Here is a 72,089-nt window from a genome sequence, read left to right on the forward strand (position 1 = left end):
ATTTGTGCATTAATATCTTAGAGACATATCAAAAGTTTTGATTGGTCGGAGTATTAGTGTTCAGACCCCCAACAATGGCTAGAACGAATGAATAGAAGCACTCGGCTAAATGGTTTTTCTCCTCGCTGCAGTTGACCGGCTCCATAGAACTTGTCTTTACATGATAGCAGCAATTCAATTTCACACATTTCAAATGGTAAAAAACCTACGCCTGTGTTTTGGTTTGTTCTGTTGATAGTTTAAGCAAAATGGGATACGTCACCTCTGTGTAGTCTGTTCTGTAACTCATATGTACATAGCTTTAAAATCAATTTGTATGTTTTATCAGATATTAGTTGGATCAAGTATGGGAGGATGGATTATGCTGCTTGCTGCCCTCTCCCGGCCTGAGAAGATTGCAGCTCTTGTTGGTGTTGCCCCTGCAGCAGACTATTTTGTTACAGTATTTAACCAACTTTCAACAGAGGTACAAAGTTCCACATTGTTTGGATATTTGCCATTTGTTTATAGATTTGCCATTTGTTGCCAGAGAAAATGCAGGAAAATATGTTTAAAGTGTTACAGTCTTAAAAACAACTTGTGAGACCCATTGCGATTGTGAGTTATTAGTCGGGTGGCATTGCGTTTCACTCCTCAGCTGGCCAAAATCCGTACATTTCTCTGCACAGAAGTCTATGCAGAGAAATAGACGGATCTCTCGGCCAGCCAGTGAGGTGGAGCACAATGCCTTCCATTCCCTCGGCTAATAACTCAAGATCGCACCAGTTGTCTTATCAGAGATAATCCTTTCATAATACAGACAAGTGGCTGATAAATGCCTGCCCGTGTAATCTGAGGACCGCTTAAGTGTGCCAGATTGGGAGTAGCCCTCAATTGTAGCGAATAGAGGGTATCCAATATATGAACAGGGGTTGTCTTCATGAAACAATGTCTTCAATTAAATTGGATAACCATCTGTACATTGCATGAATTTTATTTGTCCGGTTTTGTTTAATTTGAAGCACATTTGCATCTTAAGAACTTTAGGCAAAGTATAACACCAGCTGCCAACAAAGATCAGGTTCTGGAGACGTTTGTAATGGGCGAATGACAAATTCAATAAATTATTTCTTATTTATTTTCAGGAAAAGAAAGCAGCTGAGGAGAAAGGTGAATGGAAACTTGTCTCGAAATACAGTGAAGAGGGTGTTTATACAATACCTTACTCTTTTATCAAAGAAGCTGAAAACCACTGCTTGTTAAATAGCCCTATACCCATAAGTGCACCTGTACGTCTCATTCATGGCATGAAAGATGAGGATGTCCCATGGCATGTGTCTATGCAGATTGCTGAACGAGTGGTCAGTAATGATGTAGATGTCATTCTCCGCAAACATGGCCTCCATCGGATGAGTGAAAAAGATGACATCAAACTCCTCGTGTACACAATTGATGATTTAATTGACAAACTGACCACTTTAGGGTAACTGACAGTAATCCACACAGTAACATTAAGCTTTACTTATCTGTGATGCTCCTGTCGAGCAATGCAAACTAGTCAATTGCACAAATAATGACTGCAAATAATTACGTTTATGTGAACAAGAAACCTCCTTTTTTACTATTTCACGTCAGTATTTCTTATGTTATTTTATACTGCCCAAATATGCCCTTTTCTACTTCCCACAGTAAATGTGAATAGCCTTCTCAAGCTGTACAGAATTGAACAAAATCACTAGTGATAACTTTATGGCATGAAATGTTTACAAAGAAATAAACTATATGTATAAATCCTACTTTCTGCCTTTTACTGCATCATGCAGAAGTGAAGCGACCTACAGCATAAATCCTACATCTGTGTGTAAAGTGTGTGGTAGAAAGCATCCACCAATGTTGTTGCCTAAAAAGTTTATTGTAATCTACATTTTGTTACTGGCAATATTGCACCAACACAGTATATTACCAGTGTAAGAGCTAATATGCTCTCGGTGGAATGTATTCCAGTGGGGAAAAAATAAATAAATGAAACATTAAAAACTGTTCATGTAAAGGAAAAAAAATTATTCGAAGTTTGCGTTACCTTGCCTCCAATAAAAGCAAAATATCATTAAGAACGTCTCCCCCCTGCAAAAAAAAAACTTAAAACTAAACTACCAACAATTATTAATAGACCTCTTTCTATTAACCCCTTAAGGACGCAGGGTTTTTCAGTTTTTGCACTTTCGTTTTTTCCTCCATACCTTTTAAAAATCATAACCCTTTCAATTTTCCACCTAAAAATACATATTATGGCATATTTTTTGCGTCACCAATTCTAATTTGCAGTGACATTAGTCATTTTTCCCCAAAATTCACGGCGAAACGGGAAAAAAAATCATTGTGCGACAAAATCGAAGAAAAAATGCCATTTTGTAACTTTTGGGAGCTTCCGTTTCTATGCAGTGCATATTTTGGTAAAAATTACACCTTATCATTATTCTGTAGGTCGATACAGTTAAAATGAAACCCTACTTATATAGGTTTCATTTTGTTGTACTTCTGGAAAAAATCATAACTACATGCAGGAAAATTTATACGTTTAAAAATGTCATCTTCTGACCCCTATAACTTTTTATTTTTCCACGTACAGGGCGGTATGAGGACTCATTTTTTGTGCCGTGATCTGAAGTTTTTATCGGTACCATTTTTGTTTTGATCAGAATTTTTGATCACTTTTTATAAATTTTTTAATGGTATAAAAAGTGACCAAAATACGCTTTTTTGGACTTTTGGAATTTTTTTTACGTGTACGCCATTGACCGTGCGGTTTAATTGATGATATATTTTTATAGTTCAGACATTTACGCACGCGGCGATACCACATGTTTATTTTTATTTACACTGTTTTATTTTATTTTTTTATGGGAAAAGGGGGGTGATTCAAGCTTTTATTAGGGAAGGGGTTAAATGACCTTTAACACTTATTTTTTCTTTTTTTTCTTTTTTTTTTTTTTTGCAGTGTTATAGCTCCCATAGGGACCTATAACACTGCACACACTGATCTCTCATGCTGATCACTGGCGTATATTAAAACGCCTGTGATCAGTCTTATCGGCGCTTGACTGCTCCTGTCTGGATCTCAGGCATGGAGCAGTCATTCCTCGATCGGACACCGAGGAGTCAGGTAAGGGCCCTCCCGGTGTCCTGTAAGCTGTTCGGGACACCGCGATTTCACTGTGGCGGTCCCGAACAGCCCGACTGAGCAGCCGGGTTACTTTCACTTCAGACGCGGAGGTCAGCATTGATCGCCGCGTCTGAAGGGTTGATACAGGGCATCACCTCTGATGTCCTGTATTAGCCGCAGGTCCCCACCGGGAGCGACCCGATATGACGCGGGGACACCGCATGACCCCGCGGCATATCGCGGGAGCCGGCGGAGGACGTAAATATACGGCCTTCGTCGTTAAGGGGTTAAAAAGAATATAACAAAAATTTTTTTGTACATATGGTATTGCTTTAATAAAAATAAAGATAACATGCATTTCATGTGGTGAATGGTAAAATATTCCCATTAGAAAAAAGTAAAAAGGTGTCGCACACAATTTACAATTTCATTCTGCCCTATTGCCGTAGAGGTTTAAAATCCAGCACCTACCAAATAAACTGTTGCACATCGGTTTGTGTGCTCTTGATTCCTCTTAGATCTGTACATGGTGTTAAAGGGGTACTACGGTGAAAGACACATTTTTTTTTTCTAATCAACTGGTGGCAGAAAGTTAAACAGATTTGTTAATTACTTCTATATAAAAATCTTAATCCTTCCAGTACTTATCAGATAATGTATACTACAGAGGAACTTTTTGACACCAGTTTATTTAAAAACCTTTTTTCCACTGGAGTACCCCTTAAAAAAATGGGCATGTTCCTGAGTCTATGGCAGGTGAAGTAGCATGCCACTAAGTTACAAAGCAGGTGCATTGTGTATAAAATTCACCAACACTCTGCTGACTCAATGGCTGCAGAGCATTAAACCTCAGCAGGCATTAAAGTCCTCATATAAATTGTGTAGCGGGAGCTTCTTGGTGTGGGTTTCCATGGCCGAGCAGCTGCGTGCACGTCTTACATCAGTAAGCACAATGCAATGTGGTTTATGTAGTGGATAAAACACACTGCCATTGGGCTCTGGAGCAGTGGAAAAGTGTTGTGTGCATTTGGCAGTCTAATGGACTGGGTTTAGTGAATGCCAGGAGAATGTTACCAGCTAGACTGCACTGTGCCAACTGTAAGGGGGGAAGAGGGATAATTCTATTGGGTTGTTTTTTTATGGGTTGCCCCAGGTACCTTGGCTCCAGAATTCCAGGGAATTCCTAAATCTTTAGCATACTAAGACATTTACCACAGTTATGTGCTTTCAACTTTGTAGGAACAGTTTTGGCTTGGCCCTTTTCTGTTCCAGCATGACTGTGCCCTAGTGCACCAAACAATATCCATAAAAACATGGGGGGGGGGGGATAATATATCAAGGGTGGTGTATGTGAACAATTGTTCTAGATCTTTTATTTGTATGCTGGTAGGTGTGTACGTGCTCAAATTTATTAAATGGTTCATGGCATGTGATCAATATGGCGTTAGAAAAAAAATGTACTAATTACTCTTTAGTACACAACTATGCTTACTTTTCTGTGACTTGTTACCCATTTCGACAAAATGTGTGACTTTTTACAAATGTTGTCCATGGACAGTTTTGTAAGGGTGCTTTCACACATACGATTGTAGTGTTCAATGACCTGACCGGAGTCAAATGCTGACTCCGGTTGTCTCATTTTTCCCTGTGTACGGTTTTCTGACCGGACCTAGAACCGTGGTATACCACTGGGTTCACACCTCTGAATCAGTCGGCGCAAGACTGTGCAGACATTGCCATCCCCATAGACTACAATATGTGCGAAGTGGAAATCCGCCAGAACATGAAAGAAGTTTGATTTTTAGAGCAGAATTTCTGGGTGGAAAGTTCACCTCGAAAACTCAACAATGTGCATTGTGCAGCTGAATCCCATTGCCAGCAATGGAACTCTGCTACACTGGAATTTCCAAGCTGAAGAAAACGTGATTCCGCTCAAACTCCATAGTGTAAACATGGTGTAACAGGTTATAGGGCCAAAGACATCTTACCCCCTATCCAAAGGATGGGGGATCAAATGTCTGATCCTGGGGGGCCTGCCGCTGGGACCCCCCCGCAATCTCCGTGCAGCACCTGCGTTCTATGTGGGGCTGCGTCTCCAGTCTCTGAAAGCTATTTCTTTCCGGGACTGGAGATGTGACGTCAAGCCAAGCCCCCTCTATTCATGACTATGGGAGGGGGCGTGATGTTATATCACATCTCCAGTCCTGGAAAGAAAGCTTCCTGAGACTGGAGACACAGCCCCGCATAGAATAATGGTGTGGCACGGAGAACGCGGGGGGGTTCCAGTGGCGGGCCCCCCAGGATCAGACGACATATCCCCTATCCTTTGGATAGGCGATAAGATGTCTTTGGCCGGATAACCCCTTTAAGGAAAGCAGGAAGCTATAATCCTTACTTATTGTTAGAATGGGTTGGTACACTTGGGGTGCGTGTATCCTAAACCTGTACTGTGCAGTGGACTGTTGTGGAGCCTCTCCTGTGTTTAAAACAATTGAAATAGACAATAACCTTTAGTGTCCACCGTCCTCTAAGGAAACTCAAATGGCAGTATTGACCAGTGTTTTGACCATAGAAATGCCCCAAGATGGTGATCGGCTGGACCCCTAGTGCCAACAAAGAGGTGTCCTATAGAGTTGGTTGACTTCCAAGGTTGAGCTTGTCTTTTTACTTAAATAAAAGTATTAAGAAGTTGACCCTTTGCTTCCACTTGTTTACTTGCATCAATTGGGCAAATTGTGTTGCACCCAGCTCTTACTATAGTTGTGCCCATCTCCTTTTCTTTTGCTAACCCCCCAACATATATTTACTTATTATTTGCTATGGGCAACTGGTCAACTTTTCCTCTGCGCAAGTTTTGATATCTCTCGCCATATATTCTCTTAGATGAAACACAAATCAGACTGCTGTGCTTTTCAGTACGGTATACCTGGCTTTGACCACCAGATGGCGCGCTACCAAGCAGTGAGTGAGCTGTGTGTGACAGGCTCTGTCAAAGGTCCAGCCCCGCTTACTCAGCAGTGCAGATAATACGCTTAGCCCGGCTTGTTGTCACACACAGAGCTGTCACTGGGGCTCATCTGCGGCCGGCAGATCAGGAAGTGTTCACACAGCACAGCCGCATAGGGCAAGTCGCAGGTTGACTTGTGGAAGATGTTGCTGGGAATATACTGTGTCTGACGGGAACTTATTATGATCGATCCCTCTGCCAGGAGTAAGTGATGGCTGTAAAGTGCAACGAGGACTGGATGGGCGCTCTGCCAGTATCTCTATGGGCAATGCCACTGTCCAACTTGGCAATACCAGGTATTTCCATTTATTTTTATATAGCTGGAATGGAATTGAGAAGCTGTTGCATTGTTCTAGTTCTGTGCAAGGTGAGTTATAGGTCAATCTAGTCTGCTCTGCACCTACTGTCATACTGTATATAGATTTATTTCACCAGATCAGGGGCATCTGGGTACCCCTATTCCTGGGCACATATACAAGAATGTATGGCATTACCACAGGGCTATGAGTACCTGATGTATAATAATGTGAAAAAAAAACTTGTATCACTTCTAGCTAACTGGATTGTCTTATACTCCAAGCCACAAGGTAACCCCTCCTGTGATGCCATAAAAGTAATGTAAATATGGGGAACCAGTGGGTTAAAAATGGGCACTGTTATTGTGGCTTTACTGCAGGGGAAAGTGCTGCAATGTTAGGGAAGGAGAATAGACAGACTGCTCAGGAACTGCTGCAGGTGGGAGGCACATTTAGTCAGTGCTGCGCCTGCTGTAGGGGATTTTATAACCTTTTCCCAGTTGTCCTTAGAAGTAAAATGAATGGCTGAGGGTTTATATTTGGTACCACACATGGGGTTTGCAATAGCAACATTTCGTACATCTGTTTCTTGAAAAACAAGATCATACTGGTCCAGCATGTAATATAGTAGTCTATATAAATAAGTTATACATATCAAATTTATAAAGATGCATCTGTATATATATTTATTGTGGGTTTCATCTGTCTTTATTCTTTATTAACAAAACAACTGCAGCCTATATGCACAAAAATAAATCTTTCTTGTTCAGCACTAACTATAAAGATCTCTTCCATATCTTTACAGGTGGCTTACTACCAGCCACCCAACAAAATAGACAACAAACATGTTACACAAGTCTAATTTTTGAGGCTGAAAACTTCCAGATTTAAACTCCTCAGTGGTGCAGTTTTAGTTTGGGTGCTGAACTTGGGCATCTACAGCACTTCCATAGAAATGAATGGAGTGTGTGCTGTCTGTAGCACATGCTCCTCGCAGAGCGCCCGGGCCTGTCCCTGCGTTAGGACCCCTGGGAATAAGGGATAAGTTGCTTTTGACCAGCCCACCCCTTTTAAGTCTCACCAGGGATTTAACTATTTCTGGATTTCCTGAATTGGGGGCTCATTTTGTACCATAATTGTTGTTATTATCAGCAGCATTTTGGCATAGATTGAACTTTTTGTTCATTTTTATAAAATTTTTATTGGATAAGTGACCTAAAAATGCAATTCTGGCCTTTGGCATTAATTTTTTTTACATTTATGCTATTAGCCGTACAGTTTAGATAACATATTTTATTCGTACATTTCCACATTCAGTGATACCAAATATGTTTTGAAAAGGGGGGAATCCATTTTTTATTATAGAGCTTTTAAAAAAAAAAAAAAAAAATGTATTAACAACATTTTTACACTTCGATCAGCTATCATTTAATTGCCTATTTAATTCAATGCAAGTCCATTGTATTAAGTTGATTTCTCAGCGATCTGCCTATGGCAAGGTGTAAGAGCGGAGTTGATCTGACGTCACTGTCTGTTAATATAGCTATCAATGGAGATAGCTCTATACCATCTATTTTCCTTGGCCCCCAGCTGCTAAACACAGCCATGAGTGCTGGGTATGGCATAGGCTCCAGTCCCCCACAAAAAAAAGAAAGGTAGGTGCACACATGCAAAACCTCAACCGAGTATTTTGTATATGGTACATCACAAGGACTCTGCTCCTCCTTTTACTGTCCTGCTGCCTTTGGTCAATTGACTTTCTTTTATTATTTCCTGTTACCCCTGCATATTTTAGGTTCAGTGGTTCTCAACCTGGGGTAAAAGTACCCCCATGGGTACTTAGCAGTTCTCCAGGGGGGACTTGAAAAAACAAATCAGTAATGGCAGCCACAGCCACTGGTTACTGATCTGGACCACTTTGAAAGAAATGGTAGACTGACGTCACTGCACCGAGGAGCGGAGCAGGAGGACTGCAAAGGGGAAGCGCGGGTACTGGGCTGCTTTTGGCAGAAACTAGCATCAGCTTTGTTGCCCCACTGCCCCAGCAGATCGGGGACCTACTGCTATGAGCTATAAGTCCCCAGACCAGAAGAGCAGTGGAGCACCAAAGCGGGACAGTACGGCAGCCTACTACTATGTTTGGGGGCCTACAGCTACATTTGGGGGCACAGAGGGGGCCTAACAACTATATGGCGACGCAAAGCTGGTACTATTACTGTGTGTGACAATAAACATGGGGAGTTTGTAAATAGGTTGGTATTGTACTACAGAAAGAAGACTAAAATGTGTTTGGCTGGTTCTGTGGAGAAGTCTTGTATGGGAGAAATCTTAATGGCGGTCTAGGCCAGATAGTGAAGAAAAGAAAAGTAAACCACTCTGGTTAGAGAAGACATCACCTGTAAATCAGGGGACTGGAGAGATAGGGAGAGTAAAGCATATGAATTATATTATAATCATTACAATTTTTTGGGAATTGGCTTTCAAGGGGTATTCAGGCAAAAAAGGTTGAGAACCACTGTTTTAGGTGATTTCTTTTGCACTTGATGCTAAGCTACCATGGAAATTACATTTTGAAGCTTAATGATGTGCCACTGTACTGGGGATGGAGTGTTCCGACACAACAACTACTTCAGAAAAACAGAGAAAAGTGTCTAAATAATCGGGGTCTCTGCATCACTATAAAGCAGCATTGCTCAATCCGTAGCTTGCAAAACTACAACTCCCAGCAGAATCAGACAACTAAATGCTTTGTGAACATGCTTAGAGTTGCAGAGCTACTTTTTGTTTCAAACTGACAGGCAGCAGCTGAGAGCAGTAGTTCCACAACAAGTGTAGTGTCATTGGTGGTCTATAGACCTATGTATATGGATATATCACAGAATGTACATTAACCTTTTAATTTTATTAGGCTGGGTTCACACTGCATTTATGCAATATGTCACAGTAATCCATCAGTATGCTGCAAAAAAATAGATGCTGATGTTCACTGGGGCATACTGGAGTACTCCCCATTTCAATGGCCTCAACGTAGACAGGGCGGATTTTGCATAGAGGAGCAGTGGCTTGGAAGTTGCATCAAGCCGCAAAAAGCCTCACTACACAGGGAAGATCTTGGAAAAAGGAGCAGTACCAAGATGCCAACAGCCTCAACAGACAGAGTGCATGTATATAGGAGTATAGCCAAGTAGTCTCCCCTTAGCTGACCCACCCACTTTACTGGTAGCAGATTTAACTGTGTGCAGGCAAAGTCACATGACTGGTAGTGAGCGAGGAGATTGGTGCTTCAGATGGGGCCAGGAAACCACACTCTGTATGTATCCCCATATGGAGTTCACCTACCATTATATATATGATTAGGTGAAAAACACCTTTAATATTCAAATATATCATATCTGCATTACATACCTTACAATACATTATCTTTAAAGGGAACCTGTCTTGTTAAAAAAGCAGTTCAGTCTGCAGAGATCAAACGGATAGCTAGGACAGAGTGATGAATTGTGGGAATATCTTTTTATCTATCTCATCTATCTATCTATCTATCTACCTACCTAATATCTATCTACCTATATCTATCTAATTTTGTGGGACAAGTTCAAGCATTTATTCCTGTAAACCTCTGCTCATTCTAGACTAAGTAGTCATGTGGGTTGACAGCTATTTCAGTGACTGACAGCTAGCCATCTATATGTAAGTATGCATATATATAGAGCTGTCAGTTACTGATTGGGTCCACCGACTTGACTACTTTGCCCAGAATGAGCAGAGGTTTACATGAAAGTACTAGTTTTTCTGAAACTTTTCCCAAAAAATCATTCAGTGACAAACACTGTAAAGTTGAAATAATTGTTCATAATTCTATGCAAAGCAAGCAATTGGTGCCAAAGTTTCCAAAATGTCATATATAAAGGGTCTTCAAAAGGGTCTATTAACACAGCAGAATTTCCGCCGGTGGAATCCGCCTGAAGTTAAAGCCCAAAACACTTCTATGGGTTTCCCCACTCCCGTTGAAGTGTATCGGGCATTCACTTCAGACGGAATTCCGACGCCAGGAGGAATTTCAGTATAAAATATCATAGGATATAGAGATTTTTTAGGTGCATATTTGTGTGCAAAATGTTGCGCAAAGCATCTCCTTTTTGTGCACCGAGTTTGATAGAATTCTTCATAGCGATGTCTACATTCATGTTTACCGTAGAGCACTTTATCCTGTAGACTTGGATTTATTAACTGCGTCCCTTTGATTTTACGGACAAAAAATGCGCAAAAGCCCTTATATACCACCTCGGAGGACACGTATTTAAGTGTTAGAAAGCATCAGAGAATTGTAAACGTGTGTTCCTCTTTAGCAAGCAACATAGAATAGATGAGGTGATTTCTAAGGGTGCGCACAATTTCCAAGACATGTGCGCCTGCTTAGAAAATTGAGCGTAGGAACATGGGGGATAGACTATCATCATGGCGTCAATGAGACAAACCAGTGGGTCATATAGGGAACGAGCCAGTTCTCCGGATCCACCCAAAGGGCTTTATAATTTCCCTGAATTGTAATGTGGACCTCAGTCCTAGTGGCTGAGTTATTCCCTTTCAGATATCTGTAAGGCCAAAAGGACAATAATCATACCACCCTTATGGAGTCTTTTTCTGACCGTTTGAGTGGACACATGCACATTTGTGGCCTGCTGGAGGTCATTTTGCAGGGCTCTGGCAGTGCTCCTCCTTGCACAACGGCAGAGGTAGTGGTCCTGCTGCTGGGTTGTTGCCCTCCTACGGCCTCCTCCACATCTCCTCATATACTGGCCTGTCTCCTGGTAGCGCCTCCTTGCTCTGGACACTACGCTGACAGACACAGCAAACCTTCTTGCCACAGCTCGCATCGATGTGCCATCCTGGATGAGCTGCACTACCTGAGCCGCTTGTGTGGGTTGTAGACTCCATCTCATGCTACCACTAGAGTGAAAGCACCGCCAGCATTCGAAAGTGACCAATACATCAGCCAGGAAGCATAGAAAGTGAGAAGTTGGCTGTGGTCACCACCTGTAGAACCACTCCTTTATTGGGGGTGTCTTGCCCCCTGTTGACTGTTCCATTTGCACAACAGCATGTGAAATTGATTGTCAATCAGTGTTGCTTCCTGAGTGGACAGTGGGATTTCACAGAAGTGTGATTGACTTGGAGTTACATTGTGTTATTTAAGTGTTTTCTTTATATTTTTTGAGCAGTGTATTACATTACTGACAATGTGCATGCTAGAACGTCAGGCTTTTGTGACTGGATTTGATAAAGAGGATTGTCTAAGAAGATAATCCATCATTTATAGGATTAACTGTAGATTGTTAATGACCTGAATCCAAGGACGTTGTTGGAATGCACTGTTTGCTTTTCCTCTATGATTTCTTAATAGTATTTAACAATTTCATTTTTTATATTATATTTTAATTAAATCTTGAAAGTAGTTCATGCCATTAACCATGTCTTGGTTACTCCTGTCATCCGAAATCATTAACTCCTTCATTTCAAATAAAATGCTGTAATGTCTTCATAAGGTCACATGAGTGTTTGATCTTCAATAATACCCAAACAAGCAGCAGAACATTCAATGAAAAGAGAAATATCGCACACCATTGCTAGTTACACGATAACACTGCATATTTATTAGTGTGATGTTCTTATCTTACAGCTCCAGTACATATAATAAAGTCATGCTTTGGTGTTGCACATTTGCAAACTGACTAAAGATGGCACCAAACAACCTGATCACTGTCCAGTATAGGTGAACACGTACACAGTACAGTATAGGTGAAGAAGTACAAATGCATACATTGTTGGTTAACTACAGGCATGTTGAGGCCATTTAAAAAGTGTAATCTGAGTTATATTTAGTTGTTCTATGTATGTCCAGTGTTACATTAGAAACAATCACGGGACCACCATAAGAAATTACTTCCATACAGCAAATGGTTAGAGTCCTTTATGCCTTCGCCCAAGTATCTAAGCTTTGGAGTTCTAGTTCTGAAATTCCTGCATGTCAGGTTTTTTCTACTCTAAATTATTGCAAAATAGTGGACCCCATTCACAGTGAATGGGACCTGTCAAATATGTTGAAGCCAGTTGTGACACCCTCCATCCCAGTCCCATTATCAGTGGCTCTAATGGAGCTCCCAATCAGAGCTCTGTGACATTGATGTGGATGAGGTGCTGTCTGCTTTATTATCACTTTTGACACCATGCACGGGCTGTTTCTTTCGCTAGACAACCCCATTGATGTGAATCCATGTCTTTTTTCATGTAACATGAATTTTGTATTCACTGATTTCAAATCCGAAAAATATGGACACCACTTCTTGATGCAGATTTTGGCGGAACCACACAGAGCAGCCAGCTATCGATTAGTTAATCTGTGGCTAGATCTGTAGCGAAATCTGTGGCATAGCAAACAAATTCACTGCAGAAATCTAAATTATGCTTTGGATTTTTACCATAGATTCCACGGTGACAAATCTATTACATTTTATTTAGTCCAAATAATTATAACTCCATAACACTAGGTTTCCATGGAGGTTTTTTCTGGTATTTTTTGGAAAACTGCCATTGCAGGGAGGAGAAGTGTAAGTACTTCCTTTATATGTCCCATTCCTTTTGAATACACTTCTGGCTTTGGCTTAAAAACTGCAGTGGCCGTATTCCAAAAACTGACAGAAAAAAAAACCTGTGTGGAAACCTAGCTGAAAACGGGAATGAACAAGAAAGATATACTAAACCAATTCATCTTTATTTAAATTCAAAATATATATTTTGGGTAGGGTCACTTGTGGCGTATTTTGCTGAGTATGTGCTGCAGCTGATTTTGATACCCATTGACTTCAAAGGGTAGGAAAATATGCAGCGGCAAATACGCAGCATATTACGGCACGTGTGACCCTACCCTTAAAGCGTACCTGTCAGATCCAACAAAAAAACATGTTTTTTAATATATCACTCAGTACCTAATACTGACCATGTACATCAAATTTTTATGTATCTAGCATCTTTATTTATTTTTTTATTACACTATTAATTTAGCTCACTAGTCTGAATTCCTCTAAAAGGGAGGGGGCATGGCCTCACTGTGCAGGTCTCCGCCCCCTCCCTCAGTATGCTGTCTGCTCACACCTCCCCTAGCATTAGAAAAACTACAACTCCCAGCTTGTCCTCACTGATAGTAGCGGGACACAAGCTGACAGTGGGAGGATTTTTCCTCAGCTGTGAGCCCTGCGCTCACAGCTGTCAATCAAGGAAGTGTGTCCATGACATAGGTGATGACGCATGGACACAGCAGGACTAGTATGTGTCCAATCAGGCAGGGGGGGGGGCAGTTGTTTGACTGGCTTTTTCAGTATGAAATACTGAAAATTTTCTAATGAAAGCAATTGCAAAACCTATTGGTTTACAACATATCAAAAGGTTTTTATCTGACAGTGCCCATTTAAACACATTAAATGGTGGACATCGACGCACCCACACAGAAAGTGCATCTTGAGTGGCATCCGAATACGTTTATGACTGTGCAAAAATGTATAGAGTAAAAGTGGTTGAGATGAGTAACACAAAGTAGGTTTGATGATAAAAAAAATATAGGATTCATTCTTATAGAATACATTATTAAAGGGGTATTCCAGGAATTCTTTTTATTTGACTATGCTACAGGGGCTGTAAAGTTAGTGTAGTTCATAATATAGTGTCTGTACCTGTGTGTGACGGTTTTCTCACAATTCTTCTGTGATTTTCACCCCAATATTTATTTTTAACAGCATACAAAATGACTGTTGTCTCAGATATTTCCCAGGTTGCAATGCGTCCGAGACCTGACTCACTAGTCAGCTGATGACAGGGAGCCTGTCTGCTTCAATGGGTGGAGAGAGATCAATCTGCAACTGATGCAACAGCTGTAGACACCCTGATTGAAAATCACAGGTCTTTTGAATGGATGCAGCTAATTTATGTTTCAATGGGTGGGGTGGCTGATGTGTGGGAGAGAGGATGAAAAATGGAATTATGGGATTTGTAGTCAAAAAAAGAAAAGTCAAACAGGAAATACCAGTTCGCAAAAAGCTAGCCACAGTATTATGGTAATCTCACAACATAGCCATGTAGCCCCAAGACAAGCGCAGATCCTTCCTAAGCATATCCATTACTGTCTGCCAGGTACGTATGAAAATCATCTTATGCTGGATAACCCCTTTAATGAAACATAAATAAAGGTTGTGATATTTACCAACAGCTTCTCAATTGTTTAGCTGACAATATTTATAAATGTTGTTAATAATGTATCATAAAGAGAATATTTAATCTGCAGCATATAATACAGAACACCATAGGATACATATTAATGTAACAGAATCTTGTCTACTGTAACCTTTATACTTTGCATTACCAATGCCAATGACAGACCTTAGGGGCCCCTAAAAAGATTAACCTTTAGTTTTCTACTAATCGCTACTTGACACCAAATGAAATCCTGCCTTATTTTTCGAGGCATATGGACAATGTACGTGAGGTGTAGTCCTGAGGCTGATGGCGTCTGAATTGTGCTTCTTGATCAGAGTCACTTAACCCAAGGAGTAGCTTCAGATATGTGTAAAGCTTATAGTACAAGCTTCTCATATAAGACACACATGTATGTAAAGGATTTAGAAGATATTAGTGGACATACAAGGGAACCATAATGCATTATGCTGTACAGCAGTGGTCTCAAACTGTGGCCCTCCAGATGTTGCAAAACTTCGACTTCCGCCAACGGCTGTCTGGGAATGCCAGGAGTTGAAGTTTTGCAACATTTGGAGGGCCACTGCTCTACATACTTTAATGTTCATAAAATAGACATTATTGTTCCTTTCATTTTAGGTCGGAGCAGTTTAAAACCTCCACCTCCCCGAACACTTAACACTTTAACCCATGTGTATAAGCTTAAAGGGGTACTCCGCTGGAAAACATTTTTTTTTTAATCAACTGGTGCCAGAAAGCTAAACAGATTTGTAAATTACTTCTGTTTAAAAATCTTAATCCTTCCAGTACTTATCAGCTGCTGTATACTACAGAGTAAGTTGATTTCTTTTTTTATTTCTTTTCTATCTGACCACAGTGCTCTCTGCTAACACCTCCCTCTATCCATTTTAGGAACTGTCCAGAGTAGGAGCAAATCCCCATAGCAAACCTCTCCTGCTCTAGACAGTTGATTTAAAAAAATATATATATGTTTTCCAGCAGAGTGCCCCTTCCTCAGTAACTATGTTGCTGCCCATCATTATTAAAAGCCGTAACTTGTAGACCACTATTCACACCAAATACTTTCTCTTCCTTATTCATAATCTTTCACCTGTTACTGGGCCCGAAGCAAATGCCATGCCTGCTATACTGGTAGTGGTGCCCTTGATTTAAAGGGGTACTCCTGTGGAAAACTTTTTTTTTTTTTTTATAAACTTGTGCCAGAAAGTTAAACAGATTTGTAAATCACTTCTATTAAAAAAAATCTTAATCCTTCCAGTACTTTTTAGGGGATGTACACTAAAGAGAAATAAAAATAAAAAAAAGGAATGCATTTCCTCTGATGTCATGACCACAGTGCTCTCTGCTGACCTCTGCTGTCCCTTTTAGGAACTTTCCAGAGCAGGAGAAAATCCCCATAGCAAACATATGCTGCTTTGGACAGTTCCTAAAATGGACAGCAGAGGTCAGCAGAGAGCACTGTGGTGATGACATCAGAGGAAATGCATTACTTTTTTAGATTTCTCTTTAGTATACATCCCCTAAAAAGTACTGGAAGGATTAAGATTTTTTAATAGAAGTGATTTACAAATCTGTTTAACTTTCTGGCACCAGTTGATTTAACCCCTTAAGGACTCAGCCCATTTTGGCCTTAAGGACTCAGACAATTTAATTTTTACGTTTTCATTTTTTCCTCCTCGCCTTCTAAAAATCATAACTCTTTTATATTTTCATCCACAGACTAGTATGAGGGCTTGTTTTTTGCGCGACCAGTTGTCCTTTGTAATGACATCACTCATTATATCATAAAATGTATGGCGCAACCAAAAAACACTATTTTTGTGGGGAAATTAAAACGAAAAACGCAATTTTGCTAATTTTGAAAGGTTTCGTTTTCACGCCGTACAATTTATGGTAAAAATGACGTGTGTTCTTTATTCTGAGGGTCAATACGGTTAAAATGATACCCATTATTACGTACTTTTCTATTATTGTTGCGCTTAAAAAAAATCACAAACTTTTTAACCAAATTAGTACGTTTATAATCCCTTTATTTTGATGACCTCTAACTTTTTTATTTTTCCGTATAAGCGGCGGTATGGGTTCTCATTTTTTGCGCCATGATCTGTACTTTTTTTTGACACCACATTTACATATGAAAAACTTTTAATTAATTTTTTATAATTTTTTTTTTAAATAAAATGCATTACAAAAGTAGGAATTTTTGACTTTTTTTTTTTTCGTTCACGCCGTTCACCGTACGGGATCATTAACATTTTATTTTAATAGTTCGGACATTTACGCACGCTGCGATACCAAATATGTCTATAAAAAAAAAATTACGCTTTTTGGGGGTAAAATAGGAAAAAACGGACGTTTTACTTTTTTATTGGGGGAGGGGATTTTTCACTTTTTTTTACTTTTACTTTTAAATTTGTTTACATTTTTTTTTACACTTGAATAGTCCCCATAGGGGACTATTCATAGCAATACCATGATTGCTAATACTGATCTGTTCTATGTATAGGACATAGAACAGATCAGTATTATCGGTCATCTCCTGCTCTGGTCTGCTCGATCACAGACCAGAGCAGGAGACACCGGGAGCCGCACGGAGGAAGGAGAGGGGACCTCCATGCGGCGTTATGAATGATCGGATCCCCGCAGCAGCGCTGCGGGCGATCCGATCATTCATTCAAATCGCAAACTGCCGCAGATGCCGGGATCTGTATTGATCCCGGCACCTGAGGGGTTAATGGCGGACGCCCGCGAGATCCCGGGCGTCGGCCATTGCCGGCGGGTCCCTGGCTGCGATCAGCAGCCGGGATCAGCCGCGCATGACATGGGCATCGCTCCGATGCCCGCGGTTATGCACAGGACGTAAATGTACGTCCTGGTGCGTTAAGTACCACCTCACCAGGACGTACATTTACGTCCTGCGTCCTTAAGGGGTTAAAAAAAAAAGTTTTCCACCGGAGTACCCCTTTAAAGCCCTTCAAAAGTTGCATAACTCTGGGCAATTGTGTTAGGTTATGGTACTAGACTTATTGCTTTACTTTTTCTTATTATGTTTTATGAATTTAAGGTGATCTATTCTATTTCAGGATCACATGACTCATTCAGTTATTGGGTTGACGAAAAATCTCCTGTTGGACCCGACCAGGCAACATCAATCAAACGTTTAGCAAAAATCTCCTTGGTAAAGAAACTTATGAAGAAATGGTCTGTTACCCAGAACTTAACTTTCAAGGAACAACTGGAGTCAGGTATTCGCTATTTTGACCTGCGGGTATCTTCTAAGCCAGAGGAAGCTGAAATGGAGATCTACTTCATACATGGCTTGTTTGGAATTAAAGTATGGGATGGACTGACAGAAATTAACACTTTCCTAACAAACCACAGCACTGAAGTTGTTTTGTTAGACTTTAACCACTTCTATGCAATGGAACATACACATCATTTGTATCTTGTGAATATGCTGCGGGAGGTGTTTGGCAGCAAACTCTGTATAGCTGACTGTGTTGAAAACATTACATTACAATACCTGTGGGAAAAGAAGTATCAGGTAGGCAAAGACTTCAGTTCTCTTCAATTAAAGCTACGCTAAAAATAAGATTATCATCTGACTTCAGGACTAGGACATTGTTGGAGAAGGTGGGAACAAGAATATTCAAAAATATGAGGGGTATATGGAAATTGTACAAGACAAATGTCTACTTACAAATTTCTTTCAGGAGAGATAAACACCATGGCGGAGTTTTTTCAAACCTTGTGCAGAGGAACAGTGGTGCAGATGCCCGTAGCAACCAGTCAGCTTTTATTATTTAGAGGCCTTTTTAAAAAGGAAGGCTGAAATCTTATTGGATGTTATTGGCAACTTATCCACTTTTTCTCCCATATATGTCTTTTGTTCTTTTACCCTACTGGAAAAAGAGAGTGTATGTTTATTTGAATGCGCATTGTCTTATTTGAGACAGGTATATACAGGGTGGGCCATTTATATGGATACACCTTAAAGGAGTAGTCCAGTGGTGAACAACTTATCCCCTATCCTAAGGATAGGGGATAAGTTGCAGATCACGGGGGGTCCGACAGCTGGGGCCCCCCGCAATCTCCTGTACGGGGCCCCGACAGCCAGCCGGCAGGGGGCGTGTCGACCTCCGAACGAAGCGGCGGCCGACACACCCCCTCAATACAACTCTATGGCAGAGCCGGAGTGCTGCCTTCGGCAATCTCCGGCTCTGCCATAGCGATGTATTGAGGGGGCGTGTCAGCCGCCGCTTTGTGCGGTGGTCGACACCCGTTATCTGGCCGGAGAGCCTGGCCCCCGTACAGAGAGATCGCAGGGGGCCCCAGCGGTCAGATCCCCCGCGATCTCAAACTAATCCCCTATCCTTAGGATAGGGGATAAGTTTTTCACCACTGGACTACCCCTTTAATAAAATGGGAATGGTTGGTGATATTAACTTTCTGTTTGTGGCACATTAGTATACGTGAGGGGGGAAACTTTTCAAGATGGGTGGTTTTTTCAATAGGAAGAGGGTCATGTGACACATCAAACTTATTGGGAATTTCACAAGAAAAACCATGATGTGCTTGGTTTTAACGTAACTTTATTCTTTCATGAGTTATTTACAAGTTATAACCACTTATAAAATGTGTTCAATGTGCTGCCCATTGTGTTGGATTGTCAATGCAACCCTCTTCTCCCACTCTTCACACACTGATAGCAACACCGCAGGAGAAATGCTAGCACAGGCTTCCAGTATCCGTAGTTTCAGATGCTGCACATCTCGTATCTTCACAGCATAGACAATTGCCTTCAGATAACCCCAAAGATAAAAGTCTAAAGGAGGTCAGATCGGGAGACCTTGGGGGCCATTCAACTGGCCCACGACGACCAATCCACTTTCCAGGAAACTGTTCATCTAGGAATGCTCGGACCTGACACCCATAATGTGGTGGTGCACCATCTTGCTGGAAAAACTCAGGAACGTGCCAGCTTCAGTGCATAAAGAGGGAAACACATCATCGTGTCACAATTTCACATATCCAGTGGCCTCTTCTCCCACTCTTCACACACTGATAGCAACACCGCAGGAGAAATGCTAGCACAGGCTTCCAGTATCCGTAGTTTCAGGTGCTGCACATCTCGTATCTTCACAGCATAGACAATTGCCTTCAGATGACCCCAAAGATAAAAGTCAAAGGGGGCCATTCTTCATCAATGGAAACCTCAAGGCCACTGGATATGTGAAATTGTGACACGATGATGTGTTTCCCTCTTTATGCACTGAAGCTGGCACGTTCCTGAGTTTTTCCAGCAAGATGGTGCACCACCACATTATGGGTGTCAGGTCCGAGCATTCCTAGATGAACAGTTTCCTGGAAAGTGGATTGGTCGTCGTGGGCCAGTTGAATGGCCCCCAAGGTCTCCCGATCTGACCTCCTTTAGACTTTTATCTTTGGGGTTATCTGAAGGCAATTGTCTATGCTGTGAAGATACGAGATGTGCAGCATCTGAAACTACGGATACTGGAAGCCTGTGCTAGCATTTCTCCTGCGGTGTTGCTATCAGTGTGTGAAGAGTGGGAGAAGAGGGTTGCATTGACAATCCAGGACAATGGGCAGCACATTGAACACATTTTATAAGTGGTCAGAAACTTGTAAATAACTCATGAAAGAATAAAGTTACGTTAAAACCAAGCACATCATTGTTTTTCTTGTGAAATTCCCAATAAGTTTTATGTGTCACATGACCCTCTTCCTATTGAAAAAACAAAAGTTGGATTCAAAATGGCGGCCATGGTCACCACCCATCTTGAAAAGTTTCCCCCCTCACATATACTAATGTGCCACAAACAGGAAGTTAATATCCCCAACCATTCCCATTTTATTAGGGTGTATCCATATAAATGGCCCACCCTGTAGTTAGGATTGAAAAAAAGAGTTAACTTATTTCCCTATTGTTTCCCTACTGTGTTAATTGAGAGGAAGGCAAAAACCCTTTGAGTCTGATGCCATTTGCCCCATAAGAGCAGAAAAATCCCTTTCCACCTGCGATATGACAATTGGAATAAATCCCCAGATCAACAATCTGTCCATAGCCTGTAATATTATTATCCTCCAGAAATGCATCCAGGCCCCTTTTGAATTCTGCTTACAGTAAAGAACCCTTGGTGTGTACAGGGAGAGAACCCTTGGTGTGTATATAGTTATTTGGTCCCCCATAAGCTGTCTTTTTTCTAAACTATATAACCCTAGTTTTGATAATCTTTCTGGGTACCATAGACCTCCTTTTCCCATTATTACTTTTTGAACCCTTTGCAGGTCCACTATATATTTCTTGTACACTGGTGCCCAGTACTGTACACAGTATTCTTTGTGTAGTCTGACTAGTGATTTGTACAGTGGTAGAATTATTTCCTTGTCGTAGGCATCTATGCTCCATGATTTTTTATTTTTTTTGGCTTGGCAGCATTGGACTGACTCTGGTTATCACAGTTTCAATTCCGTCTCACTAAAACTAATTTTCCATGTGTTTTTCATTTAGTAAACATTCCCAGCCTGGATTTTTCCTCCCCATGTGCATAACCTTACATTTATCAGTGTTGAACCTTATCTGCCACTTCCAAGCCCAAACCTCCAACCTATCCGGATACATTTGTAACAGTGCATTGTCCTCTATTGTGTTAACCACCTTACACAGTTTAAAATAATCTGCAAAGATCCTACTTTGCTTTTTGCTCCTGTTATATTATTGTATAGTGTATGTATATTGTGTGCCCTGTATAAATACCACTATCAGTTTCTAGAACTTTGTGCAAGCTGACAGGTTGTGGTACTAAGGTTGTGGTGAACTTACCCATTGTGTGTGCTGCCTTTTGGTTAGGCCACAGAGGTGCATAGCTTGCTGAATTTTGATATACCTGGTGTGTATTTGATTGGAAAGTGAGGATATAGTCTGCCATCCTTCTGTATTGGTTCCTGTAGCACAACATGTAGTGCTAGTGCTCAGCATACTTGATGGGTGCATGGAGGCAGAGATAATATTGCAGGTGGAGTTGCAGGACACCCTTCTATAACTAACTTGCACACTCATTCTGGACACACGCAGAAAGTCTTGTTTTTGTTGTCTTTAAGGGGGGAGAATCCCTTTAGGTTTCTAGAAAACTCTTTCCGAAGGCAGAAGAATAAGCTTAAAGGGGTACTCCAGTGGAATTTTTTTTTAAAATGAACTGGTGCCAGAAAGTTAAACATATTTGTAAATGACTTCTATTTAAAAATCTTAATCATTCCAGTACTTATCAGCTGCTGTATGCTACAGAGGGAGTTGTATAGTTATCTCCTTTATGACCACAGTGCTCTCTGCTGACACCTCTGTCCATGTCAGGAGCTGTCCAGAGTAGGAGCAAATCCCTAAAGCAAACCTCTCCTATTCTGTACAGTTTCTGTTAAGGATTAAGATTTTTTTAATAAAAGTAATTTACAAATCTGTTAATTTTCTGCTACCAGTTGATTAGAAAAATGTTATTTTCTACCGGAGAACCCCTTTAAAGAGAAGGAAAGAGAGTGTGAGTGGCACCGGACAAGAAAAACAAGAGCCTTTTAGTTCAATGGCAAAGGAAGGAGGAAATATTATCAACATACATATTGCCATCATACTGTTACTAACCAAATCCTGTATACTGAGACCAATACTACCAATAATACCAGTATACAAGGAGGAATATTAACACTATACATATTACCATCATACTGTTACTGACCAAATCCTGTATGCCTAGACCAATATTACCAATAATACCAGTACACTAGGAGGAAATATTCCCCCCCATACAGTAACCATATAGTGGTAGATATTAGCTCTACACAGGCTCTGCAGACCATATAATTGAGTACATACAGTTACATCAGGTGACGTCTTCTCTGATCGGAGTCGTTCACTTTTCTTCTTCTTCCGGCCCAGACCGTTAGGACCTTCTTCCTTTCACAACTCGTCTCCACAGAACCTGCCAGACTAACATTTTAGGCTCCGCACATTTCCTGCACCTATAACGCTCCATACAGTAATAATAGAGTGGCTAGATAAGTGGGTTGGGGAAGAGTAGGTAGGTCCATCCCCCACCCATTAGGTAGTTAGGTCACTCCAGAAAGTTGACAGGCCCCTTTACATAGTTTCCCTCATTACACAGGTGCCCAGAGTAGGGAGGTACCATCTGTAGGTAGGTCCCCGTGTAGATAGTTACTCCCTGTATGCAGTAGCAGCCCCCTATAAGTAGGGGTTACTCCCTGTAGGTAGGTCCCCCTGTATATAGTTGCAGCCCCCCATATACATTGGCATCCCCTTTTATGTAGTAATCGAAGCAGCCCCCTTAGGTCATAATAACCAGCAGCTCCCTTAGGTAGTAATAGCCAGCAGCACCCCTTAGGTGGTAATAGCAGTAGCCCTGTTGGGTAGTAATCAGTAGCCTCCTTAGATAGTAATAGCCAGCAGCCCCCTTAGGTATTAATAGTAATAGCCCCCTTAGGTAGTAATCAGTAGCCCCATTAGGCAGTAATCAGTAGCCCCCATAGGTAGTTATCAGTAGCCCCCCTAGGTAGTTATCAGAAGCCCCCTTAGGTAGTCATCAGTAGCCCCCTTAGCAAGTAATCAATAGCCCCCTTAGGTTGTTATCAGTAGCCCCCTTAGGTAGTTATCAGTAGACCCCTTAGGTAGTAATAAGTAGCCCCAATAGGTAGAAATCAGTAGCCCCCTTAGGTAACAATAGAAAAAAAACAACAAAAAACATATTTACCTTCCTCCCGGTCTATGGCCTCTTCTGGCATGATGATGACGTCATTCATGTGCCGGAGCGTTGAGGACGGAAGCCCGGGCTTCTTGTCAGCGTCTGCATATTGTGGGCGGCCCACAAGAGTGATTGACAGGGTGAGGAGCCAATGACTCTTCACTCTGTCAATGAGCCGAGCCCGAGCGCTGCATTGAACTGTAGGCGCGTCTGTAAGAATGTTGTGTAAACAGCTGTCCCCTGCTTCTGTGCTGCCGCAGCTGCAGGGGGGTGCAGCAAGGCCCCTTACTGGCAAACTAGCTGACAGTGGCCCTTTCTGTGCAATTCAATTAAAAAATATAGGAATGTGGGTGCACTACTGTGGTAGATGTATACAATGACATTGGCTATCCCTCAACACTGATGTTAAAATTGAGACATTCGCCAGTGTATCCTTATATGAAGGATACACCAGAGCCCGCACACCAACGCCAAGGTTTCTCAAAATGGCGCGGGACCTACGCTAATCCTACCTGTGCTTGATAAGGAAAACAGAGGCCAGTGGGCAATTACGGCAGCATTCGGTCGACTCACAACTTCCTCCCAAATACCCTCCAGCGTGACTGAGCACACATGCAGTGGGAGGAGGGAGGCAAGTTGCAAGCCCCACCTGAGTTGGCTAATATGGGTGCATAGCCTCACAGGTGCTACCGGGGGCTGATTACAAACGGGGTGCCCCGTGCACCTGTGAGGCTATGCACCCATATTAACCAACTCAGGTGGGGCTTGCAACTTGCCTCCCTCCTCCCACTGCATGTGTGCTCAGTCACGCTGGAGGGTATTTGGGAGGAAGTTGTGAGTCGACCGAATGCTGCCGTAATTGCCCACTGGCCCCTGTTTTGCTTATCAAGCACAGGTAAGATTAGCGTTAGGTCCCACGCCATTTTGAGAAACCTTGGCGTTGGTGTGCGGGCTCTGGTGTATCCTTCATATAAGGATATACTGGCGAATGTCTCAATTTTAACATCAGTGTTGAGGGATAGCCAATGTCATTGTATACATCTACCACAGTAGTGCACCCACATTCCTGTATTGTATTATTCTTATTGTTACAGATCCACACCGTTTATCTGGTGTAGGATTCTATAGTGGCACCTGTAGTCCGCTGCAGGCATCCTCCATTGTATGCATTTTTATGTTGGGGATTGCCCCTAGCAATGGACTACAAGGGCAGGATCTGCTCCCCCCAGTATAAATGCACAACCGCATTTGGGGTTGAGCATCTCCAGCCATTTGAGACCACGTTTTTTGTTGTTTGTTTACAATTCAATAAAAAGGCTGAATGACACCTTTAAAGGGGTACTCCGGTGCTTACACATCTTATCCTCTATCCAAAGGATAGGGGATAAGATGCCTGATCGCGGGCGTCCCGACGCTGGGGATGCCCGGGATCATGCACGAGGCACCCCGTTTGTAATCAGCCCTCGGAGCGTGTTCGCTCCGGGTCTGGTTACGGTCAACTGCACGGCCGGCGGTGTGTGACGTCACGCCTCCGCCCCCATGTGACGTCACGCTCCACCCCTCAATACAAGCTTACGGGAGGGTGCGTGATAGCTATCACGCCCCCTCCCGTAGGCTTGCATTGAGGGGCGGAACGTGACATCACATGGGGGCAGAGGCGTGACGTCACACGCCACCGGCCCTGCGGTCGCCGGTAATCAGACCCGGAGCGAACACGCTACGGGTGCTGATTACAAATGGAGTGCCCCGTGCATGATCACGGGCATCCCCAGCGGCGGGACTCCCGCGATCAGGCATCTTATCCCCCTAAGATGTGTAAGCACCGGAGTACCCCTTTAAGGGTCCGTGTTTGAGACACTGGTTGCCACTTTAAGGTGATTGAGAACTTTGAGACCAGAATAAGAGGATCCTGGGTCTAGAGGTGTAATCAGTGGTGGGGAAATCCCGGATGACTGGAGGTTTGACTTAATCAGGGGCACAGACCTGTGTCTTTGCTTTTGTGTCCAGACTAGAACTGTTTGAGCTAGTGATAGTGCACACTTTGCAGGTTAAGTAAAAGATCAGCATACCCAAGGAGTGACAGAAAGAGTGCACAGAAGCACCATCTAAGGCTGGGTTCACACTACGTTTTCCCCCATACGGGAGCGCATACGGCAGGGGGGAGCTAAAACCTCGCGCTCCCGTATGCCTTCGTATGCGCTCCCGTATGTCATTCATTTCAATGAGCCGGCCGGAGTGAAACGTTCGGTCCGGTCGGCTCATTTTTGCGCCGTATGCGCTTTTACAACCGGACCTAAAACTGTGGTCAACCACGGTTTTAGGTCCGGTTGTAAAAGCGCATACGGCGCAAAAAGCTCCCTCCTGCCGTATGCGCTCCCGTATGGGGGAAAACGTAGTGTGAACCCACCCTAACAAAGCATATATAAAAAAAAAACGTGCTAATAGCATAGAAGCTGTGCCATTAATCTGTTCATTTATGTTATGGGGGAAGAAATAGACTAGCAGTATTTTACTTTACTTTTTAAAGAAGTCAGACCACATATAAAGTATTGTGTTCAATTTTGGTCATCTGTATATAAGAAGGACATGATTGAATTGAAGAGGGTGCAGAGGAGGGTGACAAGGATAACTGATGGTGTAGGACCAAGACAGGTTATCAAGCTTGGGGCTATTTAGTTTGGAGAAAAGACGCCTTAGGGGCGGTCTGATCACAATGTACAAATATATGAATGGACAGTACAGAGATCTTTTTAGTGATCTTTTTATACCTAGGCCGGTGACCATGACAAGGGGGCATCCTCTATGTCTAGATGAAATGAGGTTTCACCATCATCACAGACATGGATTTTTTACTGTAAGGCTAGGTTCACACTGTGGAATTTTGGGGCAGAATTTCTGTCGGAGATCAAGCTGGCGGCACTAGGACCGCGCGGACTACATTGCCGTCCCCATAGATTTCAATGCATTTCTGAGCAGATCTCCCAAAAGATCCACCCAGAAATGCATTGCCGTCTATGGGAACGGCAATGCAGTCCGTGTGGTCTTAGTGCCACTGGCTAAATCTCTGGCAGAAATTCTGCCCAGAAAATCTGTAGTGTGAACCTAGCCTAAGAGCAGTGAGACTATGGAACTCTCTGCCACATGATGTTGCGATGTCTGACTCACTAAACAATTTCAAGGAAGGCCTGGATGTTTTTTCTGGAAGAATATTATAGGTTGTGGATACTAGATTTATGAGGATAGAACATTGATCCAGGGATTTATTCTCATTGCCATATTGGAGTGGGGAAGACATTTTTCCTTTGTTATAGGGCAAATGGCATCAGCCTCAAAGATTTTTTTTTCTTCCTCTGGATCAATGCAGTAGGGTTTTCATTTGAACTTTATGGACTCTTTTTTTTCAACCTTATGAACTATGTAAGCACTCAGAATTGTTCTTCTAGCCCATATCATGCACACTCACCATCACTAGTCCCACAGTGCCAGTTTTTTATTCCAGCATAGCTGTATCCATGTGTTTCAGTGCTGTAACTTGGTCATGTGATCACCAGTCTGAACACAGTGTTTAAAGGGGTTATCCACCATAAGGTGATTTTAGTACATACCTGGCAGACAGTAATGGACATGCTTAGGAAGGATCTGCGCTTGTCTTGGGGCTAAATGGCTATGTTGTGAGATTACCTTAACACTGTGGCTAGCTGTTTGTGAACTGGTATTTCCTGTTTGACTTTTCTTTTTTTGACTACAAATCCCATAATTCCATCTTCCTCCCTTTCACACATCAGCCACCCCACCCATTGAAACATAAATGAGCTGCATCCATTCAAAAGACCTGTGGTTTTCAATCAGGGTGCCTACAGCTGTTGCATTAGTTGCAGATTGATCTCTCTCCCACCAAGCGATTGCTCCACACATTGAAGCAGACAGGCTCCCTGTCATCAGCGGACTAGTGAGTCAGGTCTCGGCCGCATTGCAAGTTGGGAAAAATCACAGGTACACACAATATATTATGAACTACACTAACTTTACAGCCCCAGTAGCATAGTCAAATAAAAAAAATTCCATGAATACACCTTTAATGTGTCAGAGGAGGTGGTAAGTCCTGGGTCAGCTGACTTACGGTGAACTACAGAGAGACTACATCACCTACCAGATCCCTAGCTCCACTTGTATGCTGCAGCTCTTTCCGATCGGGATATATATATAGTAATTTTACAATCCCTTGACGCTATGTTCACAATTGGTATTTTTTATGTGATTTTTCCTGTACTTATCAGCTGCTGTATACTACAGAGAAAGTTGTATAGTTCTTTCCAGTCTGACCACAGTGCTCTGCACTGACACCTCTGTCCATGCCAGGAACTGTAGAAAGTAGAAGTAGAAACAAATTCCCATAGCAAACCTCTCCTCTGGACTACTCAATTTCCTCTGTAGTATACAGCAGCTGATAAGTACTGAAAGTGTTAAGATTTTAAAATAGAAGTAAATTGAAGTGTACAAATCTGCTTAACCCTCTGGCACCAGTTGATTTGAAAACATTTGTTTTCCACTGGAGTACCCCTTTAATGCGATTGCACAAATCGCAATAAGAATGCATTGCTTTTACAGCGTTTACAGCTTTCTGTGGGATATGCTGGAAGTCGAATCCCTGTAAGCCCTACATTAAAAATACAAGAAATAAAGGATGTGCTGCCAGCATTATATAACAGGAGTTCTTTTGGGGTCTATACTTTTGGCAACAACAAGGGAACATATACAATAGTAGGCTGAGATGTGTCAGGCAATGGAGAAGTTTGCTAATCCTTTAAATATTCCTGGTTCTATGGGAATAGCAGATCCAGACCAATCTTATTAGGACATTCATTAATACAATGTAACTCCAAGTCAATCACACTTCTGTGAAATCACACTGTCCACTCAGGTAGCAACACTGATTGACAATCAATTTCACATGCTGTTGTGCAAATGGAACAGACAACAAGTGGAAATTATAGGCAATTAGCAAAACACCAGGTGTACAACCCACACAAGTGGTTCAGGTATTACAGCTCATCCAGGATGGCACATCAATGCGAGCTGTGGCAATAAGGTTTGCTGTGTCTGTCAGCGTAGTGTCCAGAGCATGGAGGCGCTATCAGGAGACAGGCCAGTACATCAGGAGACGTGGAGGAGGCCGTAGGAGGGCAACTTCCCAGAAGAAGGACCACTACCTCCGCCTTTGTGCAAGGAGGAGCACTGCCAGAGCAATGCAAAATGACCTCCAGCAGGCCACAAATGTGCAAGTGTCCACTCAAACGGTCAGAAACAGACTCCATGAGGGTGGTATGGGGGCCCGACGTCCACAGGTGGGGGTTGTGCTTACGTGCAGGACATTTGGCATTTGCCAGAGAACACAAAGATTGGCAAATTCGCCACTGGTGCCCTGTGCTCTTCACAGATGAAAGCAGGTTCACACTGAGCACATGTGACAGACGTGACAGAGTTTGGAGACAACATGGAAAACGTTTTGCTGCCCGCAATATCCTTCAGCATGACCGGCTTGGGGGTGGGTCAGTAATGGTGTGGGGTGGTATTTCTCCTTGCCAGAGGTAGCCTGACTGCCATTAGGTACCGAGATCAGATCCTCAGACCCCTTGTGAGACCATATGCTGGTGCGGTTGGCCCTGGGTAACTCCTAATGCAAGACAATGCTAGACCTCATGTGGCTGGAGTGTCAGCAGTTCCTGCAAGAGGAAGGCATTGATGCTATGGACTGGCCCACCCATTCCCCAGACCTGAATCCGGGTGAGCAGAGCTGGGACTTCTTGTCTCGCTCCATCCACCAATGCTACGTTGCATCACAGACTGTCCAGGAGTTGGCCACCTCATCAGGAGCATGCCCAGGAGTTGTAGGGAGGTCATACGGGCACGTGGAGGCCACACACACTACTGAGCCTCATTTTTACATGTTTTAAGGACATTACATCAAAGTCATATCAGCCTGTAGTGTGGTTTTCCACTTCGATTTTGAGTGTGACTCCATATCCAGATCTCCATGGGTTGATAAATGTGATTTCCATTGATAATTTTTGTGTGATTTTGTTGTCAGCACATTCAACTATGTAAAGACGAAAGTATTTCATACGATTAGTTCATTAATTCTTATCTAGGATGTGTTATCTTAGTGTTCCCTTTATTTTTTTGAGCAGTGTATAAATGACCAGAGGTCTTACCAGACAGAGAAATGTAGCAAATGTCAGGCATACTATATAAAAAGATGTCACTACCGTATAAAAAAAATAAAGGAACAGTTAGGATGTCAATATTTCCTCTTTATTTTTGTAGCAAAAGAAAACTGTAATTAGCAACTTACAGCTGCGTCCTCATGATTCGTACTAGCTAGATTGTATACATTTTCAAGGAGCACCTTTGTGTGTGTGTGTGTGTGTGGGGGGGGGGGGGGGGGGGGGTTGTATGCCACAGGAGGCCCCAGCTCAGACAAGATCCAAGCCAGGAAGCCTGCATCAGCGAGTGCCCGCTCCCGGACCGCAGCTAGCAGGGAATCAGCCATACGTCAGATGGAGAAGACTCTTCTCCTCTGGTAGCTCCGCACTGAGTTAGATAAAGGGGGAGGGACTTGTATAAATACAGGAGAGGGGTAGACCTGCCCCTTCCTGCTGAGCACTGCCCCACAAGCCCCACAAGGTTCCAGATCTACCGATCTAGACGTGGCATGTCCCGGTCAGAGGGCCGGTCGACCTACGCGGACAGCCGGTCCAGTGCGGTTGCTGATCCCGTTGTTGCTGCATCCTCAGCGGTTCCTGAATTGCCTTCGCTTGTTTCAGTGCTCCCTCCTGGCCAGGAGGTGGTGGTGCCTCCCTCAACTTCATCTCAGCCTACTGTCGGTGAGTTCGATTTTGCTGGGGCTTGGGGTTCCGGTGGTGGGCAATCTGCCTTGATTCCGGCTCTTAGCGCTTTGCTGGCACAGTTGAAGCTGTGTTCATCAGAGGCCGGGGTTAGAGTCCCTCCTTCAGCGAAGCGGGTTCAGTCTCTGCCTAGGGTGGGCCTCCATAAGGAGGCTTTCTTTTGTGCGATTAGCCCCTTGGGGGCCCATGTTGATTCTGGTGTCCGGCAGAAGATCTGGGATAATCAGTATGTGGATCTGTGGTCTTTGGTGTCTGTGGATTAGGGTACAGTGGACAAGGAGTGCAGGCCCTACTCAGAGAAGCCTGGTGACGGTTGCAGACTTTTTCTGTTGTCGACTGCATCATGGGTCAGACACATCACAAGCGGTGCTCTGAGCTCTTTGTCTAAGCATGAGTGCTCCACCTGCGTGGGCTCGCATGCTGCAGTCCGCTGCCCGAAGCCAGCCAAGCCGGCTGAGAAGGGTGCAGGTCCCTCTGATGAGAGAGACTCCAGTGAGTGTGGCCGCGATGTGGCCATGGCTAGATCGCTAACCCAACAGATCTGATGCGGAGCAGCTGCATTTGGGTTTTTTGTACGATTTCTTTATTCTGAATGTTCCTTCTGTTTTTCCGGTTAAGTCCTATAATTTGTTGTCTGCCCGAGGTTCTTCAGAATTAGGTGGAGAAGAAAGTCAATTTGGGGCGCATCGAGGGCCCCTTTTCCTCCCTTCCTTTTGAAAATCTATGGGTCTCAGCTGGGTGTGGTTCCCAAAAAGTACAGTGGTAAATTCCACCTCATCCATCACCTATCTCACCCCCAGGGTATGTCGGTGAATGATGGCATTTCTAAGGAGGAGTAATCGGTGTCCTATTTATTTTTTGACAGGGTCGTTATGTTGGTCAGGAGGGCGGGTTGGGAAGCCCTGTTGGCGAAGTCTGATATTGAATCCACCTTCATGCTTCTCCCGGGTTCATCCTGAATGCTATCACCTTCTGGGCTGTTATGCGGGAGAGTTTTTTGATTATGATACCTATTTGCCCATTTGCTGTTCCATTTCGTGCCACTATTTTGTTATGTTTAGTAGCTTTTTGGAATGGGTGATGTGTCATGAAATTGGTTGCCTATCCTTTATTCATTATTTGGATGATTTCTTGGTTATTGGCCCGGGCGGATCCCCGCAATGTCAGTTTTTGTTGAATTATTTTTGTTCCCATGTGAGTATTTTTGGCATTCTGCTTTCTGCTGAGAAGACAGAAGGTCCGGTGACCACTTTGTCCTTTTTGGGTATTGAAATAGTTTCTGTCTCCATTGTTTTTCACCTTCCGGCCAATAAGTTGCCCAAGTTGGAGGTTTTTGTTGGGTCTCCAAGATTTCCCTTAAACTTCAGTCTTTATTAGGATTGTTGGTTTTTGCTTGCAGAATCATGCCAATGGGCAGGGTTTTGTCATGCAGTTTTTCATTGGCCACCTAGGGTGTCCGCAGACCGGAACACCACATTTTTTTTACCTCATCTTTCAAGTTGGACTTGTTGGTGTGGCCTGAATTTTTGCGCCATTACAACAGTTGCACATGTTTGCAGTTTCCTGAAGTTAGCAACAATGAGTTGGCCCTTTTTACCGATGTGGCTGCGTCAGTTGGTTACGGAGCCATTCTGGGCACTGACTGGAGTGCCGAGTCCTGGCCTCAATTTTGGCGGGAGGAGGGGTTTTGTCAACACCTTACCCTCCTTTAGCTTTTCCCCATCATCGTGGCGGTCAAATGGTGAGGTTGCAGGATCTGGGATCGTAAGCTGTGGTTTTGGATGGACAACCTCAGTGTGGTCCACTGTAATAATGGGTTGTCTTCCACCTCTCGGCTGATTTTGGCTCTGCTGAGGCATCTGGTCATGAGGTGTCTGGAGTATAATATCTGGTTCCGTTCTCGAAATGTGCCTGGTGTGGAGAATGTTCTGGCTGACTCTTTGTCTCGCTTTCATTTTCAGGAATATCAAGATTGTGTCTGGGACAGCCCAGGAGGGTCTACCTTCCCCACTGCCACTGTGGGACTTGGGGATGACAGACAGATTCCGCTCATTTCTTCATCTGAGGTACCCGCCAATTGGTCCGGTCATGGTAAGTTGTGGAGGGATTGGCTGGTGGTGGCGGGGGACAGGGATGTTATGGCAGGAGATGGGGTTCCTTTTTACGTGACAGTGGATTAGCTGTTGGTTCATTTGGGGGTTTCCGCCTTAGTTGCTAGGTTACGGCGGGGTGGGGTTCCATCTGAAGCTTAGTGGCTAAGCTGATGTTTCCAAGGTTTTTCGCTTGCAGCAAGTTTTGAATGGTTGACAACGCGTCCGTTAGAAGGCCGATATCTTTTTTCCATGTTGGAGTCCCTAGCCCAGGTCTCTGGGTGCATTTGCTTCTCTCCGTATGAGGGGCTGATATTTCGTACCTCTTTTTTCGGTGCGCTGCGAGTTGGGGAGCTTGTCCCGGCCTCCAATGGGGTATCGGGCAGTCTGTTGCGGGATGATGTCCTCTTAGCCAATGAGGTTGTGCAGCTTCATGTCCAGCATTCAAAAACTGACCAGGCGGTGTTGGTTTGTGGCTTCCGCTGCGAGCGGTAGGGGGTCCGGTTTGTCTGGTTTCCCCCGCAATGAGCTACCAGTTTACCTCGGTTTTTAAGAAGTGTTTGGCTGCGGTGGGGGCACTGGTTTCCAATTTTGGGACGCATTCAATTAATATTTATTGGAGCCGCCACTGGGTGGGTTTTCCGGTGGCGGATATTCAGAGAATTGGTAGGTGGAAGTCAGGATGCTATGCTTGCTATATTCGCCCGGAGTTGCTGCTTTAATGTTTTTCTTTGTACGCCGTTCGCAGTGGTACATATATTGGGGCCCTCTTACATCTTCAGGGCGGACCAGAGGGCCTCTTGTCCCCCAGGTGGAAGGTCGTTGGGTCGGAGATAGTTACAAGGGTTACCTCGCAGGGGTTCCGAGATGCTGGGGTAGTTGAAAGGGCCCAGAGGACTGTCCTGAATGTCGCACTACGTGTGATCCATTGCGGGTGTTGTGGTGTGCCATCGCGTTATGACGCACAATGGAATTCATTTGAATGATATAGGGTTAGATATATTCCTCTCAGTGTTACATGACGAAATAGAACAATCTTTGTTTGTGATGGGTGGGGGTCAGAGCTCAGTATAGGATACTCGGGCTCCTCCTGTCTCGGTGGAGGAATGTCAATAAAAGGAGAATGGAGGGAGAAGGCAGATTGCCCGTCGGTCAAGTCGGTGGCTGGCAACGTGCTTCACCCACCTCAGGACGGCAACCCATGGGAGGTTGAAGAACTGTCCAGAGTAGGAAAAAATCCCCATAGAAAACCTATGCTGCTCTGGACAGTTCCTAAAATGGACAGAGATGTCAACAGAGAGCACTGTGGTCATGATGTCAGCAGAGAGCATTGTGTTCCAAAAAGAAAATAATTTCCTGTGTAGTATACAGCAGCTAATAAGTACTGGAAGGATCAAGATTTTTTAATAGAAGTAATTTACAAATCTTAACTTTCTGGCACCAGTTGACGAAAAAAAAAAAAAGTTTTCCACCGGAGTACTCCTTTAAAGTTATTTATTTAAAATAAAGCTGTGGCCGACTCCCATCGTCCATCAAAAGTTACCAAGTGCAGTGTCTTTATTTTAGGGGGGCTTATCCCCTGGGGTTTTAAGGGGTAGTCGTATCCACCTAGTGTTACAATTGTGTGTATTGTGGGCCATGTTTGTTACAGTTTGAGAGAAGTTCACTTAGTCTTTGCATTGTGTGTCTGTGTGTGTGCCACACTAAGCATGGACAACAGAAAGAGGAGAAGAGAACTGTCTGAGGACTTGAGAACCAAAATTGTGGAAAAATATCAACAATCTTAAGGTTACAAGTCCATCTCCAGAGATCTAGATTTGCCTTTGACCACAGTGCGCAACATTATCAAGAAGTTTGCAACCCATGGCACTGTAGCTAATCTCCCTGGGCATGGACGGAAGAGAAAAATTGATGAAAGGTGTCAACGCAGGATAGTCCGGATGGTGAATAAGCAGCCCCAAACCAGTTCCAAAGATATTCAAGCTGTCCTGCAGGCTCAGGGAGCATCAGTGTCAGTGCGGACTATTCGTCGACATTTAAATGAAATTAAACGCTATGGCAGGAGACCCCGGAGGACCAAATTGCTGACACAGAGACATAAAAAAGCAAGATTACATTTTGCCAAAATGAACTTGAGTAAGCCAAAATCCTTCTGGGAAAATGTCTTGTGGACAGATAGAGCTTTTTGGTAAAGCACATCATTCTACTGCTTACCGAAAACAGAATGAGGCCTACAAAGAAAAGAACACAGTACCTACAGTGAAATATGGGGAGGTTCAATGATGTTTTGGGGTTGTTTTGTTGCCTCTAGAACTGAATGGGTGCCTTGAATGTGTCCAAGGCATCATGAAATCTGAGAATTACCAACGGATTTTGGGTCGCACTGTACAGCCCAGTGTCAGAAAGCTGGGTTTGCATCCGAGATCTTGGGTTTTCCAGCAGGACAACGACCCCAAACATATGTCAAAAAGCACCCAGAAATGGATGGCAATAAAGCACAGGAGAGTTCTGAAGATTAGTCCAGATCTAAATTCCATTGAACACCTGTGAAGAGATCTTAAAATTGCTGTTGGGAAAAGGCGCCCTTCCAATAAGAGAGACCTGGAGCAGTTTGCAAAGGAAGAGTGGTCCAACATTCTGACTGAGAGGTGAGAAGCTTATTGATGGTTATAGGAAGCGACTGATTTCAGTTGTTTTTTCCAGCTTATTGATGGTTATAGGAAGCAACTGATTTCAGTTTTTTTTTCCAAAGGTTGTGCAACCAAATATTAAGTTAAGGGTGCTAATAATTTTTTCCAGACCATTTTTGGAGTTTGGTATGACATTATGTCCAATATGCTTTTTTTCCTCCCTTTTTTGGTTTAGTTCCAATACACACAAAGGTAGTAAACATGTGTATAGCAAAACATGTGTTACTGCAATCCTTTTCTGTGAGGAATACTTAATTTTCTTGAAAAATGTCAGGGGTGACAACATTTACGGTCATGACTGTAAATGTGTGTGTTTGCTTTTTACCGTTTGTTGCATTATCCTGTGGCTTCCTGTCATTTGTGAAAATTTGTGCCACATAATAAATTTTGCGCAGCGATCAGAATAAATCCCTGGATCAACTTTCTGTCCTTATAATTCTAATATCCATAACCTGTAATGTTACTACTCTCCAAAAATGCATCCAGGCCTCTGTTGAACTCTTTTACAGAGTTCACCATGACCACTTCCTGTGGCAGAGTTCCATCGTCTCACTGCTCTTACAGTAAAGAACTCCCGTCTGTGCAGGTGTAGAAACCTTCTTTTCTAGGATGCCCTCTTGTTATAGAGGAAAAAAGGAGGAGAAAAAACAACTGGGTGCTCCCTGTGTAGTATTTCTTAGAAAGTGGATGATGAAAATACCTGCCACCAACACCCAAGGTGACCTACTGACCTTGAGTCGATATGCACAGAGGTGTGTGGGGCCTCTGTGGTATGGTGGGGGGTAACAAAATGGAGATTGCAACTGTCTGCTGCTCTCACCCCTTATTTTTCCGTATTCCCGAGGGAGACGGAGAATGATGCCAGTGTGAAGAATGAAAAATGTTTTTGTTTTTTTTAGAGTGCTACTGTGTGGCGATGGGGGTCAAATGAAACAGAGGTATGAGCCAGCACTTACGCAGGACTAACTTTTATTAGAAAAAGAAGTCAAAAGGTAAAACAAGACAACGCGTTTCGGCGCTCACTCGTGCCTTCCTCAGGTCCACAATCACAAATCTGTGTAGTCCTGGCCAGGGTTCCTGCAGGCAGGCTCTTGTTATAGATACAGTCCTGGGTATAAAGAGGTCATGGGAGAGATCTTTGTATTGCCCCTGATATACAGTATTTATGCATAGATATTAGGTCATCTTTTTTCTAAACTAAATGACCCTAATACTGATAATATTTCTGGGTACTGTTGTCCTCCCATTCCCCTATTACTCTGGTTTCCCCTCTCCAGCTCCACTATATCTTTCCATGTGTGGTCTGACTAGTAATTTGTACAATGGTAGAATTATTTCCTTGTAGTGGGCATCTATGCCCCTATTGATGCACCCCATGATTTTATTTCCTTTGCTACGAGCTGCCTGACACTGGTCCCTACAGTTTAATTTACTGTTGGCAACAAATCCTAAGTCCTTTTTCCAAATTAGGTGTCCCCAGTATTTTCCCATTTAACCCCTTTTTCCTCCTTACCTTTTAAAAATCATAACCCTTTCAGTTTTGCACCTAAAAATCCATATGATGGCTTATTTTTTGCACCACCAATTCTACTTTGTAATGACATCAGTCATTTTACCCAAAAATCCACAGCAAAATGGAAAAAAAATTATTGTGCGTCGAAATTAAAGAAAAAATGCCATTTTGTAGCTTTTGGGGGCTTCCGTTTCTACGCAGTACATTTTTCAGTGAAAATGACACCTTATCATTATTCTGTAGGTCCATACGATTAAAAGGATACCCTACTTATATAGGTTTGATTTTGTCGTACTTGTGGAAAAAATCATAACTACATGCAGGAAAATTTATACATTTAAAATTGTCTTCTGACCCCTATAACTTTTTTATTTTACTGCGCATGGGGTGGTATACCATTTTTGTATTGATCTGACTTTTTGATCGCTTTTTATTCATTTTTTCATGATATAGAAAGTGACTAAAAATACGTTATTTTGAACTTTGGAATTTTTTTGCGCGTACGCCATTGATCGTGCGGTTTAATTAATTATATATTTTTATAGTTTGGACATTTACGCACGCGGTGATACCACATGTTTATATTTATTTTTCTTCACATGTTTTTTTACGGGAAATTATTTGGACTTTTATTATTTGGACTTTTATTAGGGAAAGAGTTAAATCATATTTATTAACTTTTTTTGACACTTTTTTTTGCAGTGTTATAGCTCCCACAGGGAGCTATAACACTGCACACACTGATCTTTTACACTGATCACTGCAAAGCCATAGCTTTGCATTGATCAGTGTTTTATCAACGGGCAATTGCTCAAGCCTGCATCTCAGGCTTGGAGCAATCAATCGCCGAACGGACATGCCGGAGGAAGGTAAGAGGACCTCCGTTCGCGTCCTAGCTGATTGGGACACCGTATTTTTACTGCGGTGGTCCCGATCAGCCTCGCTGAGCCGCCGGGAAGCTTTTACTTTCGTTTTAGACTCGGCATTCAACTTTGAACGCTGCGCACTATTAGCCCCGCGTCCGGCTTCAGTTACATGCCGGGACCGACACGATATGACACGGGGTCAGCACGTTACCCCTCGTTATATCGCGGGAGCCAGCCAAGCACGTAAATATACGTCCTTGGTCGTTAAGGGGTTAATACATGTTTCCAGCCTTGGTTTTCCTCCCCATGTGCATTACCTTACGTTTATCAGTGTTGAACCTCATCTGCCCAATTCTCCAACCTATCCAGATCCATTTGTGCTCCACTGAATGCAACTCGGGAAGGTCAGAATGAATGGTAATCATGGGTTTTCAAACTATTTGAGACTTTTTGACTGCTTTGTAGTTTAAACACTGTTATGGATTATAGACTAATATAGGTATTATAAATGCGAGAATTGACACGTCAGCTAACAAGATTGCTTATAATGTGTAGAACAACATTCCTTGGATTGTACGTAATGCACCTGCGTATATACCTAGTACACCACCCACGCTCTGCTTTAGAATGGAATGTGCCTCCTAGTGCTTTCACAGTAAACATGTACCACAGTATATTATCTTCTGACATTGTCACATATCTTTTTTTAGTTCCTAAAATCCCCTTTGTGTGAACTGTTTATCTTTTCTGGTACTTTTGTTAGACCTTGTACATATAAATGTGCTACTCCATACAAAATGTCCCCAATTGTTAAAGAATTCCTTCCTATTAGCAAAACAAGATGACTTAGCTGAACTAGACATCACACAGCTATAAGAGGGTGTGGTGGTTATTGATCTATGGGTGAGTACATGTCCAAAATCTTTCAATCTCATTGGTATTTATTAAAATGCTTTATTTAGAAAAACATATTCTAATAAATTATTAAAAACTCTGTAACCAAGTAAAATACATACATGGGTGATACGTTTTGCACCTTTAGTGGATTGATTTATAAGTAGTAACATGCTTGTGTGATCCTTCCAAGAGCTTTATTTGAGGCTTCTTGCAATGACAGCTGTGTCTTTTTCAAATGGACAGTTCCTGACATAGACAGTGGTGGCAGCAGAGAGCACTGTGGCCAGGCTGGAAAGAAGAACACAACTTTTTCTGTAGTATACAGCAGCTGATAAATTCTTAAAGGCTTAAGATTTTTAAGTTAGTGATATAGATTAGATGTGTATAGGGGTCCCCCAACAGCAATTACAGGGAGAGAAGAATTGGCAGTCTGGCAGTGGTTTTCACCCCTGTTCCTTTTCAGAATACATGAATGCTCAATCTGATCAAATGTGCAAGGGCTTGTGGAGACATTTATTTGACAGCTGTCACAGTGTACGGTACTATTATTAAATCTTTGTTTTCTTCTTTAAAATTAGGTTCTTGTTTTCTATCACTATAATGTATGGAATGAATATCCATTCCTGTGGGCAGGAAATAAGATGCCAGCTCCGTGGGCCAACACAACAAATGTACACAAATTGCTTCAATTTCTTGAGACAACTCTTGGAGAACGTGCTAAGCGGGGGACATTTCATGTGTCTCAGGCGATTCTGACACCACAGGTTAAAACCATTGTAAGGGGACTGAAATCTGGATTAAAGAATACTCTAGTGCATAGGTAAGTTTAGACTTAAATTGCAAGAATTACATTTTGCACTATTACATTAAAATACTATGTTGAAGTAGTGTAATGGAAGCCCGCATGTTTGCTTGCAGTTCCTTTTGCCTTTTTCTGTAATATGTAGTCTGTAATCTGTATAGTCAGTGGGGCAGTGCATACATAGTTATATAGTTAAAGAGGTTATCTGCCACATGTCTATTCAGGGTGATATTGTGGGTTACCTGTTGATCCAAGTCCTTTGCGTGGTGAAAATCCATAGACCAGCTGTAACAGCCTTGAAATCTTCCTTCTTTCCAGGTTTGGGAAAGATGGTGTGCACCACTGCAGACTACAAATGCCTACAGCCCTTGCACACCATCTCTGCAAAATCTTTACTTTTCACCCTCCCTAATCCACTCCCATATTGCCGTCCCATGCTTACCAAGCCCCCTGATCATAACCGATCAAAACTGTTGGCATGTCTCTATTTAGAGACATCTCTATTTAGACAATTATTAGCAAAGCGAAAAGAAACCTTCGGATGGCGCTGCTGGTTCCAATGGTGCGGGTAACAAACTGTAGCCAGAGATGCAGGTAATACAAAACACTGGACAGTTTATTAAATAAACCATAAAACAATAAAACAGAAGGATGACGCGTTTCGGGGGAGCCTCCCCCTTCTTCAGATCAGACTTTTATTGCTTTATGGTTTATTTAATAAACTGTCCAGTGTTTTGTATTACCTGCATCTCTGGCTACAGTTTGTTACCCGCACCATTGGAACCAGCAGCGCCATCCGAAGGTTTCTTTTCGCTTTGCTACTAACTTTTTCGCTTTGCTACTAATTGTCCTTCCTCAGGAGGCGGTTTTACCACTCCTGCAACCTAAGGCTCAGCAGCGGTTCCGGATTCCTCTCTAAACCCCGCTGTGGGTTGATATGCAAGTTTTTACTTGCTGCAAGGTGAGCAGCTACAACCTAGGGGTCTAAAGAGACCCCGCTTTCTCTCTCTTTCCTACTACTCTTACGGTATCACACGAGGCGCCCCCTCTGGTCTCCCTATTTTTCCTCCATTTACAGATATCTCTATTTAGTTCTCCCACTTAATTTGCAAATAAATTCTTTAAAAATCGGACAATGTGATTTTATGGATTTTCTTTCTCATTATGTCTCATAGTTAAGGTATATCTATGATGAAAATTACAGGCCTCTCTCATCTTTTTAAGTGGCAGAACTTGCACAATTGGTGGCTGACTAAATACTTTTTTGCTCCACTGTATGAAACATTTTTGTAAATGACAGTGGCACTTTAATAAGTTGAACAAAAAAAGAAGCACGTCCAACATATAATACAGCTACGTCGATTCAGAAAATTCTTTTACCGACTCTAAATATGGCCATCGGATTAAATCCCAGGTTAATGCTCACATTTCAAGAAATCTAGTAACTATCCAGGCCCTTCTTGAACTTGTTTAATGAATCAGAACATCATGTGGCAGAGAGTTCCACAGTCTCACTGCTCTTACAGTAAAGAATCTTACTATGATGAATGTGAAACCTTCTTTCCTCGTAACTTTTTCTGTAGTATACAGAAACTGATAAATACTGGAAGGATTAACATTTTTAATAGAAGTGATTTACATATCTAGTTAAAAAAATTGAAAAATAGCAGTCCTACTAGGCTACAAAGAAAATTTAGAATAAGGCAGAATAAATAGAGATAAATAAAAAATAAAGAAAGGAAGTATCTGATAATAAGATGTAAAATATAATTACATTTATTGAATAATACTGTGAGGTCTGGGGCAGGGCCCTTGCCGCAGACAGCTCACTAAAATAGAATGGTAAAAGTTAGTTATAAACATTTAAAACATGACATTAAAATAGTATTGCACTTAAACGGTGGGACAATGGGTGGGACAATGGTGGGGGTTTATAGTCCAATGTTTGTAATAGGATATGTCCAATGTATACTTGTATGCGCAGTAGTGCTAAAGATCTATCCTCTATACCCCGACGGCACGGGGACAAAGTACAAGAGGAAAAAATAGATAAAAATCAGGCACTTAGTGCCTCTTACCGGCTCCGGCGAAAGCAGTCATATGCGCATAGCAGCGCTTAACGATAATCCGGATTGATGCCTCTCAGCCCCGGCAGCACAGGGAAGGTGTAGGAGAGGTGAAGATGTCCGGTACAGATGGTTATTGCGTAGTCCGCTGGAAAAGGTAATGTTCGTTTGTAACGTATGGCAGCGTTGGAGGTCTTTGGTGTGGGATCCCTCTCTACCCTGACGGCGCGGGGAGAAGCTGAGAGGGCAATAAAAGACCAATAGTGGTGGACAAATAATCCAAATAGTTCTGACTTCTTGTGCAAAGGCAGTCTTGGACCAGACTCGTTTCGGGGAGCAGCATCCCCTTTTTCAATGGTGGGAATGCAAAGACTGTGATAAGATTAGTATGCCAGGACTGATTGCTCCCAAACCTTTGCTTGGGCTTTGTTATAAGGTAGATTCATTAAGCTATCCCAGGTAGTATCTCTTAGAAAGCCTTTAAATATTTTATTTCATAGTGGATATGCCTCCATGAGCTTTGCAATCCTGCCACACATTTATAGCTATATTTAGCTAATGACTTAGTCCGGGCAGCCTGGGAATGCACCTGGATTCTTTAATGGCCAAATGGGCCCCCAACAAAATGGAGTGAGGACCTGCTCCCTCTCTCATCCACCAGCAGCATGCTGGCCTCACTGTTGGCACACAAAGACAACAGGCAGGCCAAGTCTCTCTGGTGTGCAGTCTTTAACAAGGACCAGTATCCCATGTCCTCGCTTAACAAGTCCTATATCTGATTTGATTGGAGACACTGCTTTCTCTCAGGCCTCAGGAAGATGGCTTCTCTATGGTGTGTGAAATGGATGCTGCGCCGTAGTGCTTGGGGGCAAGATTCTTAGTGCACGGTTCTCCCAGCTTCTACAGCAGGAGTTATATAATACTTGCACCGAGATCACTTCTGAACTGAAATAAGTTTTTTAGGCACTGGGAGTTCTCATTGAATCTAAGACGGATACCACAACAGCACAGGTTAATCAGAATTCTACATGTGTGGGGATTTACAGCATATAACTAAAATAGAAGGTCTAAAAACAACGATGTAGAAGACAGAATTTCTGGAGTCAATCAAAGATCTTGAAACTGTAAATAAAAAACCAAAAGGAAAAAACTAGTGGCATCGGTACCTTCTGAAAGTAGCTCCTCAAGATGGATACTGTAGCATATGGGCAGGCAACCAGATAGAATCAGAAGCCGGCGGTGCTAGGACAATAGGAGTTACCTGCACTCACCACATAGATTCTGGTAGAACGGCTCCCATCTCGGGCTGCTACTCCGGCACAGCAAACAAGGTGGCGTGTGGTGCTCAGAGGAGACTGCTGGCGGTTTCACACATAGGTATGCGCTTCTTCTGGCCTCCTAGGTCTAAAAAGAACAATGTAGAAGACAGAATTTCTGGAGTCAATCAAAGATCTTGAAACTGTGCTCTGTGACCTCTGTCAACTATTGTGTGCTGGTGGTTTAACTCGGGACATTATTGTTAAGTCACATTTATTTCAAGTGACGGAGCAGATTATGAACGCTAAAGAGAACTCTGCTATACAGTTGCAGGACACTACAGTGCAAATGTTTGCTGTGCTGGCTCCATATACAATCCAGTTGCTCAGGAGACTGCCTCAAATATAAGAAGGGCAATAAATACAGATTCTTTATGATTGTGCGATACTTTTATAGCCTTCTGTTAAATATGAATCTCATAAGAAATAAAAGAAATGTGTTTTGTCTCCTGTGTTCATATATTACCATTCTCCAAGGGTATACAAACTTTTGAGCACAGCTGTATTTGAAATATGGCATATGAATAATAAACTGGTTACACCGACATGCAGAAATTCTGTTACACAAGGTTACAATATTATAAGGGATAAATATTCATCACTCATGATTTGAGCCCCCGATGCACAGATATGATTTCGGAAGCTCAAATCGGTAGAAATCATATCTATGCACAGACAGGTACGGACCCGTTAACTTCTATGGGGCAGCGGACCCGATTGTAGTCAGCTAGTGATTATGATTGGGTCAATTTCTCAGCGCATCCAAATTTGGACACATAGTTACATAGTTAGTACGGTCGAAAAAAGACATACGTCCATCAAGTTCAACCAGGGAATTTAAGGGTAGGGGTGTGGCGCGATATTGGGGAAGGGATGGGATTTTATATTTCTTCATAAGCATTAATGTTATTTTGACACAGACAAAATTGTAACAGACCACGATTTTCAGTCGGTGTCAAAAATTGGACACACCATAGAAGTTAACGGGTCCGTACCTGTTCGTGCACAGATATGATTTCAGCTGATTTAAGCTTCCAAAATCATATCTGTGCATCGGAGGCTCGAATCGTGATGTGTACACAGCCTTAGAAACGTAACGTGACAGCACAGTCATCTGAAGGAAAAGACAGCTACTAAAGCTCTCCAGGGTAAGAATGAAATTATCTGAAGGGAATTAGTAAATTATAGGCATCCAAGAACTGCTATACCTAAAGCCCTCAGAAACATCCATGACATCAACAAAGACTACATCACCTCTAAGTAGACTAAAAATGTGTAAAGTCAGTGCAGTAACTATTAAGCCACTAATAGGATTAGCAAACCATCATCCACAAAACAGATCAATTTAAAACAATCATAGCCATAAGTCCTTTGGCGTAGGTCCTTAGCTTTATTTTAGCTGTTTTATCCTCAAAATTTGGAAACTAGCTAGGAACAGAATAATACATTGTCAGTACATTATATAATCTGCTTAGAGAGGTATTCCTATCATAGACATAGGTCCTGTGGGTATGCCATAAATGTCTGATATATTTGGGCTGTAGAGGCTCTAAGCCACCTGGGTGGTCCTAGGGATAAGCCTTCACAATGATATATATGTAGGAGGCTGCCGGTTGATAGACTGAAGGGTTTGCAGCATTGCATCGCTCACTTTGATTGGGAGAACATTACATTTTATGCAATGCTGCTGTTTTTTCTAAGTACAAACTGGACTTCAACCACTTCTAAAAGTGAAGAAGCTTCAGCATTTGCACGAGCACTGTGACCCTTCAACCAATTGATTGGTGAAGGTGCCAGGTGGTTAACCCCTACTTATCAGGCAATAATAAACTACTGGATGGCTGGATAACCACCTTACGCTTGCCTGGTTGGTTTGCCCTTTACAGTGTGATGTCATGGTGCAAAGATACCATAGCCTGGCAAAAGTAACAAGCCCATTCTCAACTAGTAATAGATAAAGCAAAAGAACGAACAGGCGTCCTGCACTCACCGTATAAGATCTGGCTATTCAGCTCCCATTTCGGGCTGCTTCTCAGGCAGGGACTTCAAAGACCGCGTGGAGCGGTCAGAGGCGACTGCCGGCGTTTTCACGCATAGGAATGCGCTTCACCCGGCCTCATCCACCTGTTTGTTCTTTTGCTTTATTTATTACTGTAACGGTCCAGACAGGTGGCTGGAGGTGGATCCACTGGACCAGAGGAGTGATGGCGTGGGCCGTACCCAGGGAACGGAATCTAAGGAGCTACTGGTCTTCACCAGAGCCCGCCGCAAAGCGGCATGGTCTTGCTGCGGCAGGTAGCCCCCAGGTCGTTCAACCAGATAGCGACTCAACCCCTCTGGTTGCTGAGATAGGCGCGGTACAGGAGGAACGGACAGAAGCGTAGTCAGACGTAACAAAGGTCAGGGCAGGCAGCACAGGTTCAGAAGCGGTAGTCACTAGCAACAGGTCAAGGCAGGCAGCACAGGTTCAGAGGCGGTGGTCACGGGTAAGGGTCGGCAACGGGCAGGGAACACTTTAATAATGGAATGCTTTCTCAGAGGCACGAGGCACAAAGATCCGGCGAGGGCAGGCAGGAGCTAGAGACTTATATAAGACAGTAAGGGCCAGGCACCAATCAATGGTGCGCTGGCCCTTTAAACTTCATTAAGCCGGCGCGCGCGCCCTAAGGAGCGGGGCCGCGCACGCCGGGAGGAAGAGGCAGCGCAACGGGACGGGACCGCTGGTAAGTGAGCACGGGATGCGGCGTGTGTGCGGGGACCGGCCGCCACACTAACCGCATCCCCGACGGCGGAAACCCTGCGCTCCCGGTCAGCGTGTCTGACCGGGACGTGCAGGGAAGCCGCAGACTGGGACAGAGGCAGCGAGCGCTCCGGTCCAGAGGAGGAGACCGGAGTGCTCACTGTAACAATTACTGATTGCTACATTACATTGTCCTAGCACCGCCGCCGCTGGATTTGTCTGGTTGTCCGACCTGGTTGGGCTGTAGTCCATCTCACAGAGCTGCTCATTTAAGGTACCGGTGCCACTTTATGTTCTCTTATATATATATTTTATTCTCAACTAGATTCACCAACATTTTTCTAAAATGATAACATTGAGGTTACTAGACAAGAAAATGAATATCAGTAGTATTGAGACAATCCTTGCTGTAAGATAAGCTAAGTTTTCACAAAACCAGATTTCTTGTTTTGTATTTATTGGGATCAAAATTTATTACAATTTTGGCCAAAACTAAGAAATGATGGCCGCATTATCAAAGGGTTATTCTGGTTTCAACTGATAAATTTCATCTTAAAAAGTTACTTTAATGCACCAATGGATCTCTGACTAGTAATTAAATAGGAACCTTCACTGTTTATGTCCAGAGGATAAATATAAGGGGATGATCGCCTGCTTCCACAAATGCAAAATATAACTACATGTTTGCATCCATATTACAAATGCAATTCCTGGCCCAAGCACCAGTCTACAGACCTGAACTGAAAGCATCACTAGATCGGATCTGTAGATCCGCAGTCGAGTCCGTATTATACACATGTGTAAGTAGCCTTTTATACCAAGTGATTTACTGCTGTCCTTCACATGACCAGGGCTGATCTCGGAACTAGGATTCCTTTATAAACAAAGCTTTGTAGAAGACCACTTTGGTACTTTTATTGGTTATTGTTTGTGTTTAGTTTATTCCGGCAATACTTAATTTTTTTATTATAGGATGAAAAAGAGTTTATGTGTGTTAAATTTATATGTAATCTTCTCTTACTGTATCTTTTTTCCTAGGAATCTTCCAATGATACTGAACTGGGTGAAAATGCAGAAACCAGGTTCCATGGGTGTTAACATCATTACATCAGACTTTGTTGAACTGGTTGACTTTGCAGAAACAGTTATTGGACTAAACTATTTGCTGCTTAAAAACAAAAAAGACAAAGAAAACAGCTAAGAAGCAAGTAGGAATATGTCATTGCCATGGGATAAATGATACATACGTGGGAAAAGAATCACATTCAATGTCTGTGCTATTTATTATCATGTCTACCTCTTTCATTTATTTTTGGGTGATTTACTAACAGATGAAGACTCCGTTTTAAAATTCTTGATTTGTAACTCTATTGAAAGACAAAAGCTCGGGGATGGTGACAAGATGGTCAGCTAGTATAATGTAAGACTCCTTGTCTTAAATAGAAGATGGAACGTCAGACAACTTGAGAAAAGCTTGGAGGTCACATTCTAACCGTATTTTCCAGTGTATTCTAAAATGGTCCACTAAGTAAAAGATTCATACGTATGTTCAGTAAAAAGATGTAATGGTGTGTAAGTGGATGTGTACTATTATATAAACTGGTTAAAAGGGTATTCCGGCCTTATACATCTTATCCCCTATTCAAAGAATAGGAGATAAGATAAATGATCGGAGGGGTCCCGCTGTTGGGTCCCCCCACGATCTCGGTGCAGCCCCGGCATTCTGTGCCGGGTGCGGCCTCCGAGATATGAAGTCACGGCCACGCCACCTCGTGACGTCACACCACGCCCCCTCCATTCATGTCTATGGGAGGGGGCGGGGGGACCCCTGCAATCACATATCTTATCCCTATCCTTTGGATAGGGGATAACATGTAAAAGGCTGGAATACCCCTTTAACAATAAGATAAGGATAACATGCTGTCAAATTCAGAATTTTATACTGTATTAATTTGGAAGGTTTACAGTTATTAAAGTACTACTTGACATTAGAGAAACTGTGTCACTACAACCTGCCAATAAATGCATTAGGAAGTTTTTAAAAGCATTGTAAGCACAGACCTTGGAGTCCCAATGGGTCCATACTTCGGACCTGAAACCATCCCACCGGATTCCATATTCATCCCAAAAGCAATTTCCTTTCCCAATATGAAATTGTATACAATGCTAAATGCTGCTGTTTCTTTTTTTTTACACCTACAGATAAAAAATCTGGTATTAAAAACCTTTGCATAAAAAACGAAGGCTTGTGAGGTACATTATAGGACTGTATATTATGCATCGTACCACCCAGATCTGTAATAGTGCCTTGTGTGCATTAGGTTTCTGGTGTTACAGACATAATAACAAACATATAGGAGTCACAGTCTGTTAATCGGGGTGTGTTACAATACAATCATTACAAGGTTAAGTAAAGATTAGAAGCATGGTTGTCAGATGAGTAAACTTTATTAAACCTATTATACATAACGTAAGGTCTTTACTGGCACCAATGACTATTGAGCTATTATGGAATAGGCTTTGAAAACACCAAAGAAAACCATGATGCACAAAATAGACAAGAAGATCCTACACTAGGAGCTAGAGAAAAATACGGTTGGGAAGCAAACATGAATTGAGCACTTACAGGTCCATTAGAAGTCAAACTGATCCAGTTTTGTTTCCCTCTGCTGTAGTACAGAAGGAAAACTGATACCAGAACTCATCTCACCTGAGGGGTGGAAAACATTTTTTTTTTTCAAATCAACTGGTGCTAGAAAGTGAAACAGATTTGTAAATGACTTATATTAAACAATCTTAATCCTTCCAGTACTTATCAGCTGCTTTATAGTAACATAGTTCATAAGGTTAAAAAAAAAGACCAGAGTCCATCAAGTTAAACCTATAACCCTAATGAGTCCCTACTGAGTTGATCCAGAGGAAGGCAAAAAACCCTCATACTAGAGGTAAAAATTCTTTCCTGACTCCAAATATGGCAGTCAGAATAGATCCCTGGATCAACATTCTGCCCCTATAGATCTAGAATCCATAACCTGTAAATCAATGAGAAATCGCAAAATCCTTTTTTCATGTTGCGTTTTTTAGTTTGGTGTTTTTTTTTTTTTTATCCTTTTGGCATTTTTTTCACTCTTTATTAGCTCCTTTGCGGTTTTGCAAATGTTAAACCTATGGCGTTTTTTCCCCATAGAAGTCTGTGGGAGTAAAATAAAAACAGCAAGATAAACGACATGTGGGTTTTAACTTTGGCATTTTTGCAGGCGGTTTTTATTCTTTTTTGGACTTTAGGGATCCCAAAAAGTGATGGAGATACCTTTTTTAAAACATTTTGTAGGGTACCATTAAAAAATATATTGAAAAAGATACAGTAGTTATGGAAAAAATTGTATTTAACGAAATTAATTTTTTTATAACAAAATTTTAATACATTTTTAAAGAAGGATCAATTTATGTGGGCGAGCAGTAGTAGTACTACTAGCTGGAATGTTGGACCACTCTTACTATGCAAACTGCTCCAGGTCTCTCTTATTGGAAGGGCACCAATCTGGACTCATTGTTGGCCACTTTAGAACTTTCCAGCACTTTGTTGCCATCCATTTCTGGGGGCTTTTTGACGTATGTTGGGGATCATTGTCCTGCTGGAAGACGCAAGATCTCGGACGCAAACCCATCTTTCTGACACTGGGCTGTACAGTGCGACCCAAAATCCGTTGGTAATCCTCAGATTTCATGATGCCTTGCACACATTCAAGGCACCCAGTGCCAGAGGCAGCAAAACAGCCCCAAAACATCATTGAACCTCCACCATATTTCACTGTAGGTACTGTGTTCTTTTCTTTGTAGGCCTCATTCCATTTTTGATAAACAGTAGAATGATGTGCTTTACCAAAAAGATCTATCTTGGTCTCATCTGTCCACAAGACGTTTTCCCAGAAGCATTTTGGCTTTCTCAAGTTCATTTTGGCAAAATGTAGTCTTGCTTTTTTATGTCTCTGTGTCAACAGTGGGGTCCTCCTGGGTCTCCTGCCAGTGTTTCATTTCATTTAAATATCAATGGATAATTCACGCTGACACCGATGCTTCCTGAGTCTGCAGGACAGCTTGAATATCTTTGGAACTTGTTTGGGGCTGCTTATCCACCATCCAGACTATCCCGCGTTGACACCTTTCATCAATTTCTCTCTTCCGTCCATGCCCTGGGAGATTAGCTACAGTGCCATGGGTTGCAAACTTCTTGTTAATGTTGCGTATTGTGGACAAAGGCAAATCTAGATCTCTGGAGATGAACTTGTAACCTTGAGATTGTTGATATTTTTCCACAATTTTGGTTCTCAAGTCCTCAGACAGTTCTCTTCTTCTCTTTCTGTTGTCCATGCTTGGTGTGGTACATACAGACACATAATGCAAAGACTAAGTGAACTTCTCTCCTTTTATCTGCTTTTAGGTGTGATTTTTATATTGCCCACACCTGTTACTTGCCCCAGGCGAGTTTAAAGGAGCATCACATGCTTGAAACAATCTTATTTTTCCACAATTTTGAAAGGGTGCCAATAATTTTGTCCAGGCCATTTTTGGAGTTTGGTGTGACATTATGTCCAATTTGCTTTTTTTCCTCCCTTTTTTGGTTTAGTTGCAATACACACAAAGGGAATAGACATGTGTATAGCAAAACATGTGTTACTGCAATCCTTTTCTGTGAGAAATACTTCATTTTCTTGAAAAATTTCACATCAGTATACGTCAGTGCAGGGGACCATAGAAAAGCGGCCGGCCGCAACTATACATTATACAGGAGGATCACAGCGGGTGTCAGGAGTTAGGGATGCTCATATTTTATCGGTATTTTTGTATCATTCAATAAAGTTTTCTATATTGATTAGTATTTATGATCTATGCCAATTCTTTTTGAAGCGCAGCTTTTTGCACTTTGCACAGTTTACTATGTGTGACATTGCCTTAGTTTTTTTTGAGAGACTGTAAAATAAAATGCAAGGTCCTTTTTTCCGCTTTTATGTCTCAAAAAAGTCAGTTATTTAATAAAAATTTTTGCATGTTTTAAGGCTGCTTACGTCCCAAATAGCAGTTGGCTTGCGAATTGCATAATTCATTAGTTGGAGTAATAAAAAGAAAAAGTAAAAAAAATTAAATAAACAGAAAAAAAAAGCAAAAAAATTTACCAATTGTTTAAATAACCATGCCAAACTATTGTTCAACCAACAGCTATTCAAAGTTCATGGCCAGCCATAGTGAGAACATAGCCTTACTGCCCTTTGTCTCTACAAGAACACTGGCTGGATCAGGAACCTCTCTTCTCTGCACTGCAGCAGAACAAAAAAGATGTGAAGCCCCACCCCTTGGTTTGCCCCCTAACATGGTCAATAGCTGAAAATAGAACATCAGCAGGAGATTGGCCCCCTGTGGTCCATGATGAAGTACTACATGGTTACATAGTTTGTAAGGCTAAAATAGACATATGTCCATTCAGTTCAGCCTTTTTTCCTTTAGACGTAAAAGATGTCCCTTTATGCTAGGTTTCCACACACGTTTTTACTGGCATTTTTTGAAAAACTGGCACTGCAATTTTTGAGCCAAAATCCAAAGTGGATCCAGTAGGAAGAAGTATGAAGTATAAGTCTGTGGTGAGGGTGTGATGAGGGTAGATGGAATTACCCTAGGGGCAGATGGCATTAACCCCTTGTGTCCGTGACGCCAGGGTGTGGTTTATCCTCTACACCACCCGAAAGAAATATCACTGGATCCTGGGCTAGGCACAGGGGCAAATAATGATTCTGATGCCAAGTTATGGAACATCGGCAGCTTTACTGAGTCAGACAGGTTTAACAGTCTATACAGCTTGGCTATGCCCACGGAGGTGAACAGTGACTTCAGAGACCTTAGGGCTTGCTGGGACTTAAACTGGACTTGGACAATTTGGATGCAGGCCACGCTGACTTGAGACAGGATGACTTGGACTGACTTGACTATGACAGACTATGACTGACTTCACCCCTTCTGTAGCTTACCAGGCTTTGACTTGACCTGTGGGGCAATGGACTTGAGAATCCGTGGCTGCTTGACTGACTTTAGGCCTCCTCTGGACTCCAGAAACACACCTAGGACTTGACCTCAACTAAGCAGCGAGAGAGCAAGAGTTCCAAGAGAGTAAGAGAGTGAGCAAGCTCCACCCATGGGTTTATATGGGGGAGACTAGGAGGGGTCCTATAGGTCACCCTTAGGTCACATGGTCACCAATACCTCACTGAGTTACAATCACATGACAACAAGTTTTAAAGCTATAACACATTTAATGTACATCATACTGCATAACATAGGCATTTAAGGGAGTAGGTAGAACACAAGTGCAAGGGGGGCCCAGGGTTCACTGTATGAAGTCTGCCGCACAGGGCAGCTAGGGTACAGGGATGCAACTCCTGTACTGGGCCCCCACAAGTCCTTCCTTTATAAGTCTTATTCCATTTCAATACACTTCTAATGTCAAACACTGCAGTGGCAGTTTTTCAAAAAACATCAGAAAAAAACATGTGTGGAAACCTAGCCTATAAAAGATACAGTCCATTGTACAAATAGATCTTCCACAATTTCTGTAGCCTGTCTTTAGACCTGTTCTAGTTTGTCAATACTTTGTAGTTGAGGTCTACAGAACTGGACACAGTATTCCAGGTTTGGTCTCTCTGGAGCCCTATACAATGGGATAACAATATCCCTCCTGCTGGTCATGCCTCTACGAATGCAGATAACCAATCAACTTGCTTTCCCTACTCCCCCGAAATCTGTCTCCTGAAATCTTCACTAACTGCCAATACGATACTCGGAGGACTACTTCTACTCAAGAACAATATTTTACAAATTTTAAATATTGAACTTTAGTTTCCATTGTATTGACCATTTATTTCATAATGCTAAATCATTTTCCATATTAAAGACACTTCCAGTAACACTGCACATTATATTTCATCCATCAGTAAACAGAAAAACTTTACATACAGGGGTCAAGTCCTGGGAATAATGTGTGGGAACTCACCCAAGATTTCCACTCAAGGGCTGGTCCTGCAGGACTCCTGCAAATGGGAATGGTGTTCTTGCTGTGTAAAAAGTGCAGGAACTCAGTTCCCACGCATTTCTTCTGCACATACCAAACTTAACCCTATGTCCTTACAACGATATGAGAAAAATAAACTGGGACCCAGAACTGACCCTTGTACCACACCACTTGTAATCAGTCTCTGCTCAGAATACACACCATTATAAACCATCCTCTCATATCTATGTGTATAGCAAAACATGTGTTACTGCAATGCTTCTCTGTGAGAAATACAACATTTTCCAGAAAAAAAAAAAAATAAAAAAAAATAAAAAAAAAAATATATATATATATTCACATACACACACACACACTCACAAAAAAAAGAGGGATACGTCTATCCCCCGATGCCAATGGCTGTAGGGCTTGTTTGCAATTTTTCCCAGGGCTAGTTTTTATTCCCAGTCCAGAGCCCATAGACAGCACACACACTTAATTTGGATCTTCTAGGACCTTTGGTGACGTCATCAGGACTCTAAGCCAATAGGAGTCATCCCAGGTTTTGGAAGATACATAGTAAGTCTGTGTATGCTGTCTATGGGTTTAACAAACATAGGAGAGGAGAGTAGAAGGTAAGGGGAAAGGATGGGGGAGGGGGGCATAGGGAGCAGTGTATAGTTACACCTTAAAAATGGGGAGTGGGGTGTGATTTAATATGTTAACCCCTCAGGACACAGCCGAGTTTTTTTTTTGCATTTTCGTTTTTTCCTCCTCATCTTCATAGGGGTGCCACCTCCTCCTATCCCCTGCGATTGGCCGATCAGGACTGAGATTGGCGAATCGTAGGGCAGGGGTGGGGGTGAACGTTCATTTCCCCCGCTCTGCCCACCCCTGGATGTCGGGGCAGAGCAGGGGAAGATGGCAGCATTGTTTGGGGGTCGTTGCGGGGACTGCCGGCGCCAGTTGCCTGGGTTCCGGCGGACCGAGGACCAGGGACCGGCGGCTGACAGGAGGCGGCAGGCAAGTGGAAGCAGCGGCGGCGGTTTCCCAGATACTGCAGTGAAGATTGCCGTAAAGTGATCTTCACTGCTGTATCTAGGAGTTTCAAAACTACAACTCCGAGCATGCCCAGACAGCCTTTGGCTCTCTGGGCATGCTGGGAGTTGTAGTTTTGCAATATCTGGAGGGCCACAGTTTGGAGACCACTGTCCTTCCAGATGTTGCAAAACTACAACTCTCAGCATGCCCTGACTGTCCAGGCATGCTGGGAGTTGTAGTTCTGTAACATCTGGCACTTCAGATGTTGCAGACCTACAACTCCCAGCATGCTTGGACAGTCTGGGCGTTGTAGTTTTGCAACATCTGGAAGGGTACAGTTTGGAGACCACTATACAGTGGTGTCCAAACTGTAGCGCTCCAGATGTCAATTTAAATCATGCTGAGACTGTCCAGGCATGCTGGGAGTTGTAGTTCAGCAACATCTGGCCCTTCAGATGTTGCCAAACTACAACTCCCAGCATGCCTGGGCAATCTAGGCATGCTTGGAGTTGAAGTCTTGCAGCAACATCTGGAGGGCTACAGTTTGGAGACCACTACACAGTGTTCTCCAAACTGTTCTCCTCCAGTTGTTGCATAACTACAACTCCCAACATGCCCTTCCGCTGTCTGGGCATGCTAGGAGTTGTAGTATTGCAACAACTGGAGGCACACTGGTTGGGAAACATTGTCTGTTACCTAACTCAGTGTTTCCCCACCTGTGTGCCTCCTGCTGTTGCAAAACTAACAGGGTGCCTCCAACTATTGCTAAACTCCCAGCATGCCTGGACAGTCAGCGTCTGTCCGAAAATGCTGGGAGTTGTCGTTTTGCAACAGCTCGAGGCTCCGTTTTGGAAACACTGCCGTACAACAAGTTTTTATTTTTTATTGGGGGGGGGGGGGGGGCAGTGTAAGGGGGTGTATATGTAGTGTTTTACCCTTTATTATGTGTTAGTGTAGTGTAGTGTAGTGTTTTTAGGGTACATTCGCACTGGCGGAGGTTTACAGTGAGTTCCCTGCTAGGAGTTTGCGCTGTGCCGAAAAATTTGCCGCAGCTCATACTTGAAGCAGAAAACTTACTGTAAGCCTGCCTGTGTGAATGTACCCTGTATCAGCATGTATAACAAATTATACCCAACAACAATTTCATGACCCAGCTATTTAAAAAAAATTTTTTTTTTATTATTCAATGTATTACGGTGCCAGAAAAAAATATGGAAATTTTGCAATTTTGTAGGGCAATAATTTTTTCGGAGTTCACAATACGGTAAATCTGCTACCTTTATTGTATAAGTCAGTACAATTCCAGTGATACCAAACTTGAATAATTTTTGTTTCATTTTAAGGTAAAAAAAAAAATAGAAAACTTGAAAAAGAAAAAAATAGTTTGTTCAATGCCGTGTTCTGAACCCTATTATTTTTCCCCCTACGGAGCTATCTTGTGGTTTATTTTTTCCACCATGAGCTGTAGTTTTTAACGGCACCACTTATGTGTATATTTGACTTTTTGATCACTTTTATTACGTTTTTTTTGCATTTATGCTGTTCACTGTGTAGGATCAGGAATGTCATAATTTAATAGTTCTGACAATTATGCTCACAGCCTTATCAAATATGTATATATATATATATATATATATATATATTTTTTTTATTTTTATTTATTTTTTTACAGTGTCTTATTTAAAAAATAGGAAAAGGAGGTGATTTGAATTTGTATTAGGGTTTTTTTTTACAATTTTTTTTTTTCTTTTTTTCATAAGCCATCAATAGATGGTAATGCTAGTGCATTACATTGATCTATGTTTTCGGCACTCGACTGATAAGGGCTGCCTAAGGCAGCTTTAAGCAATTGCCGATTTTACGAGGACTGGAAAGGATGGGTAAGTCGCTGTTCTTCCCCAGCAACCCATCTGCAGCCTACGATTACATCGTGGAGCTGCAGATGGATCCCCTAGACTCCAGGGATTACCTATCGCTATTGATCACGACATTAACCATTTCAACACATCAGAACCAACTCTGATGTCTGTCATTACTGGCAGATGTCAGCTGCTGGTAGCAGTGGACATCTGCCGGTTATGATGCGGACCCGACCCACGGACCCGTGCCATATTCCCCTCACCCACCCTATGACATACCGGCATGTCATAGGTCAGTAAGGGGTTAAAAGAGCCTAATAATAACAATGACTTGGCGGCTTTAAAGGGGTACTGTTGTGCAGGACAACTTATCGCCTATCCAAAAAATAGGGGGTAAGTGTGTGATCGCGGGGGATCTCCCACATGGCACCCCGGCTCTCTGCATGAACAGTGCTGTGGACCCCCGCACAAAGCAGTGGCCGACACGCCCCCTCCATGCATCTCTATGGGAGAGCCAGATATACAGTGTTTATGTATCTCCAGCTGTCCCATAGAGACACATGGAGGCGGCATGTTGATCACTGCTGTGTGCGGGGCTTAAAGGGGTACTCCGGTGGAAAAGCAGAGAGCACTGTGTTCCAAAAAGAAAAGAATTTCCTCTGTAGTATTCAGCAGCTAATAAGTACTAGAAGGATTAAGATTTTTTAATAGAAGTAATTTACAAATCTGTTTAACTTTCTGGCACCAGTTGATAGAAAAAAAAAGTTTTCCACCGGAGTACCCCTTTAACAGTTTCCTTGCACAGAGCGAAGATCGCTCCATGCACAAGGAAAGCTGGGTGCCATGCAGGAGATTAGACACTTATCCCCGATCCTTTGAATTGTAGATAAGTTGTCCTGCACCACGATACCCCTTTAAGGCCAAGTTATTCCTATAAAACGAATTACAAAGCAGACTACAGACAGGAACCTCTCTTTTCCTAGTAGGTAACAGAATATATGGGTTGTAGAGAAGCCAAAGAGATATTTAGAATGGCAGCCATGTGATTATATGAGTATTGCAGTATGAATGTAGCCGTACATCCCTATTAACTGACATTTGGCAATTTATTACCATCAATTTAACATTCTTGGTGTGTCTGCAAGATCATTACATTACATATGTAACCTGTTTCACCACATTCTGCAGCTTCTTTTGAACAGACGTCACCCAGCAGGTAGAAGTCAGAATCATGTTCTCCCAGGGTAAGTATTTCACCATCGCCCATCAGCACTTAAAGTGCCGCTCTCACATTCTGGCATAACATTAACAGGAGTTTGGATTGGTACTGGTTAGTTGTGTGCTGAGCCCCTCCACTTGGTCAGCTAGGAGAGAAGATGAAGACCGTAGACTTTGTATAAGACTGTACATCACTTTGTTCAGAACCAGGAAAGCTGAAAAACACAATTCAGAGCTGAGCACTTCTGCCCCTTAGGCTAGGTTCACACTTTGGAATTTCTGGGCAGAATTTCTGCCGGAGATCGAGCTGGCGGTACTAGGACCGCGCAGACTACATTGCCGTCCACATAGATGGCAATGCATTTCTGAGCAGATCTCCCAAAAGATCCACCCAGAAATGCATTGCCATCTATGGGGGCAGCAATGCAGTCTGCTCGGTCCTAGCGCCGCCAGCTCGATCTCAGGCAGAAATTCTGCCCAGAAATTCCACAGTGTGAACCTAGCCTTAGTGACAGCGATTGTGGGAATCTCAGCACCTACACCTCACAGGTTGAAGTTAGAATGCATTCACACCATGATTTGGGCATACCCATGCCGTACCCCATTAACTTTAATGAGTCGAACAGAGTCAGATAGTGGCTTTGGTTGGCTCTTTTTTTAACCATATTAGTTTATGTTGACGGACTAAAAACAGTGGTATGCTGAGGTTTAAGTCCGGCAGCAAAAATTGATACAGTTAAAAAATGAGCCGACCAGAAGTAAATGGGGCACGGCAAGGATACGGCAGTATACGTTTTTTAAATTTTCCACCAGATCTGGCTGCCATATGCCCAAATCGTGGTGTGAATGTACCTTTACTATGGCATGTCAGAGTTTTTTTGAGACCACAGGTACCCTTTAAACATTTAAAGGGGTACTCGGGTGGAAAACTTTATTTATTTATTTTTTAAATCAACTGGTGCTAGAAAGTTAAACAGATTTGTAAACTATTTCTATTAAAAAATCTTAATCCTTCTAGTACTTATTAGCTGCCGAATACTACAGAGGAAATTATTTTCTTTTTGGAACACAGAGCTCTCTGCTGACATCATGACCACAGTGCTCTCTGCTGACATCTCTGTCTATTTTAAGAACTGTCCAGAGTAGGAGAAAATCCCATAGCAAACATATGCTGCTCTGGACAGTTCCTAAAATGGACAGAGATGTCAGCAAAGAGCACTGTGGTCATGATGTCAGCAGAGAGCTCTGTGTTCCAAAAAGAAAAGAATTTCCTCTGTAGTATTCAGCAGATAAGATTTTTTAATAGAAGTAATTTACAAATGTGTTTAACTTTCTGGCACCAGTTGATTTAAAAAAAAAAAAAAAAGGTTTCCACTGGAGTACCCCTTTAAGGACACAGCCCATTTTAGCCTTGAGGACATAGACAATTTTTGTTTTTGCGATTTCATTTTTTCATCCTAGCCTTTTAACCCCTTAAGGACACAGCCCATTTGGGCCTTAAGGACTAAGACAATTTTATTTTTATGTTTTCGTTTTTTCCTCCTCGCCTTCAAAAAATCATAACTCTTATATTTTCATCCACAGACTAGTATGAGGGCTTGTTTTTTGCGCGACCAGTTGTCCGTTGTAATGCCATCACTCACTTTACCATAAAATGTATGGCGCAACCCAAAAAATACTATTTGTCTGGGGAAATTAAAAAGAAAACCGCTATTTTGCAAATTTTGGAAGGTTTCATTTTCATGCCGTACAATTTACGGTAAAAATTAGGTGTTCTTTATTCTTTGGGTCAATACGATTAAAATGATACCCATGATTACATACTTTTCTATTACTGTTGCGCTTAAAAAAAATTGCAAACTTTTTAACCAAATTAGTACGTTTAAAATCCCCCTAATTTGAAGACCTATAACTTTTTAATTTTTCCGTATAAGTGACGGTATGAGGGCTCATTTTTTGCGCCGTGATCTGTACTTTTTATTGATACTAAATTTGCTTATATAAAAAACTTTTAATATATTTTTTATCAATTTTTTGGGGGAATAAAATGTTATAAAAAAGCAGCAATTTTGGTCTTTTTTTTTAACGTTAATGCCGTTCACCGTACAGTATCATTAACATTATATTTTAATAGTTCAGATATTTACGCATGCGGCGATACCAAATGTGATCCATCTGCCATTCTGGATGATCGGATCGCCGCGGCAGCGATGCGGGCGATCCGATCATCCATTTTAGTGACCACAGCGCTGCAGATGTTGTGATCTGTATTGATCATGGCATCTGAGGGGTTAATGGCGGACATCTGCGAGATCGCGGATAATGGCCATTACCGGCGGGTCCCTGGCTGCTATCAGCAGCCGGGACCTACCACGCATGACCCGAGCATTGCTCCAATGATTCCGTTATGTATAGGACGTAAATATACGTCCTGGTGCATTAAAGGGGGTATTCCAGGCCAAAACTTGTTTTTATATATCAACTGGCTCTGGAAAGTTAAACAGATTTGTGAATTACTTTGATTAAAAAATCTTAATCCTTCCAATAGTTATTAGCTTCTGAAGTTGAGTTGTTGTTTTCTGTCTAACTGCTCTCTGATGACTCACGTCCCAGGAGCTGTGCAGTTCCTATGGGGGATATTCTCCCATCATGCAAAGCTCCCGGGACATGACATCATCAATGATCAGTTAGACAGAAAACTTCAGAAGCTAATAACTATTGGAAGGATTAAGATTTTTTAATAGAAGTAATTTACAAAATTGTTTAACTTTCCGGAGCCAGTTGATATATAAAAAAAAGTTTTTGCCTGGAATACCCCTTTAAGTATCAGCTCACCAGGACGTCCATTTACGTCCTGCGTCGTTAAGGGGTTAATAACCATTTTTCCCTCTAAAGACCCATATGAGGGCTTGTATTTTTGCGTGACGAAGTGTACTTTGAAATAAAACCTTTCATTTTCCTATAAAATCAGTATGCTTAAAATTTCCCTATTCTAACCTCTATAATTTTTTCATATACAGGACTGTATATGTGACTTTTTTGATAATTTTTTCCCCCTGATATCTGATGTGACCGAAAATCCACATTCATTGTGTGCTGTCAGGTGGGGGTAATGTGTGAATTAACCTTTTTGTGATGCCAGGGCATGGTTGACCTATACACCACCCGAGGTAGACCAGCTTCTCCTGTGCCAGGCATGGGGAAAATAACTACTCAGACACAAGGTTATGGATAACTGCCTTTACTGAGGTTGGAAAGGTTTTACAATCCGTTACAGCTCAGATTAGCATGAAGGAGATGCAGGGTGAACTTTGAGAAGCTTATCGGCTTGCTGGGACATGTAGTGGTATGATACTGCGACTGATTTGCTGTATGCAACCCATGCTGGACTGTAGTTAATTGAAAGACTAACTTGACTGACTGACTTGCTGGACTTGACTTGAATCCCCAAGACTTTAGTGCTTACAGCCAGGCTTTGACTTTTACCCAGGCGCAGGGGTTAACTTGTAGAAGAGGCGTGGTTGCTGGACTAGACCTCAGGCCTCCTTCAGAATCACCTCACAAACTCCTCAGACTTCTCTCAACTGTACCTCAGCTCAATCTCTCTCCTCTCCTGAACTGAATTCTGAACTCCTACCTCACTATGTATGAGAGCAATTTATGGGGTCCCATTGGTAACAGGTGCATAGAAAATACCAATACATCAACCATTGCACAACACTGCACCATACAGTGAGTGAAATACAGAGTCCTGAGAAGTGTGGGCCCAAGATGGAAACTGAAGGCAACATCTGCGACACATGATGGGCAGGAATACAGAAGAACACTTTATTCTGTACTGGGTCACCACTATGGCATTTTTTATGTCTTTACATTTACGCCATTCACTATGCAGGATCATAAACATTATATTTTAATTGATCAGATCATTTTGTACGCAGCAGTGAAATATGTCTAGTAATATATATATATATATATATATATATATATATATATATATTAAATGTAAAATGGGAAAAGAAGGGTGATTTTATTTTTTCATTAGATGAGGGGATTTTATATTATTAGGGGACTTTTATATGCAATCACTAAATTGCATTCACTGTATAATGCTATGCCTATTGCATTGCTTTATAGTGTGTGATCAGCGCTCCACTGATACAACATGATTGAAGCATAGATCTGGTGGCTGCAGGCAAGTAAGAGGACCCTCCACTGCCATTTTAGCTCATTGGACACCCGCAATCTTGCTGCGGGGGTCCGATGAGCACCCAATGCTAACCAGTATCTATAATTTACACATTTAGATGCCATGATTGGCATTGATCACAGTGTCTAAAGGGTTAATGACGGGCAGCGGCAGATTATTGGTGAGTATCCAGCTACTGATAGCACCCACACTTGCTTCATCCTCACATAATGCTTCGTGGCTTATATTTACCCTCTGCTGTGTTAAAGACAAGACAGCAAGGGCATACATGTATAACCGTAGTGATCACGGCATTTAAACATTAAATGCCGGTAATCCCTGATGTCTAGGGGACCCATTGGCACCCACCCCTTTGATGTAATAGCAGGGTGCTGATGGGTTGCTGGGAAAGCTCAGAGCTTTACCTCTGCTTCCAGGTCTTACCTGCCTGCATATACCTATGGGAAAGGGAGGGGGGGGGGGTGTAAGTGTGCATATACCTATGGGGAGGGGAGGGGGGTGTAGGTCTGCATATACGTATGGGGAAGGGAGGGGGGGTGTAGGTCTGCATATACTTATGGGGAAGGGAGGGGGGGTGTAGGTCTGCATATACCTATGGGGAAGGGAGGGGGGGTGTAGGTCTGCATATACCTATGGGGAGGGGAGGGGGGTGTAGGTCTGCATATACCTATGGGGAGGGGAGGGGGGTGTAGGTCTGCATATATCTATGGGGAAGGGAGGGGGGGTGTAGGTCTGCATATACCTATGGGGAAGGGAGGGGGGGTGTAGGTCTGCATATACCTATGGGGAAGGGAGGGGGGGTGTAGGTCTGCATATACCTATGGGGAGGGGAGGGGGGAGTGTAGGTCTGCATATACCTATGGGGAAGGGAGGGGGGGTGTAGGTCTGCATAAACCTATGGGGAAATGAGGGAGGGGAGGGGGGTGTAGGTCTGCATATACCTATGGGGAAGGGAGGGAGGGGGGTGTAGGTCTGCATATACCTATGGGGAGGGGGTGTAGGTCTGCATATACCTATGGGGAAGGGAGGGAGGGGGGTGGGTGTAGGTCTGCATATACCTATGGGGAAGGGAGGGAGGGGGGGTGTAGGTCTGCATATACCTATGGGGAAAGGAGGGAGGGAGGGGGGTGTAGGTCTGCAAATACCTATGGGGAAAGGAGGGAGGGGGTGTAGGTCTGCATATACCTATGGGGAAGGGAGGGGGTGTGTAGGTCTGCATATACCTATGGGGAAGGGAGGGAGGGGGGTGTAGGTCTGCATATACCTAGGCGGAAGGTAGGGAGGGGGGTGTAGGTCTGCATATACCTATGGGGAAGGGAGGGAGGGGAGTGTAGGTCTGCATATACCTATGGGGAAGGGAGGGAGGGGAGTGTAGGTCTGCATGTACCTATGGGGAAGGGAGTGAGGGGGGGTGTAACTCTGCCTATTCCTATGGGAAAGGGGGGGTGTAACTGCATATTCCTATGGGAAAGAGGGGGGTGTAACTGCATATTCCCATGGGAAAGAGGGGGGGGGTGTAGCTCTGCATCTGCCTATGGGAAAGAGGGGGGTGTAACTCTGCATATGCCTATGGGAAAGAGGGGGGTGGTGTAACTCTGCATATACCTATGGGAAAGAGGGGGGTGTAACTCTGCATATACCTATGGGAAAGAGGGGGCTACCTGGCTACCTACCTACCTGCCTTTTTTTTTTACTGTGCAGGACACAAAGGAGGGCATCATTACAGTTTGTGGGCCTATAGATGGAAAGATTGTGAAGAGGAGGGGAGGGCTCTGAAAAAATGCAGAGTCTGACATGTTTTTCCTGCAGATGTTAAGAGATCCACATGGCGGTCTTATCCGGACAGAGAAGAAAAGGAAAGAGGATGCAGCTGATCAGAAAAGACGTAATTGTGAGTCCCAAAATGTAACTGTAATCACTTATATGGTGTACACATCCTGTGTACAGCTGATATCTACCGCCAGATTCTGTATACAGATTCTTTATAGTATAGTGGTCTGTATATAGTGGTTTTATTCAGTACAGTATGGCGGTATTATCCATTTATTGTGTGGTGGTATATATTTGCTCCTTGTATACCAGTATTATTGGTCATGGAAAGTTACCTACGTTAAAGTGTTTCTTACATATATAAATTTTAGTTTATTGTGTGGGGGATTTGGGTGGAATAGGAGCGTGGCAGAAGATTGACGAGCTGCAGAGCCTAGCAGGGGCCCTTGCCTTTTTTTTTGGTCCGGGGGCCCCGATCGTTGTCAGCCCTTGGGGGGATGGGAGGGAGGGGTGTGTAATTAAGGGGGGGGGTGTTTGTGGGGGGGGGGGTGCCAAACAAAGGGTCCGCCCCGGGTGCCAAATGCTCTAGGTACGCCCCTGCTCTCACTACTGACACACGGCCTGGCATTTACATTCTTTAAAAACTCCATGCACCAGCCTGAAACACTCTGGGATCCCCTCTGATTACAACAAGGAAGGTCCCTTGTCCAAAGGCCATACACCCCTCCCTTATCCATGTGAATAATTTTCCCTGCACACATTTATGTAGGAAATGTGAACCATTTCTGCTCTGTGTGAATTTACCCTTAATCTGTTAGTATCTTTGAGTGTCTCCTTGCATTCAGGATAAATGGCCAGCTAGTCCCTCTATTACTCTTTATATATTTGTAAAAGCCTTCAAGGGTCAGCGCCGGTGTCTAAGGGCTGGTTCACACGGGCGTTGTAAGGGCTCGTTGACACGGCCATTGTGCTCCGGTAAGGGAGGTCAGCCAGTCTGTTGGAGGAATAGGATTTGATCGGAGAAAAAAAATAGTGCATGTCCTAACTTTTTTCTTTGCTGAACTACTGTAAAATACCGGACACCCAATGGACCCCATGAAAGTCAATAGGATACATCAGGAGGACCCAGGGATGTCAGTTCTGCCTAAACCCGTTCAGGGTCCATTCAAAGGGGGGGGGGGGGGGGGAGCTGAATGAACCCTGAATGGGTTGGGCTTCTTCTTTTTTTTTTTTTTCATTTGGTTTATGTTCTAATATAAAAAAAAATTGCATAGTTTCTAGCTAACTTTTTTCACAAACTTTGGGTTGGCACAAAAATTTGGGACTGTTTGGTCCTCTGCGCTAGGTGCACCTGTGATATATTCCTCATTATGTTTTCTTGATTTTTTATCTTTGATATATACATGGGAATAGCAACAAATCTATTGATCACATTTTATATAACATTTTTATGGCTATTAATAGTCTCCATATGAATTTGAGACAAAGGACATTTATGGTTGTTTTAATGACATTTATAGACAGGATAGGTTGAAACATACAATAAACCAGGCACTTACTTTGCTAATACATAAGGCTACAAAATCTGCAGTCCAGATAAGAGGCAGAAGAGCACCATCTAGTGGTCATGATGGGAAGTACATGAACAATTTCTAGAGGTTACAGAGTAGTTTCTTCCAATGTATTTCAATGGATATGTAAAAAGAAATATAATGTGACTGTAAATTGTGACTATGTGCTCCAAATACTTGCAACTGTAATTTTCCTAGTTAGTCAATGAAAGTTCATTGTTGTAATGCTTTTGTCTTCATCCAGTTTATAGTGGTCATCTTAGTATGGTTGGTTTTATAGTCAAGTTAAAACATAACAAGTAGAAACAAAAAATAAACGAGATCAAAACTGACAAAACCATCCAGCAAATGAACTATACTGAGATCATTTCTCTTGATTATTATGGCATACTGATAGTATTAGGAGTAGAGATGAGCAAACTTACAGTATATTCGATTCGTCATGAACTTCTCGGCTCGGCAGTTGATGACTTATCCTGCGTAAAATAGTTCAGCCTTCAGGTGCTCTGGTGGGCTGGAAAAGGTGGATACATTCCTAGGAAAGAGTCTCCTAGGACTGTATCCACCTTTTCCAGACCACCGGAGCACCTGAAAGCTGAACTAATTTATGCAGGAAAAGTCATCAACTGCCGAGCCGAGAAGTTCGTGACGAATCGAATTTACTGTAAGTTCGCTCATCTCTAATTAGGAGGATACCCGCTGCAGGTATCAACTGCGCATGCCCAGTCCTGACAACATAAACTACCGGAGGATGGATCCCTGAGCAACGAGGTTTAAAGTTGTAGCACAGTGTTTTTTGGGGGATGAAATCTCAACCAATTTTGACTTTTGACAATTAGTTGCATTTTTTTCTAGAACATTTTTATTCTAGCAATGGGGGACACTTAGGCAAAAAGAAGTTTGTAGGAATACTTCTTTAGGCTAAGTTTCCACTTTTTTCTGGCAGTTTTTGGAATACGGCCACTGCAGTTTTTGAGCCAAAGCCAGAAATGAAGGAATAGGACATATAAAGTAAGGACTTACACTTCTCCTTCCTTATGGATCCACTTCTGACTTTGGCTCAAAAACTGCAGTGGCAGTATTCCAAAAACTGCCAGAAATAAAAACAAGGGGAACTTAGCCTTAGTGTTGTTGTTTTATTAGGTTACCATGTCTGATGAAGAGACATACGAAGTCCCAAAATCATGCTGTTTGCTATTATTTCTTATTTTATTTAAGATAAGGTATTATAGGTATTAAAAGTATTATAGCTGCAAGGCCCTTATTTAGATAAGCAAAGTATAAGACAAGGGACCTTACATTTTTATTTTGTAAAGGTTTTACAGTGAAAAAAAACATACAGAAACTTCCATAGGTAGGCTCAAAGGGGGGTTCATATACATCATATGAAAATTATGTAACAATACCATGAGGCTAGGTTTCCACACAGATTATTATTATTATTATTATTATTTTTTTACTGCAGTTTTTGAGCCAAAGACAGAAGTGTATTTAAAGGGGTACTCCAGTGAAAAAAATTTTTTCTTTTAAATCAACTGGTGGCAGAAAGTTAAACATATTTGTAAATTACTTCTATTAAAAAATCTTAATCCTTCCTGTACTTATTAGCTGCTGAATACTACAGAGGAAATTCTTTTCTTTTTGGAATGCTCTCTGATGACATCACGAGCACAGTTCTCTCTGCTGACATTATTATAATAATAATAACGCTTTATTTATTGTTGTCCTTAGTGGGATTTGAACCCAAGTCCCCAGCACTGCAAGGCAGCAGTGCTAACCACTGAGCCACCATGCTGCCCTTAGCATACAGCTGCTATGCATGGTTGCTAAAATGGACAGAGATGTCAGCAGAGAGCACTGTGCTCGTGATGTCATCAGTGTTCCAAAAAGAAAGGAATTTCCTCTGTAGCATTCAGCAGCTAATAAGTACTGGAAGGATTAAGATTTTTTAATAGAAGTAATTTACAAATATGTTTAACTTTCTGCCACCAGTTGATTTAAAAGAAAAAAGGTTTTCACCGGAGTACCCCTTTAAAAGGAATGGTGAATATAAAGGAAGGATTTTAATTCTCCTTCCTACTGAATCCGACTCTGACTTTGGCTCAAAAACTGCTGTAGCTGTTTTAAAAAAAAAAAACACCAGAAAAAAAACCTGAGTGGAAACTGCCTAAATCCTTAGGGCATGAATAAAACTGAACTTATTGCAATACAATATATCTCAATCAATAAAAATCCACATAAATACAGTTGCATAAAGGATAAGCAAGTTCAACAACCAGATAACTAACTTAAATGTGCTCAGTAGACTCTAACCATAAAGGAGGAGAGCCTATACAGAAATCTAGTATGTTACTTCTAATATCATATAATTTTTCCTTCAAGTAAATAAACGATGGAGAGTCATGTGTATGGCTGCATGTCTGAATTCTATGCACTTATTAGGATGCAAAATGCCCATTGTTTACACTAATTCTCTCATCAAAGAGTCTATTTCAGATGCTAACTAGGAGCAGGGCTGAACTGGGACCAAAATTAGGCCCGGGCATTTTGGAATAAGCATATATATATGTATTATAACATAGGTAAGAAAACTTCCAATGATAAACGCATCTACCTTATAAATTATATAATTACGAATGGAGGAATATTATCACCATACATATTACCCTCTAACTGTGACTGACCAAATCCTGTATACTGAGACCACTATTACCAATAACACCAGAATACACGGAGGAATATTATCACCATATATATTACCATCATACTGTTACTGTCCAAATCCTGTATACTGAGACCAATATTACCAACAACACCAGAATACAAGGAGGAATATTATTACAATACATATTACCATCATACTGTTACTGATCAAATTCTGGCTCCTGGTGGTCTTTCTTCTTCTCTCTGTTCTTAGGTGCATGATGAAGTCACTTATGCGGTGGAGCACAGAGGAAGAGATGCTAGGCCTCTTGTAGCTGTCTGCATAATGTGGGTGGGCAGAAGAGTGACTGACAGAGCTCTGTCAAACAGCTATATGCCGCATATGACTATAGGTGCTTCACAAAGACATGCTTAAAGTTAAAGGGGAACTTCACCAGTCCCCCATCCCATGGCCGCCGTCCAGGGGGTACAGCAAGTACCCCCCTGAGGCAGCCAGAGCACAGAATCATTTCTCTCTTGGACCCAGGCCGCACAATGTCTGAAAAAAAAAGGTGTCTGATCAAGGGGGGTCCGATCGCTGGGACCTCTGAGATCTCTTGCCTGGTGCTCCACCTTTCCTCATGCAGTGGCCACCGCTCCATGCACAGAGTGGTGTCAGCCACTGGATGGAGCAGTAGTCAACACTTCCTCACCATTCATCCCTATGGATGAGCCAAAGATACACAAGCACAGTGCTCGTGTATTTCTGGCTCTCCGATAGAGAGTACATGGACCCCCATGATCAGACAATGCTCTGGATAGGTGACAAGGAATTATGTACTGAAAGTTTAAATGCGTCCCAGACTTAATGGTCCTTTAGATGGCCAGGTGCACCAGGAAAATGCCGATGGCCAGTCTTGCCCTGACTAGGAGTATGAACAAGATATCTCTACTACACAGTTATAGTGTGTAAAGGAGGATGCTAAATAACATGCTAACCAAATAAAAAATGGAAGAAATTGATACATCTTGCTCACGTTGCAGAGGGGAAGCCCAATGTGATAATCAAAAGATTCTTATAATATGAAGGTGAGATTGGACGTCTCCTAGCTGGGGAAGAGCAGACAGCGATGGAATATAAAAGACCCATGCATGGCTGAATGGGCAGCTTAAAGTGAAGCTTGCAGTGGACATGGAAAGGAATCTTGGAGGTGTACTGAAGACTGGATATAGAGACCTAAAATACAATACCCCTTCACTTTTTTCACATTCTGTTATGTTGCAGCCTTGTGATAGAATAAAAATTCTAATTTGTCCCATTTTTCTGCACTCTATACCCAATAAGAAGAAATTTTCAGGGACCAGTGGAGTGAAGTGGATCTGAGGGGCTTTTCTGTGTTTTCTGTGAGAAACACTCCATAAATGACTCCATTATAGAAACTGCACTCCTCAACGTATTCACAATGACATTCAGAATGTTTGTTAACCCTTTAGGTGTTTCACAGGAATAGCAGCAACTTGAAGAAAAAAAATTCAAAATCTTCATTATTTATACTGGCATGTTCTTGTAGAGCCAAGGGGTAAAAGGAGAGAAATCCCCCCAGAATTTGTAACACAATTTCTCTCGAGTAAGGAAATACCTCATATGTGGATGTAAAGTGCTCTGTGGGTGCACTAGAGGGCTCTGAAGGAAAAGAGCGACAATGGGATTTTGGAGAGTGAATTTTGCTGAAATGGTTTTTGGGGGGCATGTCACATTTAGGAAGCCCCTATGGTGCCAGAACAGCAAAAAAAAAACACATGGCACACTATTTTGGAAACTACACCCCTCAAGGAACGTAACAAGGGGTACAGTGAGCCTTAACACCCCACAGGTGTTTGACGACTTTTCGTTAAAGTTGGATGTGTAAATGAAAATAAATATTTTATCACTAAAATGCGTTTTTTCTCCAAATATCACATTTTTACAAGAGGTAATAAGCTACAAGTCCCAGCATGTACTGATTGCCGAAGGGCATGCTGGGATATGTAGTTATGCAACAGCTGGAAGTACGCAACTATAACTCCCAGCATGCCGAGACAGCTGTTTGTTGTTTGGGCATGCTGGGAGTTGTAGTTTTGCAAGATCTGAAGGGCCACAGTTTAGAGACCACTGCATAGTGTTCTCCAAACTGTGGCCCTCCAGATGTTGCAAAACTACAAATCCCAGCATGCCCAGAGAGCAAACTGCTGTGTGGGCGTGCTGGGAGTTGTAGTTTTGCAAGATCTAGAGGGCCACAGTTTAGAGACCACTGGACAGTGATCTCCAAACTGTACCCCTCTAAATCTTGCAAAACTACAAAACCCAGCTTACCGAAACGGCTGTCTGGGCATGCTGGGAGTTGTAGTTTTGCAACATCTGGAGGGCTACAGTTTAGAGACCACTGTATAGGCAACCTACCGTAGTCTGCACCAGGGAGCCATACCAGGGAGCTGCATGTCATCGCCGCCCGCCGCCGCTGATTGCAGGTAAGGGGCCTCCACCGCCGCTGCCGCCGGTCACACTCCAGTTCCCCCATTCTACACAGATTACCGTCGGTGGGCAGAACGGGGGAACCTAACTTCAACCCCTCCTCCCCCGATCTGCTATTGGTCAGTCTTCTGACCGACCAATAGCAGGGATAGGAGGGGTGGCACCCCTGCCACCTAACTCTTATCCCTTCTGGGGGACCGGGGGTGTCTTGGACACCCTCGATCCCCCTTATTTTCCGGGTCACTGGTGACCCGTATGACCCGGAAACACCAAAAATCCCCAGGGCAAATGCACGGGATGCCTGCAGATAGATATCAGTCATCCCAGTCCGGTCCCTGACCGGCTAGCGGTGGGGACCGGAATTCCCACGGGTGTAACCATACGCCCTACGTCCTTAATGACGAAGGACGCATATTTACGTCCTCCGCCGGCTCCCGCGATATGCTGCGAAAAAGAGTCCTTACACATTTGCTGTCAGTAAAAAAAAATTTAAGTTACAGCTCACAGAATACGGTGACCTACAATCGTGATTTTTTTTTTTACAAAAATAGTTTTAATGCTATAAATGAACTAAAATATAAAATAAAGTGTAGAAATTTGGTATTGCATAATCATATAAACCTGCAGAGTAAAGTTAACATGTTATTTATACTGCTTGGCAAACGACCTAAAAGAAATGTATTAAAAAAAACAACCGCAGAATGGATTTTTTTCTGTATACGCCTCATAAAAAATTTAATAAAAAATGATCAGAGTGTCACATGTACCCTAGAATGGTACCAATGAAAGTGTCAGCTTGTCTCCCAAAAATATTCTTACACCCCAAGGCCTCTGCGACTTTATATGATGCCAACAATATCCTAAACTAAAAGGACCCAAAATCCACACAGCACGTCACAGCACGCCACATATGGGATATTTCTAAATACGTTAGAATTCAGGGAGTAAATCTTGAGTTGTATTTATTTGTCAACACCTACTGTGTTACAGAAAAAAAATGGATTAAAATGAAAAATCTGCAAAAAAATGAAATTTTTTAATTCAGCCTCCACTTTGGTTTCATTTCTGTGAAATGCCTAAAGGGTTAATAAACTTCTTTAATGTCATTTTGACTACTTTAAGGGGTTCAGTTTATAAAATGGGGTGATATATGTGGGTATCTAACATACAGGCCCCGCAATTCCACTTCAGAACGGAACTGGTCCCTGAAAAATAAGGTTTTGAAATTTTCTTGAAAATCTGGAAAATTGCTGCTAAACTCATAAACCTTACATTCTAAAAAAGTAAAAGAATGTTTATCAAATGATGGAAACATAAAGTAGACATATTTTAGATGTGAATGAATCATTAATTTGGTGCGATATGACTATTTATCGTATGAGCAGAAAATGTTAAGTCTAGAAAAATGCAAACTTTTCATTTTTTTGCTGAATTTTTGAATTTTTTTTTTACAAAAAACGCTAAATATATCAATAAAAATTTACCACTAATGTAAATTACAATATGTCACAAAAAACTATCTCAGAATCGTTTTCATAAATAAAAGCATTCCAAAGTTATTACCAAATAAGTGGACGCATGTCAGATTTTGAAAATTTGCCTTGGTCATTAACCCCTTAAGGACCAAGGACGTACCGGTACGTCCTTGGTCCTGCTCTTCTGATATAACGCGGGGTTACACAGTAACCCCGCGTCATATCATGGCGGGCCCGGCGTCATAGTGAAGCCGGGACCCGCCTCTAATAGCGCGCAGCGCCGATCGCGGCGCCGCGTGCTATTAACCCTTTAGCCGCGCGCTCAAAGCTGAGCCGCGTGGCTAAAAGTGAAAGTGAAAGTTACCGGCTAGCTCAGTGGGCTGTTCGGGATAGCCGCGGCTAATCGCGGCATCCCGAACAGCTGACAGGACAGCGGGAGGGCCCCTACCTGCCTCCTCGCTGTCCGATCGCCGAATGACTGCTCAGTGCCTGAGATCCAGGCATGAGCAGTCATCCGGCAGAATCGTTGATCACTGGTTTCTTATGAGAAACCAGTGATCAGCATAGAAGATCAGTGTGTGCAGTGTTATAGGTCCCTATGGGACCTATAACACTGCACAAAAAAAGTGAAAAAAAAAAGTGAATAAAGATCATTTTACTCCTCCCCTATTAAAAATTTGAATCACCCCCCTTTTCCAATAAAAAAAAAACACAGTGTAAATAAAAATAAAAATAAACATATGTGGTATCAACGCGTGCGGAAATGTCCGAATTATAAAAATATATCATTAATTAAACCGCTCGGTCAATGGCGTGCGCGCAAAAAAATTCCAAAGTCCAAAATAGTGCATTTTTGGTCACTTTTTATATCATTTAAAAATGAATAAAAAGTGATCAATAAGTCCTATCAATGCAAAAATGATACCGTTAAAAACTTCAGATCACGGCGCAAAAAATGAGCCCTCATACCGCCCCATACACGGAAAAATAAAAAAGTTATAGGGGTCAGAAGATGACAATTTTAAACGTATTAATTTTCCTGCATGTAGTTATGATTTTTTCCAGAAGTCCGACAAAATCAAACCTATATAAGTAGGGTATCATTTTAATCGTATGGACCTACATAATACATATCAGGTGTCATTTTTACCGAAAAATGTACTACGTAGAAACGGAAGCCCCCAAAAGTTACAAAACAGCGTTTTTTTTTCAATTTTGTCGCACAATGATTTTTTTCCCGCTTCACCATAGATTTTTGGGCAAAATGACTGATGTCATTACAAAGTAGAATTGGTGGCGCAAAAAATAAGCCATCATATGGATTTTTAGGTGTAAATTTGAAAGAGTTATGATTTTTTAAAGGCAAGGAGCAAAAAACGAAAATGCAAAAA

The 72,089-nt window shown here is 42.4% G+C and overlaps 2 protein-coding genes across 2 annotated transcripts in view; both read left to right on the plus strand.

Annotated features, from left to right (window-relative positions):
- The window catches only part of ABHD10 (abhydrolase domain containing 10, depalmitoylase), a 23,676-nt gene extending 21,657 nt beyond the window's left edge, over positions 1–2,019 (plus strand). Inside the window, exons 4-5 of the mRNA XM_056557491.1 lie at positions 329–466; positions 1,125–2,019. Of these exons, the coding sequence (XP_056413466.1) occupies positions 329–466; positions 1,125–1,466 (480 nt within the window). The 3' untranslated portion in view covers positions 1,467–2,019. The remainder of the gene's footprint in view (positions 1–328; positions 467–1,124) is intronic.
- A 4,131-nt stretch (positions 2,020–6,150) lies between these two features.
- PLCXD2 (phosphatidylinositol specific phospholipase C X domain containing 2) lies at positions 6,151–48,033 on the plus strand. Its single transcript, XM_056557488.1, has 4 exons — positions 6,151–6,445; positions 17,794–18,254; positions 39,018–39,259; positions 46,402–48,033. The coding sequence occupies exons 1-4, from the start codon at positions 6,361–6,363 to the stop codon at positions 46,562–46,564; spliced, it is 951 nt and encodes a 316-aa protein (XP_056413463.1). The 5' UTR covers positions 6,151–6,360; the 3' UTR covers positions 46,565–48,033.
- The last annotated feature ends 24,056 nt before the right edge of the window (positions 48,034–72,089 follow it).

Source organism: Hyla sarda, chromosome 2 (genome assembly GCF_029499605.1).
Source record: "Hyla sarda isolate aHylSar1 chromosome 2, aHylSar1.hap1, whole genome shotgun sequence".
Taxonomy (NCBI): Eukaryota; Metazoa; Chordata; class Amphibia; order Anura; family Hylidae; genus Hyla; species Hyla sarda.

Coding starts and splice junctions, on each gene's coding strand:
- PLCXD2 (XM_056557488.1), top strand. CDS start 6,361: ATGGCTGTAAAGTGCAACGAGGACTGGATGGGCGCTCTGCCAGTATCT. Junction 6,446..17,793: donor GTCCAACTTGGCAATACCAG/GTATTTCCATTT, acceptor ATTCTATTTCAG/GATCACATGACTCATTCAGT. Junction 18,255..39,017: donor TGTGGGAAAAGAAGTATCAG/GTAGGCAAAGAC, acceptor CTTTAAAATTAG/GTTCTTGTTTTCTATCACTA.